Source organism: Pelodiscus sinensis, chromosome 29 (genome assembly GCF_049634645.1).
Source record: "Pelodiscus sinensis isolate JC-2024 chromosome 29, ASM4963464v1, whole genome shotgun sequence".
Classification (NCBI taxonomy): Eukaryota; Metazoa; Chordata; order Testudines; family Trionychidae; genus Pelodiscus; species Pelodiscus sinensis.
The window spans coordinates 4,436,075-4,506,941 of NC_134739.1; the positions used below are offsets into that span (position 1 = coordinate 4,436,075).

Sequence of the window (70,867 nt, forward strand, 5' to 3'; positions counted from 1 at the left end):
GGCCCCCAGGGCATTTTAAATCACCCAGGTGGGGCTGGGGAACAGGCTGGGGGAGTGTGGGGGGTGTTGGGGAACCAGAGGAGCAGGTGAGGGGGAAGCGGGCGAGGGCTGCAGTACCCAGAGTGCCCTGGTCCCTTAGGAGCTATTGCCTGAGGGTGTGCCCCAGGTAATCATTACAACCCCCCACCTGCTACCCTCACACCCGCTTATGCACCCCACTTCCTCCAGAGCCTCCCTCCCCCTCTCCTCCAGCCCCCAAACTCTCTCCCAGTGCCTGCACCCAGACTATTTTCCAGAGCCCCTCCTGCACCCAGGGCTCCCCAAGACCCACCCTTCACCCCTCCTGCACCCAAGCTCCCTTCCAGAGCCTGCTCCCAACCCTCTGCTTCAGCCTGCACCCAGCACCCAAACTATTCCCAGAGCCTGCACTCCTCCCCCACCCAAATTTCCCTGCAAAGTCTTAGGCAGGTGGGGATGAGGAGAATTTGAGTTTCAGTGGGGGGGTATGTTATGGGCTGTGGGTGGGGCACCCTCGCCAGGTCTAGCAGAAGCAGACAGACTCACGCCAGCACTAAGGCTGCTCGTGTGAGTGTGCTAAAATTTGCTGGGTGGCTATGGCTGCTCAGGTAAGCCACTCGAGTTAGTACCCAGGGGCTGGGGTGGGTTGGTATTTGGGGGGCTAGTTTGAGCCGACAGCCATGGCCACACTGATCTGCAGGGTTTGACATGCCCTTGAGCTGAGGCATCTGCTAGCTGTGTGAGGATGCATGCTTCCCGCTAGGAGCAGCACACCCTCACAGTCAGCCCCCCGAAGGTGACACACACTCCCCGTGAAAGCATCTAGGGGGAGCTGAAACAGTCTCTTTTCAACTGCAAATTCCCTTTCCAGCAAAATGACTATCAGCATGAAACCCCGCTGAACAGGGCCAGCTTGTCAGTGAAAAACTGAACATTTCTGGCGGACAGTGGTCCCCGGGAGGCGGAGGGGGGAAGGGAAATCAATGCTCGAGGAGCGCTCAACACACTGGGTGGGATTCGCAGAGGCATGTGTGCATCCAGCATCCATTGGTTTCTGTGATGACGTGGAGATTGTATTCACCTTGTCATACTGCATGTGAGTTCTTCTGTCCTATAGTGACCCCATGTGCATGTGCCTCAGTTTCCCTGGACACTGCACCAATACCAAGATGGTGATGGGAGTTTCGATAGTGATAGCCTCCTGCATGTACACAACGGCTGATGTCCTTCATAACCTGAGCCCGGGAGGGGGATATGACCAGGTCACCTTTTGCATGGGAATCAGAACAAAGGCGGGAAGAGGAGCTGGCTGAGGGCTGGGACTAGCCTTCTCGGTGAGTGAGTTAGCCTCGGCTGGCTTGGGGTGCAGAGTGGGGTCGGGGCTGACCGCTTCTGTTACTGTGCTGACAAGTCTGTTCTACGCTGTGTCCCTGCCGACCAGTCAACCCTCTCTTCTACCTGCTGGCTCGAGTCTCCTCTGGCTGCAGGGCCCGCGACTCCTCTCAGTGACAGTTTCACTTGTTGGTTTTCTGTCTGCAACTTTAAATGCTTCTTAGTCTCTTTGCACTGCCAGGTGCCACCTCTCCTTCCTTTCCCCAACACCGCAAGTTCCTGGGCTGAGATCCCACAATGAGGGAGCGACTCCCAATGACCTAGAATCATTAAATCTTGAAAGGTCATCTCGTCCATCTGCGCCCACAGCAGGACTAGCTATTCTCTAAACCATCGCTGGCAGGCGTCTGTCTAACCTGCTCTTAACCGCCTTCGATGATGGTCATTCCATATCTTCCCCAAGGAAGCTATTCCAGTGCTTAACCACCCTGACAGGAAGTTTTTGCTAAAGAAAAGAGGAGACTAAGGGGGGATGTGATAGAGGTCTATAAAATCATGACAGTCCTTCCCTTACTGCAGTTTAAGCCCATAGCCTCTCGTCCGACCCTCAGAAGTTAAGAACATTTTTCCCCCTCCTTGTAACACCCTTGTATGTTCTCAAGAATGGACTTTTTCCAATTTGTCCACATTTGTCCTGAAATGTGGCTCCCAGAACTGGATGCAATACTCCAGCTGAGGCCTAATCAATGTGGAGGAGCCGGCTAGGGGGCAGCAAGTGGGAACAGCAGTACCTCCCTGTGACGTAGTGGGGGTACCTGGCTGGTTTCTATGCTGCTGGCTCTGGGGTAACCCCCACTGGCTGCCGTGGGTACCACGACCCAGCAAAACAGGATGAGTCACTATGCAAACCAGTATGGCCAGACACCCCCATGGAGAGGAACAAAGGAAGGTGGAATGCTGCCCTGGATGGGGGGCAGGGCTGGAAGAGAGTTAGTGAGTGGCTGGCTGGAAGCATGGAGGAGACAGCCTAGGGAAAGGGGCTGGAGTTTAGGGGCCCAGTCTCCCCCCATCTCAAGGGGGCCTGAGGCAGCCTAGCCCAGCTCTGTGACCAGACTACATCTGTGCTGTGCTGTATCCTGGAGAGGCAATAAACTTCCTCTATTCCACCGGCTGGTGCAGTCTGTTTGTGCCATTTCGGGGTGCAGGAGATGGGGGAACCCCAACCCGCCATCACACGCCCCTGTTTGGTTTTCTTTTGTCACAGTGCTACACTGTTGACTCATCTGCCTGGGCTCTGTTCAGACTCGGCTGAGCAGCCTCGTGTCTGTCTCTCCAAAGGCAAGGTATGGGGGGTTTTAGAAACCCACCAGCAATCAGATGCCAATCTTAAAACAACTGCTGAGCTTTATAACCCGTAGCGGCAGCTGCCACTATGCTCAGATCTCCCTGATCTTGTGAGCCTGGCGAATATTTAAGTCTCATTACCACTCAATTTGCTTGGAAACCTCGCAATGTTATGGTCAATAAACAACTTCCTGCTGGTGTATTTTTATTGGGTTCCTCCTGGTCAGGGAAGGCCATTTATAGCTATTGAAGAAGAACAGGGCAATTTTTGTTGTCGCGTGAAGATGATTTTTACGAGGCAGCCCTCTGGGACGCAGCCTGCTGGATATATGAGGGGTGCCACAAGAGCTGTTGTACTTTGCATGAAGGAATGGCTACGGCGAGGATTTATCGAGGCCGGCTGCTCAGGAGCTCAGCTTCCTTTGACATGGTGGCAGAAGGCTCAGTCTTCCCAAAACTGCCTATATGGCCGACCGCCTAAGGCTGGGGCTGCCACTGGGGGAAGCCTGGTGGTGCAGCATGGTAGGGATGGGGCTGTGGCCCGGCAGCCTGACTCCCCCGACTGGGGAGAGGGATGGAGCCGGGGCGTCCTTGGTTACCCCATGGCCAGGAAGATTGGACTGAGGGTGGGTGGGGCTTTGCTCCAGGGGCGGGGCTTCAGGTGGAAGGGGCAGGACTGAAGCTTACCTTTCCCAAATGGACTTTCACCCACCACCCATGCATGGTGGCTTTTCTGAGCAGAGGGATGTATGTCAGCCGAGACACAACTCCACATCGCCCATGTCACGTGAGGAGCTAATCAGGAAGTTTTGACAAACTTTTTTCTTTTTCCTCTTTCATCCCAAGTCAGGACAGTGTAGACAAACCCTCTATGGCAGAACAGGGAACCGAATACAAGTCCCAGTCTTTTTAATCTCTCTTCACACGACAGCCATTCCAAACCCCTCCTCATTTTTGTTGCCCTTTTCTGAATTTTTTCTAATCCCAAGATATCTTTGTGAGATGAGGTCCGGTGGGGGGGGGGGGGGGGGGCGGGGGGGCTCTGTGTGCTGGGGCTGTAAAAACACAGAACAAATTGATGATTCAGACCCTAAATAGCTGATGCCATCTTCTACCTTGACTGCCCCATATCCTCTCCTAATCCCTCACCCCCCTGACATGTCACACTCCCCTGAAAGCCCCACCATCCAATCACCCCCATGCACACTGGCCATCATTGCTGATAAATTGCAGAGGGTCCAGGGATGTGTCATGAGATCGAATAAAAGATTGGAAAATAAGCAACACTCAGAAAAAGGCAACAAAAGTGATTAGGGGGTTGGAACGGCTGCCAGACGAAGAATGATTAATAAAACTGGGACTTTTCATCTTAGAAAAGAGGGGATGTGATGGAGGTCTATAAAATCATGACAGATGTGGAGAAAGTGAATAAGGAAAAGTTGTTTACTTGTTCCCATAACATAAGAACTAGGGGTTACCAGATGAAATTAATAGGTAGCAGGTTTACAACAAACAAAAGAAAGAATTTCTTCATGCAATGCACAGTCAACCCGTGGAACTCCTTGCCAGAGGATGTTGTGAAGACCAGGACCTTAAAGGTATGTCTACACTGCAGGCTTCTTGTGCAAGAAGCTTTTTGCAGAAGAGATCTTCCACAAAAACTTCATGCACAAGGGTGCATCCACACTACAAAAGTGCATCGCAAAAGCAATGTGCTTTTGTGCAAGAGAGAGTCCAGACTGCATGGATGCTCTCTCACAAGAAAGCTCTGATTGCTATTCACAGAATAGCCACCAGAGCACCTGTGCTTTTTTCGATAGGCTCTTTTTGTACAAACCTCCCCCCCGTTGCCCATCCACACACACCTTTTTGCGCAAGAACTCTTGCGCAAAAAGGAGGTACTCCTTGTAGAAAGAGGAATACCTACACCACAAAAAACCCTCTGTTCTTTTGATTTACTATACACTTACCTGTGCAAAAATGTGCTTGAGGTGTGGACCCTCCGCAGGGTTTTGTGCAAAACCAAATGTTTTTGTGCAAAAACCCTGTAGTGTAGACATAGCCTAACAGGGTTCAAAAAAGAGCAAGATAGATTCATGGAGGTTAGGTCCATCAATGCCTATTAGCCAGGATGGGTAGGAATGGTGTCCCTAGCCTCTGTTTGTCTGGAAATGGGTGACAGGGGAGGGATCATGTGTGGATTACCAATTGTGTTCCCTCCCTCTGGGGCATCTGGTATTGGCCACTATTGCCAGACAGGATACTGGGCTAGATGGACCATTGGTCTGACCCAGTATGGCCATTCTTGTGCTCTTACGTTATGTTCTTATGTAACCTATTGCTTCAGTCAGCCTCTGTGCTCAATGACTCGAAAGTAGTCATTATAATACTGATTTTTAAAAGGCCTCCTGATCTGATCCTGGCAATTACAGGCTGGTAAACCTAACGCTAGTACCAGGCAAATTGGTACTAAATATTATTCAGAGAGTCAACACAGCCATTGCAAAGGGAAATCGTGTCTTGACGATCTATTCGAATTATTTGAGGGAGTCAATAAACACATGAGCAAGGGTGATCCAGTTGACAGAGTGTACTTGGATTTTGGGAAATCCTTTGGCAAGGTCCCTCACCAATGGTTCTGAAGGAAACTAAGAGTCGTGGGATAAGAGGGCAGGTCCTCTCATGGATCACTAACCGCTAAAAGACAGGAAACAAAGGGTAGGAATAAATGGTCAGTTTTCACAATGGAGAAAACGAAACAGCAGGGTCCCCCCGTACTGGAACATGGGCTGTTCAACATATTCATAAATGAGCTGGAAAAGAGGGTGAACAGTGAAGTAGCAACGTTTGCAGATGATACAAAATGATTCAAGAGAGTTAAATCTGCAAACATTTTGTAAGGGATTTTACAAAAGTGGGTGACTAGGCAGCAAATTAGCAAATGAAATTCAACAATGAACAGTGCAAAGTAGAAAAAACAATCCCAACCTCCCCTATCTAACCATAGGCTCTAAATTAACTATTGCCACTTTCATCTGTTCAAGATATCAGGTACGAAGGGAGCCAGAAGACACTGAAGGACAAGCTTTACCTCTGACTTTATTATACACAAAATAGCAAAGAGAAACAATACAGACTTACATCCATCTATTCCACTGAACAGGGTCGTTTTAACACAGATAGTATAGGAACACCTACACCTAGGAGAATACACAAGATATTCAACTTTAAGGCTATAGACATATGTGTTCTTATTTCTAGAAATCATGTGCAGTTCAGCCATTAGCAAGCTTACAGTTGTCGGACGGGAGGTCGTAGCCTCAGTCTTTCCCCATGCAGAGGTGTCCACAAGACAGTTGCTGGTATGCACAGGTTCAGCTTCTAGCTGCAGCAAGTAAGATATGTGAGGACACCTCACTCAGTCCCTCCTACTGATTAGCCTTCCTACACCTATATTTATACTCGACTTGGTCATTCCAATAATAGCGACCAACTGATTACATATTGCATAAGATACCTAAAATGCCCTTATTAGCCATATACCCTGCTACTCGGGATGTTGCAAATACTATGTGCGTGATTAACAGTTTTATGGCTGCATCTGCTTTTTGCGTGTCAGAAATAAAACATACCAGTTTACTCCTGGTTCTTTTGGCACAGTCACGCTCCACTATGCTCAATATGCATGATTGTACAAAAACATTCCTGCATCAGAGCCTGCACCCCCACCCCCAGCCTTGCCTGCATGCTTGTGCGCACCAGGCTAGAGACAGGCCGGGGTTTTGCTTTGGAATTGATCAGTACTTTGGGTAAAGCAAATGTCATTTTGGTCAAGACAGGGCCATGCAGGTTCCCCTACAGCCACTCAAGAAAGAGATTTTGGAATCACCATGGAGAATTCTCTGAACAGCTCGGTGCAGAGTAATGACCTCACAGGCTAACAGAATGCTAGCAGTTATTAGGAATGGGATAACAAATGAGACAGACAGTATCATACTGTTACTATATACACATGGGCTGTGTCTACACTGGGCCACTTATTCCGGAAAATCAGCCGCTTTTCCGGAATAAGCTGCGAGCTGTCTACACTGGCCCTTGAATTTCCAGAAAAGCAACGATGCTCTACTGTACAAAATCAGCCGCTATTCCGGAAAAACTATTCTGCTCCCGCTCGGGCATAAGTCCTTATTCCGGAACACTGTTCCAGAAAAGGGCCAGTGTAGACAGCCCAGTAGTCTTTTCCGGAAAAAAGCCCCAATCGCGAAAATGGCGATCGGGGCTCTTTTCCGGAAAAGCGTGTCTACATTGGCCACAGACGCTTTTCCGGAAAAAGGGCTTTTCCGGAAAAGCAGCCTGCCAATGTAGACGCTCCTTTTCCGGAAATACTTATAACAAAAACTATTCTGTTTTAAGCATTTCCGGAAATTCATGCCAGTGTAGACACAGCCCTAGGGTATGCCCGCATCTTGACTACAGCATCAATGTGTTCCCCATCTCAAAAAGGATGTAGTGAAACTAGAAACCATTCAGAGAAGGGCAGCAAAGGTGATCCATGGTATGGACTGGCTGCCATGTGAGGAGAGACTAAAACAATTGGGACTGTTCAACTGAGAAAAGAAACAACTAAGGGGGATATGATGGTCTGTAAAATCACAAATAGTGGGGAAAAGTGAGCAGAGATGCATTGTTTATCCCTTCCCACAGCACAAAATCCAGGGGTCGCCCAATGACATTAATAGGCGGCAGGTATAATACAAACAGGAGAATTTGTCACACAAATTTGCTACCTCACTCCTAACCTTGATGTTCATTTTCTCACCTGTGTTCAACAAGCTGTCTCCCCTGGACCGACAGCGTACTCCCCGGTCAGACTGCTCTTTACCCCGTTCTGCGGGGAGTTTGCGTCTCCCTCCAGCTCACAGCCCATTTGGCGGGGTAAAGCCTGCAGGGTCCGTAACGCCCGGAGCCACGGAGCGGCACGAATGTCGTTGGCAAAGGCAGGCACTCGAAATGCACGTCTTGTCAGTTCCCACCCTCGAGCTGAACAGACTGGGTCTGCACATGCACGTCTAGGCCTCTGGCAAGGAAAGGGAGAGCCTCCTAGCCCCCCGCTGGCTCTATCCCACAAGCAGCGATCCTTTGCCTCCCCTCTTTCCCACACAGTCAGCCTCATCTCTCTGCTGTCAGAACACACGTCTCTCCCTAATCCGCACATGCCCCCGTCACCGCAGCGTCTCGCAGCCCATGTGTCAGCACAGGGCTTCTCGGCCGTTTTCTTTCTGAGCCCCCTCCCCCCTCCGCCATGCTATAAAAATTCCACAGCCCGCTATGCCACAAACACTGGGTTTCTGCCTCCGAAGGTGGAGGCTGGCATTAGGAGGCAGCAAGCCGGGGCCCCATGCCATGCCCTGCAGAGTGACATGGCTCAGGCTTTGGCCCCGGGCTGCAGGGCTCAGCTTCCCAGGAGCGTCAGCCCCGTGACTCATCATTTCAGTCCCTCAGGCTTTTGGCCTGAGCTCCAGCGAATCTAACGCCAGCTCTGCTTGGCAGACGCTCCTGGGCTCCCAGTGGAGAACCACTGCGGCAGGGCATGGCTACTAGCCCAGGCCATGTCTACACTTGGAAATTAGTTTGAAATTACTAAATTCAACTTAACTCCTGATTTAACAAAATCGAAATAGTGTGTCCACACTACCGGAAGCCGGGAAATGAATCTGAGGCAAGCTCCATTAACGTGGACGTGCTACCTCGACTCAGAGCCCCACGAAGCGCTGGGGTGTCATTAGTTAAAATTACTCAAGGGAATTGTTACTTTGAAATAGCCGCAGTGGAGCGTCCACACTACCACGACGGCGAAATAACTACTTTGAAAGAAGTGTTATTCCTCGTGGAAAGCAGTTGTTATTTCGAAATAACCAGCCTTTTATTTTCTGTGGTGGCCCGTCAATACAGGGCGCCAAGATAAACTGCCGCTGAGGCGGGGCCAATCGCGCATTTCGCCTAGGGCACCAGTTGCCGGCAGCTCGTCTCAGGCTGCTCCTGTTTATTTTGAAAGGACAGGCTTGGTCGTGCGGACGCACCGCTTGTTATTTTGAAATAATAGGAGTGTTGGGGCAAATATTACTAACTTTTGCTTAATAATATAGTTGAACTTTTTTCAATATTTGACCAGCTTAAATAACCAACATAATTATCCCAATATGGAGAAAGAATTAGCTTTAAAAAGTTTAGAATGGGCTAATCAGAGGGGAAGAGGCTATTTTGGCACCTTCACATGGCTAGACTTTGACGGATGTCTGGCTCTGTGTGTTGTCTTCAGGGCCGGCTTTAGGAAGCGTGGGGCCCAATTCGAACCAAATTTTGGTTGAGCAAAAAAAAGGAACAATTCACAGTCTCTTTAAATCCTCAGTTACAGGGCAGAGTCTTACCTTCCAGCCAAACTCGGGCTGACTCCCACTCTCGTGGCACACAGAAGCCACCTCACTGCTCCTCCGGGGCCAACGCCCTCCCCCGCATCGCGCCCAGCACACTTCCAGGTTTAGGGCGCAGGACCCTTTCAGGTACAGGGCCCGATTCAGGGGAATCGGGCGAATCGGCCTAAAGCCGGCCCTATTTGTCTTTGTGTGTCACCCCAGCCCTGTGCAGATATCAAGCGAAACGACTGATGACCACAAGATCCGTTAAGGGACAAAGGCACCCAGCCAGGTTTATTGTTGATGAAGCACAGTAGTAGTTATGGGTGTTTTAGAGAGTGAGAGAGGAACATGTGAAATGACAGATAGATAGATAGATAGATAGATAGATAGATAGATAGATAGATAGATAGATAGATAGATAGATAGATAGATAGATAGATAGATAGATAGATAGATAGATAGATAGATAGATAGATAGATAGATAGATAGAGTGCTTTTTTATGATGGTATGGCGCAGAATGGCATACCGTCACCTATTTTCCCAGCACACAGAAAAGGAATGGCATTTCCCCCATGCGTACCAACACCTGTTTTCCTGGGGTGGCTCAGCTTTTTTTTTTCTCAATAACTTTGCCCCAGAATACTGATACCTTTTTTCTTACAAAAAAAGCACTGGATAGATAGATAGATAGATAGATAGATAGATAGATAGATAGATAGATAGATAGATAGATAGATAGATAGATAGATAGATTTTCCCCTATGGAAATATTTATTTATTATTTATTTTAAATATTTTTAACCCGCCTCTCTATTTAAAATATTTAAAATATATTTATATATAAATATACATAACAATTAAAATATGAGACCCCCAGGGGAACATAAAACCTGCTAAGACATCTCAAGAGGAGGGACAAACACAGACTCAAACACCAATAAAAGCCCAAGTAAAAAAGGGTGGCTTTAGCTAGCCTGATGCCAAGACAATGCTCGCGTTGGCACCAGGCAAATATCCCAGGGGAGAGAATTCCGCAGCCTGTGAGCAAAAGCTGAGAAGGCCCCTGCTCTGGGCCCATGTCAATCTTATCTCCGCAAGTGGAAGAACACAGAACGGAGCCTCCCCAGCTGACCTCAATCCCCAAGCAGGTTCATATGGGAGAAGACGGCCCTTTAAATATCCTGGATCCAACTTGTTTATCGCTTTATAGGTCATAACCAAGATTTTAAATTGTGCCCGAAAACATATCAGAAGCCTGTGCAGCTGCCAGAGCACCGGCATAATGTGCTCGGTATAACGAATACAGTTCCCATTTGTACAGAAAATAAAGACACATACAACAGTGAAGATACATACGTTGTCTCGGTGGCACATAACGGGGTACACACAACATAGTAAACAGTTCTCGGTTAGCCAGTGGTGTTAGCTAGAAGCACATTCCTTCACACATTTACATCATGTCTGGTTGTAAATTCCTGAAAGCCCCACCTCTCTCTGCGAGTAGCAGCTGTTCTCTCCTGAGAAACAAGACAACATGGACAATATCCCACTCTGGCCTCTCCGTTCGCACCTGGGCGGAAGTGATCTGCTGCCTGACACGCCTCTTGTGCACAGTGTAGCTTCAGTCCTTCCTCCCTCGCCTCCCCGGCTCGTAGGTGTCCCCCCCGTGGGCTGATCACAGAGCGTGGCCCCACTGCGGGAGAAGCAGAGCTTGAGCATGCCAAGCCAAGTGGGGAGTGCAGGGCCCCGATCCTGCACTGCCGAGAGCACCGCACAGTAGCTACCCTGCCTGGTACAGGAACAAAGAGCATCAGAGTCTCAGCTGCATACGGGTCGCTCACGAGACCAAGCTCAGACATATCCAAGCTTTGTTACCCAATGCAACCCAATGCAATTGGCATGCCCCACGGACACCCCAGTTGCTACTGCCACAAACGCTGCCCCCTGCTGCTCGGTGCCAGGCACTCCCAAGGGCTCTGATGGGGGCAGGGTCCCTTCCAACACAACCCAGGGCTGAGAGTTCCAGGGTTCCTTTCTGTCCTCAGGCAGCTCTCACCCTGGCCACCTTTGGAGAGCCTCAGCACTAAGGCTGGAGCGTGGCCCAGAGTCCCGCCAGGCCCATCGGCAAAACAGCACTGCAGCCTCAGGGCCGCCATGCAAGCAGCAGCTCACTGTGGCTGCACATTGCGCATGGAGGAGCCAGGCTGCACGCTCACTGCAGCTGGGCTCAGCATGACACGAAGAAGGCAGGAACGTCCGCAGGTTGCAGTGTGGCCTCACACGTGCACACACATGTTCACACGTGCATGCACACACACACACGCCCCGACATCCACACCCACCGCATGATTCCGGAATAGTCAGCAACACCAAAGCTAGCAGGCGCGTCCATTCAGCAGCTCCTTTGCGGCTGAGTAAGCACCTCCCCACAGGAAATGGGGTTCTGTTACTTTGGCCCGTGGGGGCAGAGGAGAAGAGAGCGAGAGTTCCCAAGGGGGACTTGATTCGGAAAATGCCCGGCACTTTCCATCAAGATATCCCCAAGAGGTGAAATCAAACGGGCGAGTCCATTATGACCCCCCAGGAGCCTGTGCTAATATCACGGTGCCATGTAGCCACGAGGCAATCAGTAGCGACAAAGAACAGCCCTGTGCAGCAGTGTTTAGAACTCCCCGTAAGCCCATGGCAGTGCCACTCCAGTGCCGGTGCCAGGAAGCTGCATGCTGCACTCCTCACAGGTCACAAAATGAGCCCTGCGGTCAGTGGCTCAGATGACGATTCACCAGCCTTCAGCTTCCCGACTGGGGCTGGAGCCGGAGACATTCATAGGCCAAAGTGGCCAGGAAGCATGTTATTCGGGCCTTTGGTTTTGAGCAGAGGTTCTTACCCTACATGCCACAGCAGAGAGAAGGTTATTTTAAAAGAACAAAAGTATTCCCCAGACAGGGTCCAAACAACTGCATCTTACAACAGAAACCTCTCAGCGCCCACCACAGTACTTCTCTGGACAGACACCGTGTTAGCCCACCCAGGCCCTGGCTGGTTGAACCGGGGCTGGCCTCTTTTGGCTGACTGCACGTTCTGTGGCAGCCTCAGGACAGCCATTGCCCCTTTGGAAAGCACTGTTTTCACAGAAACTCATTCACAGAAACACTGAGTCATGCCCAAGTGACACACCCACCTCCGGATTTTAAGCTTAGGGTAAAATCACCAAAAGATCCTCCATAGGGACTTAGGCTCCTACATTATTTGATCCCAGACCCATCAAGTGATTTGGGTGTCTTCGTCCCATTGACCTCAATACAGGCTCCTACCCACCTTGGTTCTGAAAATGTAAATTAAGCTACTAAGTCACTGACGCGCTTTGAAAACATTGCCCCACGAGTCTTTGGGACTTTCACTCTGGGCTAATTGGCATGTGCGATGTAACAGTGAGCCTGCGGCAGCGTGGTCTGGGGCAGTCTGTTCTCCAGGGAAGAGCCATTTGCACAGCCGGGCTCTGGACTGAGAGTGATCCCAGCATCCGAGGCCTTTGCTTGGGCCTCATCTTTGGCGCAGGCCAATCTCAGACTTGAATGATATTTTTATTGCTTGGACTCTCATAAGCACTTTCACCTCCCATGCCTCTGCCCACCCCCATCTGCCAGACCCTTCTGACACGCGCTGGCTTCGGGCTACAGCCTGCCTCTGTTAGTGCACTTCTTTACACCTTCCTGCCGCCTGAACAGCCTGAGCTGTGGTTCCTTCCCACAAGCACCAATTCCTGCCAGGTCGTTAGTTCTATAAGGGGTAGGAGTTCATGAGCTGGAAACTGCCGGTAACTGCTACATAAAGTACAATGTTCATTGCCACGGGGTGCCAGGAATCATTCTCCTCCTCCCAACCATGTGGCACATCAGCTGGAGTCACAGGTACAAAAGCAGCAGAAACAAAAGGTAGCTGTTGAAGAGGCGGCATGATCCCTCCACCCACGAAATCAAAAGACAGAGCCTTGTCCATTACGACAACCTAGAAATCGGTCAATAACCCAGCCACACTCCCACAGGACAACCAGTAGCCAAGGAGCAAACAGTGCGCGCTACAGAAACAAAAGGCTGGAAGCACCCGGCTTTCTGCACTCTTTGATTCACCCAACTCTCCAAAACCTACTTTATCCGGCATGGAGAGATGCCCACCGGGAGAGCTCCGATGTAAGTCACAGCTCAGAACAGATCCTGCAAGAAATCATCAGCACCCCCACTGGCACATCCATTGAGACAGCAACCGAACCAGATGCTTAAAAATACAGAGGTGCTGAAACTCTCTTTCCCCCTCCCCTGCCAGCATCCCCCGTGGGAGCACGGCCCCTCCACTTCCAGGACAATCACCGCTTTCCCTTCAGCAGGAATTCTCACTTTCTTTCAAGCACCCTGTGTGTGTTCAGAGCGGCTGCTTTCCGCCAGTGAAATGCCACAGGCAAGTGTCAGTCACTGTCAGGGTGTAATCAGATACTCTTAAGCCGTTTGCTTCTCTCACTCGCCCTGCATCCGGCACTTGTTTCACACCGAGCCGGGACCAGACCCGAGTCTGGGAGATTAATTTCACTTCTCTCTCCAGGGCCTCAGCTGGGAAGGACCCAGCTGGCTCCCACACAGCACAGCAAACTAGCAACCCCCCTGAGGATTTAGCAGCCGAAGTCACGTCCCGACAAAGCAGAACCTGTCTCGTTACGAGGTTGCAAACCGCGGGTCTATCAATGCCACCACGCCCTGGCAGGCTCTGCTGTCCCAAGGATTGCATAGGCCACCCTCCACCTCCGCCCACCTGAGTTTTGCACTCGCATCTCTCCAGCCCAGCACCTCGACCGGCTCCCACAGCATGACAGCCACGGATCACCCTGTCTGCTAGGCCCCCTCCAAATCACAACTCCAACAGCAAGTGTCCTTTGGGAATGGTTAGCCTGCTAGGGCAGATCCACTGGTACAACAGGGCTCCGGCAAACAAACTCCAACTCAACAGGCTGCCTGCGCCTTCCCCACTGCCACACAGGAGAAGCCTGAGCCCAGCAAAGAAAGTTCTCTCCGAACTTACCCTGACTCTCTTGGCCTGATCACATCATCTGCTGGATTCTCCGCCGCCAGGCTCGGCCGCACACGCAAAGCAGAGAAAGGAAACAGAAACTCCATCCATACTCACAGTTTTGAAGTCCTTTTGGCTGCACTCCTGGCCTTTGAACTTGCAGTACAGCAGCATATCCTTCAGGTCATGCCCCACGCGCCCCAAGAACTCCTGCATGTTGAAAACTTTTGGTTTGTATTGCTTAAAGTTTGCCTTTTCCTGCAGGGCAGCCAGGACAGCTGGCTCAGCCAGGTGAGGGTCTGGAATCTGCAGGTTCACATCGAGCAAAGCCAGCAACTCCCCGGCATGGTACAGGTCATTGGTGGTGAGTTTAGAGAAGCGGAACTCGTTGAGGTTGCAGATGGTGACCGCCGGGAAAACCAGGCTGTTGGCCATGACCTCGTCCACTTTAATGACATGCTGGTAGGAGAAATAGAAAGCCACCCGATCCGAGCTCTCCACCAAGAGGAGACCCAGGGAGCCCACAAAGGCCAACATCCACAGCAAACGCCTAATGGTCACCGGTCCATAGACAAAAATGTGGCGGATCCCATGGAGAGAGGAAGTGTGGGCAAAGATCTGGATGCTGGAGGGCTGCAGGCTTTCCATGCTGCCCTCGCTGGTGCTGTCCTTGAAATCCATTAAGTAGGTTGTTAAAATCCTGGCACTACTTCTCAGGTCAGTCTCCCCCAAGACGGCGAGCACTGTATCCCCCCCCCACCTTCCAATGGGCTTTACCCCTTATTTATGGGGAGTGGGGAGGAAAGAGGAGCAAAGGATCAGGCCAGCTGCTAGGAGTTTATCCTAGGAGCTCAGCAGGAGCCTGGCATGGGGTAAATAATTATATAAAATCCATTCAAACTCCAGCTCTTGATTTCCTCGGTGCGATAAGGAGGGCTGGTTTTATTTAGGGAGACACCAAGGTGATGTGGAAGAGATGTGGGTGGGAAGGGAAAGCTTAGCCAATGGAAATAAAGTCCTCCCCCTGCACACACACATGCACACACACTGAACAGAGATGAGATTAGGCGAGCGAGAGAGCATAAAGCCAGGCGAGGCAGCTTGCAGCCGACTAACTAGTGCCTGATGCACAAGGCTGCCCACTTTGCTGAGCTGATGTATTGCCGAGCGGCAGTGCTTTCCGACTGCTCGAGTCTTCCGATTCCGATGTCGCTAGCGGCTGGATTCTAGCCTCCTTCCAGCCCTGTTTTGGGCAGGGCTCCAGCTGCTGCCAGTCTTACTCCAAGGCTTCTCGAGAAAGCTGAGCTGCTGATGCCGAGGGAGAAAGGAGGCAGAAGAATGCCAGAGCGGGGGGAGCGAAGAAAAAAAGAAACAATGGGAAAGATGCACGGGCCACGCACAGACAGAGCAGGAGGCTACAAGCCAGCTGCCTTCTTTCCTTCAAACAGCCGCTCAGAGGCAAGAGCTACGCAAGGGCAGGGTTTGGGGGTGGCTGCTGCAGAACGGGAGATGTACTGGCTCTCGGGGAGCAGTCGTGGGGAGCATGTTTCTTGTCCTTTCTCATTTCTCCCCTCCCTTTTCCTGAGAGCCTGTCTGCATCAGGACCCCGGGGCAGGGCAGACAATTGAGGGATTCATTGATCCACCACCTCTGGGACTTGTCTCCTCCAGGGAGGCTCCATCCAACACAGGGCCAGACGGCTGCTTCCGAGGAACCTCAGGGTGTTGCTGGAACCAAGATGATGTGAATGAGTCATTAATCAACCCAGGCTGCTCCAGCGTGCAAGGAGGAAGGCAGCAAGCTGCCTCTCTCTCCCCAGACAGAGGTCTGCTAGGGGCCCACCAGCCGCATGTGGAATTGCCAGCGGCTTTGCTTCCCTCTGAGTGGACGTAGGCATCTGGGACATCGTTGCCTTCGGAAGGGATTCCCAGAGCGGACCCAGTGGGGAGGTGGGATCCCTGCTGAGAGTCGGTCGTGGGATCCTGCAGGAATAACGCCCACACTGCAGCATCCTGCCTGCAGCGGTGGCCTGCTAGGCCCTGACTTCTTGTTGTGTGTGGATGCCAGTGGGGTCCTGGGCTGTGACCGAGGTCCCCGTGCCCTGCCGTAATTCACAGGAGCAACATTGGGCCAGGCCCTGAACAGGGAAGCAGGAGCCATCTCCATTCGTTCTGTGTTTGTGCTGCACCTGGTGCGAGAGGGCCCTAGTCCGACTGCGACTCGCTGCTAGCGCAGTGCAAAGAATCAATCATAATAAAGCAGAGTTTCTCACCCTGGAATAAATCCTGCCTGCTGGTTGCTGCGGCAGAGACACGAAAGAGAAAAACCTCACTTCACTGGAAGGGGCCTTTCCCGGGGCGGGGGCGGGGGGGTCTGGGCAGTGAAACAGTGAAACTCCCATTGGCTTCACTGGGGCCAAGATCTCACACGGCGCCATAGGGGACGTTATAGCAAAGCCAAGGCACCTCCAGCCCCTCTGCAGCTCCGCCGTGCCCTCCTTTCCCTTCCCGGAGCCGAGTGGTGGGCCACCCCAGCGGTCCCCCTGACAGCCAGCTCCATAACCTCCCCAAGGAGCAGCAAGCAGGGTCCACGAGCTGCCCCACTTGGCACTGAATGCTGTGGGGCTGGCTGAGCTGGCTCCGCCTACACGGTCCAGTGTGGCATCTTTAAGGCAGGCGGTGACACCAGGTGCTGAAGCAGAGGAAGGGAAAGTTTCCTGTATGAGATGGGCAGGGCAAGGGGGAGCCAAAGGGTGGGCAGGAAGGAGAGGGAGGCAAACTCCACCCAGTGACAATCACCTGGAAACCAGTCTCCAGCCTACGCCATCATGCATTCCAGGCACCTCCCACCAGCTTTCCAAACACCCCTGCCGCTCGTGCTCCGTGAGTTACCTGCCAGCGGGACATCCGGCCACCCTCTCGGCCTGCGCAGCAGAGACTGCGCCAGGCACGTCTGGAGCTAACTGCATGGGCTGAGGCATTTAACAGGTACCTGACAGGACCTGCTCTCAGACTGGTACGCCAGCGCCTTGCTGCAGGCTGCTCCCGGCCACGCTTCCGGCCCCTGAACTCCCTCCTGCCCACAATCCTTCCCCACCCAGGATGGCATGCACCCAGCGGACTGTGTTCTATCACCCTGGGCACCCTGGTAATACAGGGCGTCCCTGCTATAACTCACCCTGGTATACATCCGTTCCGCCCTAAAGTCGTTGATGCTTGTCGGAACTGATGCGTTATAAGTCCTCCCACTCCCCGCTCTTAGTCATGCAACACCCTCCACCGCCCATTTGCGCAAATGGATGTCAGCCATGGGAAAAAAATCCCATTTTAAGTTGTTTCCCTAGAAGTCCACGTTTTTCGGAACATATCTTGGACTTACAGCAAGGATGGCCTGTACGGTCAGCCCTGGAGAGGCCGTAACACTGTACGGCTTGAGCCAATCCAGGGATCTCAGCACACTTTATAAGTCTTGCTAAACCTCAGCACATGCCAGTGAGGGGCTGGGGCTGTGAGTGCCTCCACCTCACAGCTGAGGCATGAGGACCCAGGACCTCACATGTACCCAACTCCCAGTAGCAGCAGTCGGCTGGAGGTGCCTGAACACCTTTGCTGATCTAGGCCTAGGAGTTTCAGGGACTGGCCCTAAGTCATACCCACGGCCAGTGACAGAGCAGGCAAGCAAAACCGGGAGTCCTGGTGGCTAGCTCCTTGCGTGAGCCTAATTTGCAACCTCCCCAGCAGGAAGGGCAAGGGGATGGAAACACAGGTGGCCTAAGGAACGCTCCTGCCAAGGGTACTTGTTCTCTCCTCCCTGCTCGCTGCAACACTCGTAGCTCTCACGCCAGGCTATGTGATGGGTGAAGCCGGAGGGAAGCCCCATGAACTTGCTTTCCTGGATCCTGGCCCAGCTGCCAGGAGGTAGCTCAAAATAACTCCCCAGTGTCTACACTGGGCAATAACTGCCCTTATTTCGAAATAACAAGTGGGGCGTCCACACTACCAAGCCTGTTATTTCAAAGTCAGGGGCTTGTTGTTTCAAGATAATAACTCCTGCTTGTGAAGAGGAATAAGCTTATTTTGAAGTAGTCATTTCGGGAGTTGTTATTATTTCGAAATAACCTGGCAGCCTAGACACCGCCAGAGAGCAAGAGGACGGGACTTGATGACCTCTCGAGGTCCCTTCCAGTTCTAGGCTTCTAAGCGACATGACCAAGTTCAGCACAAGATTCCTGCAGGAGGGACTCAAACATGGATCTCCCAGAATCCCTCTGTACTCCCCTCCCTATGATGTCTCCAAGAGGTAAGCCAATGATTTCCATTTCCCCCGGTTCACAGCAAGTGCCCCCGTCGGGCTCTGGGAGAGCCAGGGTCCAAACTAATCTGACTTCTCTAGAGCAGACCCTTATTCCATCCCTACAACTTTGAAGATGCTCCCATCCCCTATTTTGCACCTCCGCCTATTGGTGGGCACGAGACGCTTAGCAGAGGCTGTTTGTTCCCATGCTGCTATCGCGCCCCGCTCCTTGAGGTCTGCCCAGCCCCCACTGACCACAAACCTCACTGAGAAACAGAGAGATGTTCTATCAGCAAGTTTTGCCAACCAGCCCTTGCAGTTTGTTTAGTCAGTTGTCTCTGGGGGTATGTCTACACTACCCTCCTAGTTCGAAATAGGAGGGTAATGTAGGCATACCGCACTTGCAAATGAAGCCCGGGATTTGAATTTCCCAGGCTTCATTTGCATAAGCGGGGCGCCGCCATTTTTAAATCCCCGCTGTTTCGAACGAGGAGTAACGGTAGTTCGAACTAGGAAGCCTAGTTCGAACTACCTAGTTCGTGCCCCGTGTAGCCGCGCGGCACGGGGTTCGAACCAGCGGGGATTTAAAAATGGCGGCGCCCCGCTTATGCTAATGAAGCCTGGGAAATTCAAATCCCGGGCTTCATTTGCAAGTGCGGTATGCCTACATTACCCTGCTAGTTCGAACTAGCGGGGTAGTGTAGACATACCCTGACTGTGCAGTAACTGGTGCAACTTTCTTCCCTCCCAGAGCTGTAGTAGGATCGCTTGCCCCATTGCACTGATTTTATTGACTATGCCTTGCACACCCCCTCCCTCTCATCAGATTTGAACCTTCTCTAGCACATGCGTGCACATGTTGGTGGGCGGACCAATGCACTCTTTTCACCCATTTTGATCTGTTATCATTTAAACCCGTGGTCCCCAACACGGTGCCCGCGGGGGCATTTGTCTGCACCCGCCAAGTGCTCAGGGCTGGCCTGGCCCCGGGCACGTGGCGCATGCGCGGTGCCGGAGCCGGCCCCAGGCGCGTGGTGCACGGTGAGCACCGGTCCCGGGGGCGCCGCGGATTGACCCCCCGCGCGCATGAGGGAGGGGGGGAGAGAGCGACAGCGCCGGCCCGAGCGCGCGGCGCTTGAGAGAGAGCACCAGCGCTGGCCCCGGGAATGCGGCTATGGGGGGGGCCCCGCTCAGGGGGGCCCCGGCCCCCCCGGGCGCCCAGCGGGCGAATGGCCACGCCCCCTGGCGCCCGGCAACCCCAAATGGTTGGGGACCACTGATTTAAACAGTAGAAGGGAGAGTGATGATGCTTCTGTAGCTGGACACAGAACCTTTTACCGTTAGATAATCCAGTACACGGTGACAATAATGCAAATGTATAGAAAAGCCCAAAGCAGGTGACATTATTTTCCTGGGAGCTGGCAAATTCCATCAAGAAACTGCCCAAAGCTTTCCATAGCAGGCAGTGTGTATTATAGGCAGAAGGCATGAAATCCCTGCATGCAGACGATTGCCACACACAGCTTACGTGCTGCCTCGGCCCTTCGCTCTCACTCACAAGGGGGATTTCATTGTAAATTAAGAATCACCTTTGAGGTGCTCTACCATGGGCTCAGCTGGAGTATTTTGTCCAGTTCTGGGCACCCCATTTCAGGAAAGGTGTGGAGAAATTGGAGAGGATCCAGAGAAGAGCAAAAGGTCTAGAAGACATGACCTATGAGGGAAGACTGACGGAATTGGGTTTGTTTAGTTTGGAAAAGAGACGACTGAGGGGGACATGACAGCAGCTTTCAAATACCTAAAAGGGTGTTACAGGGAGGAGGGAGAAAATTGTTCTCCTTGGCCTCGGAGTTGGGCTTAAATTGCAGCAAGGGAGGATTAGGTTGGACATTAGAAAAAAAAAACTTCCTGTCAGGGCGGTTAAACACTGGAATAAATTGCCTGGGAAGGTTGAGGAGTCTCCATCACGGGACATATTGAAGAGCAGGTTGGATAGACACCTGTCAGGGATGATCTAGACGGTGCTTGGTGCTGTCCTGAGGGCAGGGGACTGGACTTGATGACTTCTCAAAGTCGTTTCCAGCTCTAGTGTTCTATGAGTCTATGGCTCACCCCATCAGAAGGCTCCTCTGCCCGCTCGGGGCACCACCACGCTCCTCTGCACCAATGGCTCATGCAGCAGCAATGCTGCCGAACGATACTCTTGGTCCAGCTTTAGAATCGGCTGCAGTTTGATCTCCTCTCCCACCTGTTGCTGTCCCAGGTGTCTGACTGAGGAGGGTGCCCAGGAGCTGCTGTTGATCTGTGGGTGGGGTTGGAAAAGCACCTGGCAGAGTCACAAACCTTTCCAGGGACATGGCCAGACAATCTCCTGGATCCCCCTGCTTGGTCTCCCCACCCATCCACCAGGAGCTGCCTGGCAGGCGGGGGGGGGGGGGGTAGTTTTGTAAACAGGGAGTTTGGGGAAGGGGCCCAACCCTTCTGCTTTCACCAGGACTCTCCCAGAATGGGGCTCTATCTGCCAGAGGCTACTGCAGCTGATCTGGGAGATTTTAAACCACAAGTCCCAGAAGCAGCCAGCACGTCCCTGCAGCCCCTAAGTGGGGGGAAGGATGAGGGTTCTTTTTGCACTGCCCCTACCCCTGCCCCTGCCCCCAGTGATGACGCCAGGAACTGCAGCCAATCGGAGCTGTGTTGGCAAGGCCTGCGGGTGCGGACAGCACGTGGAGCCTACCTGCCCCCCTCCAGGGGCCACAGGGACATGCCAGCTGCTTCTAGGAGTGGTGGGAGGCCAGGGAAGGGGGGTGCACCACTGACCAGGAGCTGCCTGAGGTAAGCACCACCCAGCCCCTACCCCTCAACCCCTCTGCACCCCAACCTCCTGCCCCAGCCCTGAGCCCCCTCCTGCACCCAAACTCCTCCCAGAGATTGCACCCTGCACCCCCTCCTGCCACCCAACCTCCTGCCCCAGCCCTGAGCCCCTCCTGCACTCAAACTCCTCCCAGAGATTGCACCCTGCACCCCCTCCTGCCCCCCAACCTCCTGCCCCAGCTTGAGCCCCCTCCTGCACTCAAACCCCTCCCAGAGATTGCACCCCGCACCCCCTCCTGCCCCCAACCTCCTGCCCCAGCCCTGAGCCCCCTCCTGCACCCAAACTCCTCCCAGAGATTGCACCCTGCACCCCCTTCTGCCCCCCAACCTCCTGTCCTAGCCCTGAGCCCCCTCCTGCACCCAAACCCCTCCCAGAGATTGCACCCTGCACCCCCTCCTGCCCCCCAACCTCCTGCCCCAGCCCTGAGCCCCTCCTGCAGCCAAACTCCTCCCAGAGATTGCACCCTGCACCCCCTCCTGCTTCTCAGCCTCCTGCCCCAACCTTAAGCCCCCTCCTGGAGCCAGCACCCCACATCCCCCGCCACACCCTTGCCCCACTGCAGAGCCCCCTCCTGCAACCAAACTTCCTCCCAAGCCTGCACCCCTCAAGTGCCCCAACCCCCTGCCCCAGCCCAGTGACAGTGAGTGAGCGGGGGAGAGAGCAAGTAATGGAGCCGGGAGGGGGAGGGGGGATGAAGTGCGTGGGGTGGGGCCTTGGAGAAGGAAGGGGTGGGGCTGGGCAGGGGGGCAGGACGAGGATGTCTGGGTTTGTGTGGGTAGACAGTGAGCAATGCTAGGCCCTGCAGAAGTCTAGGTCTTTCCCTCATTCCCAGTGCCTGTGAGCGTGGCTTGTTGGGCGCAGACTTTCATTTCTTCGCCGCAAGCCTGCGGTCTGTAATTCAGACCATTTGCCATCTGCTATCTTCGGTTACTTCCCTCTGTACAGTGCTGTGGGGACAGTCTGCATAGAAATCTCCAGGCAGACCCCTGCTTGGGCCTGTTCCCTGGGCCGATCTCAGTTGCTCCTCAGAACCGCTAGCACGTGGGGGGCAGGCTGTGGGGGTCCCTGGCCCTCTGCTGGCTGCAGTGGGAACTGCTGGAGTGTGTCCCCGTGGGGCTGTGGCTCACCTGGCAGGGTGGGTGGAGGACCTGAGCTGTTCGTGGGTGTTGCCATGACGTGGTGTGTGGCATACTGACCACTGTCGCGACAGCAGGAAGGATGGGGGCCTAGCCTGGGACTTGGCAGACCCATGTTCAATTCCCTGCATCCCCGAACCTTTCTCAAGCCCCTTTGCTTCTGTGCAAGGGGTTAGGGGCCAAAGGGCTCAACTCACAGGATCCAGTACTATAGCCAAATCAGCACCAGAGCTAATTCTCACTGGCCCCATACTCGGGTTACTACCACTGCCCCATGATGCACCGTTTGTGCATCTGGGGGACAGCAAAGGGCAAAGGCCATCTGCCTTTGCCATTCGCCCCACCGGTGAGCCTAGCTAGCCGGTGCCTTGGACTTACTGAGCCTCGCTCAAGTCTCTCCAGTATCCTGCGGAGAGAGTAGACTGCTCCATAGCTGCATTGTCTAGGCAGTTCTCTGTGGTCCCCTGGGGAAAACAGAGCTTGTCTCAGAAAGTCTCCCTGTCTTCCTCCTACGCAAAGGAGACGCTGGGGAGCAACAGGACTGGGAGTAGATCAAGGGAATATTAAAGAACAGATTATTTGTAGGAAGAGATTGTTTTCCCTCTAGTGATTCTGTATTGAAAAGACCTCTCCTGCCCTCTAGTGTCTCAGTCTCACCCCTGCTGTTCGGAGACAGAAAGCTACCTGGGGCTTCAGTTAGAAACACATGAAGCAAACACCTTCTTAGTCGGATTTTCTTTCCCCCTGGACTTTCTTTGCATTTATTCAGGTCCAAACAGCTGTGAAAGTTCTGAGCCTCGGTGTGGGCCATTCACATTGAATCCTGCTGAGAATCAAGGACTCGAGTCTGGTTGCCAACCGGATGGGGACAGCCCTCTTTTTGAAGGAGAACACTGGTATTTATTTTTATTCGTTATTTTTAATTTTTATCAATGTACTTGTTCATAGTGGTGGGGGCTCAGACAATAATTATTTAAGGCCTGTAAACATTGAGCTAAAGCTTTAGAACCATTCAAACACAAGCTGTCAACATCACATGCCAACCTATACCAAGTGAATAGCCTTAAGGCAAACCTACTAATAAGTTCTCAAACAAAATTTTACCTACCTACCTGTCCATTTCTGTTGTTACCCAGGCTTGGTCTGCAGGGGGTTGGACTCAATGACCTCCTGAGGTCTCTTCCAACCCTAAGATTCTGGTTTTTCGTCAGCTTGGATGTGTGGTGAAATCAATGTTTACTGACATTTCCCAGTGAAGTGCAATCCCTCTTCCCTCACCGCATTGTGTTGCAAGGGTCAGGATGCAGATATGCTGAGCTGCATGTTTTCCTCCGTTCCTCCTCCTTAGGGTGAGATTCCTGCCAGTGTGTTTCCCTTTGAGCTTTGGGTTACAGTGGTATATTTCTGAGGGATCAAATGCTGTACTTCCCTGAGTGTTGATCCAATGCCCCATGCCCTTGAGCCATAACAAGGCCACCGTTTCTTAAGGCCCTGGCGCTACAGCTTCAAATCCAGGAGAATAACTATTGGAATCACCTAATTCTAGATTCTTTGCTGATGACTGACACTCAAGCAAGGGTTCCAAGCAGGGATGTAATAATGTAGTCGATTAACGGATTAACGGACAAGCAAAAGCTTATAGGTTAATGCTATAGAGTACATGCATTTCCCTTCTCCCACCCTTGCCAGTAAACTTTTTAGCAGGCTAGCCAGCAGCCCGGCTCAGTCCTGTCTTGCAACAGGTCCAGGACCTACCCCCACTGCGGCTCTGCTTTTAAAGTGTATTAGCAGCCAGGTGGGCAGGCAGCCCAGCTCAGTTCTGGCTCATGCAGAATCTGGGGGCTTAGACCCAACCTAGTCAGGGGCTACTGCCATCCTGTGCTGCTGTTTCTGTATCGGAGACAGTAGCACAGGGTGACAGGAAGCCAGTTCGTGAGGGGAGCTGGTTTTTAAACTGGCTTCCCTCATGGACCAGCTCCTGCCTGGCAGCCCTCAGTGCTGCTGCCTCTGATACAGAGGCAGCAGTGCAGAGTGGCAGATGGCTCCCCGTGGGTGAGGATGGAGTGCACTGATGCTGGCCCTGCCCTCAGGACTATAGAATAGTCGACTAACCGATAAGAATTTATAAGGTTACTCAACTATTCAATTAACCGATATTTCATATCCCTAGTTTCAAGCCAAGGCTCAGTTTGCAAAGCCTTTCTCTGGGTGGGTAAAAAAGCAAATTGAAAGAGCCAGACGAATACCTAGAAACCATCTACTTCAAGACAGACCCAAGAAAACCAACAATAGAACACCACTTGTCATCACCTACAACCCCCAACTTACACCTGTCCAACACATTTTCAATAAACTACAGCCTATATTGGAACAGGATACCATACTCAAAGAGGCTCTGGGAGACAGACCCATAATCTCCTATAGACAACCACCTAACCTCAAGATGATTCTTACCAACCACCACAGGACATACCACACTAATACCAACTCTGGTACCTTCCCTTGCAACAAACCCCGTTGCCAGCTTTGTCCACATATTCATTCTGCTGATACCATTATTGGACCTAACCAAGTGAGTTATAAGATCAAGAACACATATTCCTGCGCATCCAGAAATATAATCTATGCTATCATGTGCCGAAAGTGTCCGTCTGCTATGTACATTGGACAAACATCTCAGACACTTCGCCAAAGGATTAATGCCCACAAAACAGATATCAGACAAGATCACAAAGAGAAAACAGTTTCTTGCCATTTTAACCAGAAAGGACACTCTCTCAATGACTTAACCACCTGCATTCTGCTACAAAGACCTTTTACATCTGCACTTGAAAGGGAATCCTCTGAACTGTCATTCATGTTAAAATTCGACACTTTCCAACAAGGACTTAACAAACATTTGAACTATCTCACCCATTACCAAGATAGTTTCCCCAATTATCACCTCTAATACCATTAACTCACAAACATCCCACTCTCCCTACCTCTAATATCATCAATTCACAGACACTTACCTTCCTTCCTTCCTCCCCGCCCGCATCCCCCTCCTGTTCTGCAATGTGATTTGTCCTTTTCATATTTGTTCATTTTTTTTAAATTGTATCCTTTGGTATATATGGTTGTGACTATTTTCTTCCATTATTTGATCTGAGGAAGTGGGTCTGGCCCACGAAAGCTCATCATCTAATAAACCATCTTGTTAGTCTTTAAAGTGCTACATTGTCCTGCATTTTGCTTCAACTACCCCAGACTAACACGGCTACATTTCTATCACTGTTCTACATGCAAGAAGACTTGAGACACTTGAAGATGATGAAAGAACATCCCTCATGCCTAAGGCTGGATGAAGACTGAAGAAATGAACAGAACAGCCCATCCCTGGAGCCAGGCAGACACTCCTGAAGGTGACACACAAATAAAAGTGAAGAAGCTTCACAATAACCATCAAAGAATAACTGAGAAGCCTGAGATGAACACCTTTTAAGGGTCAATGATACCCACAGACTCCAATGGGAACTAACTTGTAAAAGAAGGGAAGCTCTTGCCAAAAAATCTCTGGGTTCAGTCCTACAAGCCGAGTCTCAGAGGAACCCCCACTCCTCACTCAGGAGGGGCGGGGGTGTTTCAGAAAAAGATACTGCTTGTTTTTTTGGAAGAGGCTTTTCCGACATTTGGCCCATTGACACGAAGCCAAAAGTCAGAAAAACCTCCTTTTTTGGAAGATCTCTTACTCTTCATAACATGAGGAATATGGGGATGCTGAGAGAACACGCCTGCTTTTTTAGAAACTGCTCCAAAAAAGCGGACACATTCCCTGGACGTGACAGAATTTTTCTGGAATACCTCTGGTATCCTGGAAAAACGCTGCAGGCCAGACATAGCCTCAGTCACACTTGCCTGGCCAGCAAGATGGACTTGAGCCACGACAGACTGGTAACTATGCACCATCTGCAGGACCTGTGTGTGTGTGTGTGTGTGTGTGTGTGTGTGTGTGTGTGTGGGCGGATGGGGGGGCGGGACTTGTCTTTGAGACATATGCTAACTGCTTTTCTACTGTATTCTCAATAAACGCTTTCTACTGTATTCCCCATTAAAAGATCCCGGGTGCTTCTTATTGCATAGCAAGGGGAGAGCAGGGTGATCCAGCTTGTTCTCAATTTGTAGGGCTCCTTCCCGCCATCTTTCCCCATCACTGACTGGTGCATGAACTGGAGAACTCCGCAGCAGAGAGCTGAGACAAGAGCAGAGCAGAAAGGCAAGAAGCAGCAGCTTGTGTGCAAGCCCCACCGGGAGAGCTGTTAGTCAAGCAACTAGGGGAAACTGAGTCCCAAGGGAGGATCCTGATGGCGTGTTAGGGGCTGGGTTCCTTGGGGGGCACTAGTGACGGTTACATGGAACACACCCAAGGCTGAGCTCCCGGGCTCAATGCACAGTTACACCTGGTTCCTTCAACCACAAAAAATCAAAGCCATGTGCTCCCCAAAAGGAGAGGGGTGTTAACCCCTAGGCCAGGAGCCGGCCGAGACCTGCTGTGCGGGATCAGTCCGGCTGCTCTCATGCCTCCCTGTCCCAGTGCAGGGGAGCACCTGCCTGGCTGCCGCTGTTTTATTTGGTCAGGGTTCTGCTCTGAGTGGCTGGGTCTGTCTTCCCTGGCAGGGTCCCAGCTCTTCCTGATTCTGTAGCGCTGGGGGCTCCCTCTGACCTTCTGCCAGCGCTGAGCCCTTTGTTCTGGCGCCGTGGCAATGAGACGGGGATGAAATGTCCCTGCGAACACCGCAGGCCTCGCTGCTGCGGAAACGGAGCGTCCCTCCCTCCCCTCGCACACCCGGTCTTCTGGCATCCTCCCCCTCCCTGCCCCGCCAGGGCCTGCCTCCAGGCTCGGCCTTAAGGCAAGCGGTGCCTTGGGCCCCACGCTGCCATTGACAGCTTTTTTGGTGTGAGTCAGGCGCCTAATTCAGCCTCACACGAAACGCCTCAGGCGCTGAAACCGCTCGATTCCTGTTGAGGGGCACCTGGCTGTGGATCGCTGTAACACTAGCCATGGTGATTAGCCCCGGCCACGTCCGTGCTGCCCAAGGGGGGCTGGGGATAAAACCCTGCCGGAGCCCCTCTCCCCACACTCCCTCCTGTCTGCGCCTGCAGCCTGGGCCATGCCTCCCTCCACCTGCTGCTCTTGGCCCTCACCTCCAGCTGCTGCTGCTGCTCACTGCCCAACCCTGCCGAGCGGGGCTGGGCTGTCTCCTATGGCCCAAGTAAAACTCCTCAGGGCTTGCGGGTGGGTGGAGCTGGGATGGGAACTTCCTAGTCCGGCCCGCGCAACAGGATGGAGGAATGGGACAGTCCCTTCCCCATCCCCACTCCCTGCCTGCCCCACAGCATCCAGTGTCCAGGCCCTGCTGTCAGTGTGCCACCGTGGGCCCCGCAAACCCTTTGGATTCCCACCAGGAGTATCCCAGAGCCCATCATTGTTGTGTCAGATCTCCTGGACAAGAGGCGTCATCTCCCACTGTCTGCTTCCCTGCCTGGTTAGCTTGCGGCCAAGGGGGTTGCGTGTTTGTGGGCACGTGCGTGTGTGGGTGCTGGGCATATGTGTGAGCAGCAGGATGCACTTAGCCCATGTGTGCAAAGCCAATGGCAGCTGGCACTCTGCCGACACAGGAGGTTCTCACTGTACCACTGCACCGGGATGGCTTTCCACACCACCGAGCTCTTCGCTGGCTCGGGGGAAGGCCACAAGGGTGGAACATATCCAGAGGTGACCCATCTTGCCAGGTTTGTTAGCATCAGGCATGTTAGCAATAAGAGGGTGATCAGAGAGGATGTGGGGCCCTTACTCCAGGAGGGAGGTAACCTAGTGACAGAAGATGTGGGAAAAGCTGAAGCACTCAATGCTTTTTTGCCTGTCTTCACAGACAAGGTCAACACCCTGACTGCTGCATGAGGCAACGCAGTATGGGAAGGGGATGGGCAGCCCTCGGTGGGGAAAGAACAGGTTCGGCACTATTTAGAAAAGCTAAACATACACAAATCCATGGGGCCAGATTTGATGCATCTGAGGGTGCTGAGGGAGTTGGCAAATGTCATTGCGGAGCCTTTGGCCATTATCTTTGAAAGTTCATAGAGATCGGGGGAGGTCCTGGATGATTGGAAAAAGGCAAATGTAGTGCCCATCTTTAAAAAAGGGAAGGAGGACAAACCAGGGAACTACAGACCAGTCAGCCTCACCTCAGTCCCCGGAAAAATCATGGAGGGGAGCCTCAAGGAATCCATTTTGAAGCACTAGGAAGAGGGGAAAGTGATCAGGAATAATCAATATGGATTCACCAAGGGCAAGTCATGCCTGACCAATCTGATTAGCTTCTATGATGAGGTAACTGGCTCTGTGGACATGGGAAAATCAGTGGATGTGATATACCTTGACTTTAGCAAAGCATTTGATACGGTCTCCCACAATATTCTTGCCAGCAAGTTAAGGAAGTATGGACTGGATAAATGGACTGTAATGTGAATAGAAAGCTGGCTAGTCTGTTGGGCCCAATGGGCAGTGATCAATACCTCGATGTCAGGTTGGCCATCGGTTTCAAGTGGAGTGCCCCAAGGAGTGGTTCTTGGGCCAGTTTTGTTCATCTTTATTAATGACCTGGATGAGGGGATGGATTGCACCCTCAGCAAGTCTGCAGATGATACTAAGCTAGGGGGAGAGGTAGATATATTGGAGGGCAGGGATAGGGTCCAGAGTGACCTGGACAGATTAGAGGATTGGGCCAAAAGAAATCTGATGAGGTTCAACAGGGACAAGTGCAGAGTCCTGAACCTGGGACGGAAGAATCCCAAGTATTGAAACAGGCTGGGGACTGACTGGCTAAGCAGCAGTTTGTCAGAAAAGGACCTGGGGATTCCAGTGAATGAGAAGCTAGATATGAGTCAACAGGCCCCCTACTATAGAAAAGATGTGGACACATTGGAGAAAGTCCTGCGGAGGGCAACCAAAATGATGAGGGGGCCAGAGCATATGACCTATGAGGAGAGGCTGAGGGATTTGGGCTTGTTTAGTCTGCAGAAGAGAAGAGTGAGGGGGGATTTGAGAGCAGCCTTCAACTACTTGAAGGGGGGCTCCAAAGGGGACGGAGAGAGGCTGTTCTCAGTGACAGATGACAGAACAAGGAGCAATGGGCTCAAATCGCAGTGAGAAAGGTTTAGGTTGGATATGAGGAAAAACTCTTTCTCTAGGAGGGGGGTGAAGCACTGGGATGCGTTCCCTAGGGAGGGGGTGGAATCTCCGTTCCTAGAGGTTTTTACATCCCAGCTCGATGGAGCCCTGCTGGGATGATGGAGTTGGCGTTGGTCCAGCTTTGGGCAGGGGGCTGGACTCAGTGACCTCCTGAGGTCTCTCCCAACCCTGGGATTCTGTGATTCTCAAGTGCAGAGGGCTGGGAACCCCTTGTCAGGCATAGTACAAGGGAGAGCTGGTGGGTTACAGGCTGTTGTAAAAAGCCAAACATCCAGTGTCTTGCTGAAGTCCGGGCTGGCAGGTGGCACGTGGCAGATGCACCACTCTCAGTGGCACACCAAAAGGGTCAAAAAACCATCCCACAGACAGGCACATGGGAGCGTGACAATTCCCGCCTCATCCTTCCCCATTAAAAACCCAATTTGTTTATTTAGTATGACAAAGAGCTGGGTATGTTGGGGTGAACCTGGGCCATGGGGTGATTCGCAGGGGGAGCAGTAGCAGCATGCTTACTGGCCAAGCAAGCTAGCCCACAGCCCCAGTTCACAGAGGGCAAGGATGTCACTAGGACGGTTTGCTGGGCATGGGGAAAATCTGGGAGACAAACTAGGAAGGGCATGAAAATCAAACCAGATCCACCCTGGCTTCCGAAGGACAACACAAGAAATATGGCCCCAATGAGCTAAACCTAGTAAGTCTCCCAGCTTGGCGCTCGGGGCAGAGCCGATGGTCCCCGCAGCCCCCAGACGTGAAATGTCATTCCTGGCACATCCTCAGGGTGTCTCGCTCAGCCCCATCTCTTGGGCGGTGCTCTCAGCCTTGGACTGCAGGTTGCATGGCCCCTTTGGTCCCTCCTGCAGCATGGTCAGCCACTGGCGGAAGCCGCTGCCTGTCGGGGCCAGCACCATGTCGTTGAGAATGGCTGCAGCGAGACCGCCAGTAGTTGGGCCCACCCAGAAGACCTGTACAGAGAGCAGAAGCACAGATGTCAAGGACAGTGGGCAAATCTGGACCCACCTGGGCTGAGTGGCTTGCGGGGGCACTGGAACAAGGGTGGCCGGGGGGGCTATGTCCCTCCACTTTTTACTGGCGGTAAGGACTAGCAACTGGGGGAGGGGGAGGAGAGAAGTGAGCAGGGGGCGGGGCCTCAGAGGAAGGGGTGGGGCCTGGGAAAAAGGAGCAGGGTAGCACAGCAGGGTGGAGTCACAATTTGGGCACCTATGGCCCCCTGACTTTTGGGATGCTTCCAGCACTCCTGGTTTCTTGCCTGGCGCAAACTGTCAACGCTGCAAAAGTCACATCTTTCTCTGGGAGCAAGTTGGTTTAGGATATGCTCAAATGCACAGATAGTTCAAAATCATGCACACTAGCATCGTCGTGGCTAGCTCACGGTCTGTAGGGCTACGTCTACACTACAGCGTTCTTTCAAAATATCTTATTTTGAAATAGTTAATTCGAAATACGTTGTTTCAAAATAATGTGTCTACACACTAAATGCATTTCTAAATAGTGTGTTGCTGTTTCGAAATAGCGCGTTCACACTGAGTGGACGATTAATTGCATTTAAGGCCGGCCGGAACCAGGTCCGGCAGGGCATCAGGTCAAGAGTTACTTTGTGTAGCTGCTGCCTGGGGCTATCTGAGGCCTGTGCTTAAAGGGGGGCCCCCAGACAGCCTGTTCTTGGCTTTCCCTGCTTGCTTGCCTATCTCGATGAGGGACAGCAAAGCATTTTGTCTCTGCGTGCTCTGGTTGCCCTCACTCGGGACACCACAGCACTCTGCAACATGGAGCCAGAGCTGTCCCTGGGCACTCTGGTGCTTCTCTCGGACGCGTTGCTGTGAGCCTGGCTGCACTTTCTGCAGGCTTTCGTCCGAGAGGTTCATTGGGGGGCTGTCAGTATCCAGGAGGCCCTGCGGGAGAGCTTCCATCCTGAGGAGCACTAAGAGCCCACTTGGGTCTGCCCCACTGGGGGCCTGTGTCTCAATCCTCCCTCACGTCCTTCTACTTACCCCTCCCTAACCCCCCGCCCTGATGTAAAATAAAATGCATGTATTTTCATGAACACAAACTCTCTTTATTTAACAAAACTGCGGGGGGGAGGATGAAACTCTGATGAGACTGGGGAAAGGAGGTGGGAGAGGGGAAGAGAGAAGGTGGGAGAGGGGAGGGGGAAACCTGGGAGGAGGGAGCTGGAAGGGGGAAGCCAGGGGAAGATGGGGGAGGGGAAGCTCAGGGCTCAGGGTTGGGGGGTCTCGCTGGACCAGCTTGATTTTCATGCAAACCTGCTCCTGTGTTCACATGTGGCCTTTGGTGGCCAGGCTGGCAGCTCTCCTGCCAAAGGCCGCATTCCTCCATCTAGTGTGGAGATCATGAATGTTGGGGACACCCCCCCAACCTGAATAAGGTCCATGATCTCCACCCTGGACCAGGAAGGCGCCTGCCTTCTCCGGGCCCTGGCAGGCTCCTGGGAGCTGGCAGACTGGTCCTGGGGAGCGGCGAAGAGCTGGCTGCCAGTGGCTTGCTGGCTTATGTTTTGGGGGCCACTGGATCAGGGGCAGTGACTGCTGGCTCTGGGCTGGCAGGCTTGGAGCTGGCACAGGCACTATGGCCAGTGTCAATCTCTTTAAGGGCTCCGAAGAGAGAGGGGAGGGAGAGGAGTGTTCTTGGTTGAGGGGTTTATTTCGGAATCGCCCTTCTCTGCCGCATGTAGATGCGGGCAGTTCTTCCGGGCTAGTCAATTTCCAAAATGGCGACCGCCCAGGAACATGCTAATGAAGCGCAGGATATTTAAATCCCACGCTTCATTTGCCATTTCGGTTGCCCTCATTAGCCTCCCTAGTTCGAACTAGGGGGCTAGTGTAGACGTACCCCCAGGGAACTAGGGCCTGATTACTTGCTTCTCCGCGCCACGTAGAGCAGGCGTGAGCTATTGCACAAAGTGGCGTGGCACTGGCCTGGAACCAGTGTGAGATCAGAATCAGGCTCTGTGCTATAAGCCAGCTGTGGCTGTGCTCACCAATGGGCCTGATTCTGCCACCCCCTCCCATGGAGCCCACCTCCCGCGGAACGCAGTCACATTCTCTTGACTCAGCCATGCGGCAGCAAGCCAGCTTGTGCATCCTCATCAGAATCGGCTGCTAATTCCCGTCAGTGACCAGCCTGCCATTGAAGGCCACGGGACTGTGGGTGTACACATTGGCTTTCAGAATCTTTGTTACAGGGCACGGCAAGGAAAAGACCAGGCTCGACCGCCAGATCCCAGGGGCCTTTCGCAGTTGGGGTCACTAGCAATTACCCATCTGTTCCCTTGTAACCTGTTCGATCTGACTAATCAATAAACCCAGAGACCCCACAATGCCCTTTGTGCCATCGCTGGCTGGACAGAACCACACCTGAAGCGCTGCCCCATTTAAACCAGGCTTGGAAAGAGCCGACTTACCCAGTGGTTGGCAAATTCAAAAGCAATCAGAGCAGGGCCCAGTGACCGGGCAGGATTCATGCTGCAGCCAGTGTAACGGATCTGGAGAGGAAGAGTGACAGAGATGCAAGAGAATCAGGGAGGCTGCTGTGGGTACCAGGAAGTGGAACAGGCCCAAGTAACAGGAGAATTTCTGCAGACGCATCCGCACGAGTCCGCAGAAAAATCAGTCAGGGGCTGTGCACAAAGGAGAAGCCAAAAAACCCCAAACGCCCCGACCCTCGCTGACATGGCCCCCCACTGAGATGGAGACAGACATTCCCCACGTTCCCCTCCTACACCAGAGCCTCGGAGGGCCCAGCCTAGTAGATTTTGTGTGCTCCAGTCCTGCAGTGGGACAGCAGGAGGGCTGGAGTGCTAGTGCACACTCCCCAGTGCTGGGTGGGGGGAGGCTGAGCCTCAGAGGCCGGGTCCAGGCAAGCCAGGGGCCGCATGGGCCTGAGGTTCCCCACCCTGCCTTAATCTATGTCCTGCAATGAAGCACTGGCAGCAGGCCTGTCTGACTGGACTTGTCTGCTGACTTGGGCATGGGCAGCAGGGCTCAGAATTGCTGCCTGGACCTTCCGGCTCCAGAGGGAGCCAAGCCCTGGGGACCCCTTGAGCGGGGAGGGTTGCAATTCTACAGGCCCTCAGCCCCAGCCCCACAAGGCCAAGCCAAAGCCTCCCAAGAGTGTCCCGCCCAGGGGTGTCCTACCAACCAGGTCCTGCTGCTAGCGCCAAGTGCCCCCGGTACTCACGGCCACCAAGTGCCCCAGCATGACGGAGAGCCCGATGAGCAGGTGCCCGCCCTTGGAAGGGTCTCTCCTGCTCCCAGAGGTGGCGAGGACGCAGAGGACCAGCTGGAAGGAGACGATCGCCTCTATGCTGAAGGCCTGCGGCAGCGTGACCCCCGGAGCCAGCTGTGCTCAGAACCAGACACAACAACCGCGTTACAGGCGGAGAGGTTCTGCCGGGGCAGACCCCGGCCTCTGCTGGGCTCTGGGGAGTGGCAGGCACCCCGTGCAAATGGCTCCGGAGCATTCTCAGCCCAGGCTCACCCCCGTTCACAGCACAGCGGGCAGCGCAGGCTGCGCATGGCACAGGCAGCTGGTGGTTCCACTGAGCCCAGAGCCCTGGCAGCGGTGGTGGGCTGTGACTAATTGTCTCTCGCCCCCTTCGAGAGGAACGAGTGACTGGCACGCAGACCAGCAGGGCACGTTGCTGCTCGGTGCCTCAGTTTCCCCATCTGTACAATGGGGATAATGGCACCGGTCTCCTTGCAAGGGGCTTTGTGCTGTGCTGATGGCAAGCCCCAGGTATCAGAGGGCTGGTAGCCTGCACCCATATCTGAACACATTCACAGCAATAACCACATGCCTCCTCACAAGTGTGCCATCCCAAAGACACATTAACCCCTCCATATACCCCAGTCCCACACTTGCTGGCCCCATGCTCTGACACACAGGCAGGCCCACTGACAGGCGTGGGGTGGGGCGAAGGGGGCAGTTGTCCTGGGCCCAGTGATTCACAGGGCAGTGGCGGCGTTGCGCCCTTTAAATCACTGCTGGAGCCCATGCCGGGCACGCCTCAGCAAGTTTAAAACAAGCAAAAGGGAGTATTTTTAACCCTGTTGGCCTTCACAAAACCTTCTGGCAAGGAGTTCCACAGATAGACTGAGTTCTGTGAAGAAATACTCCCTTTTGCGTGTTTTAAACCTGCTGCCTTTTAATTTCTTTTGTTGACCCCTGGTTCTTGTGGGGTAAAAACCACTTCTTTATTAACTTTCTCTACAGCAGTCATGATTTTATAACCCTCTATCATGTCCCCCCTTGGCTGTCTCTTTTCCAAGCAATAAGAGGTTCCCCCTTAGCTATCTAGCAAATGGGGGTCAGAACCTGCCAGTAAACCCAGAGGCAAAGCTCTGTGTTCACACAGGGTCAGATTGAATGACTACAGTTACCCCTTCTCGCCTTGGAATCTACAAATAGCCCCGTTTGTCTCCCTGCTCCTCAGCTTTTTCCCTACTTTGGCTTTGAACCTTTCCCTCTGGCTTCCTGCTTCCCTCAGCGTTATCCCAAGCGCCACACTGACTTGTGGCGGATGCCAGGCCTACGCTACGCTCTTACGTTGGTGGAACTCTGTTGCTCAGGGGTATAACAAACCCACCCCCCGCGCAACGCGCTTACACCCGCCTCGTCCCTAGTGTAGACAGCGCTACGGCGAAGGGAGCGCTTCTCCCATCAACACAGTTACTACCTCTCGGCGAGGTGGATTGCCTACGCCGGCAGAAGAAGCTCTCCGGTTGGCATTGTAGCATCTTTGAAATGCTCTGGGGGGTGCGGCTGTTTTAAGTGTAGACCTGCCCGCAGATTAAAAATCGTCCTCTTTTCACAGACATGACCAGATGGAACCACCAGAACTTTCTGGAACATTCCACCACCCTTTCCCACACGCGGCTTCATGGGAGGGCTCCGAACCAGAGGGACAAAAATGCCTCCCATTAATGTGACAGGCCCTATCACAAGAGTTATGACTGGGGCTATGTCTACATTGCGGGGAAGTTTCAGGACACAGGAAAAACCCCGCCGCGTCCAGGGAACATGTTTGCTCTTCCACTTTTTTTGCATACGAGCAAACGCGCTGTTTCGGGGAGCTCTGTATTCCTCCTTCCATGAGGCATACGAGCCCCTCCAAAAGAGGAGGCTTTTCTGAAATTTGGCCCAGTGTAGGTGGAAAAAAATCCCCAAAAAAAGGGGCAATGCAGACGTAGCCTGGAGCTGGAATACCACCCCAGAACACAGGCATTGCCAGAGCCAGAGACCAGCCCCATTTCCTCTCCCAGCCACAAGCAGGTGATTCTTCGGAGGAGGGTGCACTGTGCACAGCTTTATTTACCACCACCACCCCCATTTGGCAAAACTGGCATGAATTTGCAAAATGTTTTTGGTGTTGCTGACTCTGCATTTTTCACCAAAAAAATATTTTGAGCAGCTGAAAAAAATGTGTCCAGCTCTATCTTGGCCTTGGTCTACACTACAAAATGATTTCAATATAACTACATTGCTCAGGACTGAATCTACATACCGATATGGACCTAATCTCCAGTGTAGACAGCAGGTGGATCACCCACGCTAATGGGAGAAGTTCTCTCCTGCCAGTTTAGAACATCTTCATTAAGTGTGACAGCAGGTGCCACTGAAGCCTCTGCCACGGGAGCTAAGAACCAACTGGCTGCCAGCTGGAGATGAAATTCTCTCTCTCTGTTAAGTCTAGACTTCAGGCTTCTTTCGAAAGAAGCTTTTCCAGAAGAGATCTTCTGAAAAAACTTCTTCCGAAACAGAGCGTCCACACTGCCGAAGCGCATTGAAAAAGCGATCTGCTTTTCCAAAAGAGGGTGTCCAGACTGAATGGACACTCTCTCACATGTACGCTGTGATTGCAATGTGCGGAATGGCCACCAGGGTACCTGTGCTTTTTCCTCTTTCCTCTCCTTTCAAAACAACTCCCTCTTCGGGTACGTCTAGACTACAGGGTTTTGTCGACAGAAGTTTTGTCTAGACACATTCAGTTCTGTCGACAAAGCAAGCTGCTTTGTCGACAAAACCCTGTAATCTAGACGCAACCCTACAGGCAATAACACCTTCTGTCGACAGAACTCTGTTGACAGAAGGGGTACGTCTAGACTACAGGCTTTTGTCGACAGAAGTTTTGTCGACAGATACTGTCGACAAAACTTCTGTTGACAAAGAGCGTCTACACTACATTCAGTTCTGTCGACAAAGCAAACTGCTTTGTCGACATGGTAGTGTAGACGCAAAGGACAGTTTACATGCAATAACACCTTCTGTCGACAGAAACTCTGTCGACACAAGGCGTTATGCCTCGTAAAATGAGGTTTACCAGCGTCGACAAAACTGCTGAGTTCTGTCGACGTTATGTCGACAGAACTCAGCAGTAGTGTAGATGCAGGTATAGTTTTGTCGACAAAAGTCCACTTTTGTCGACAAAACTCAGTAGTCTAGACACGCCCTTCCTGTCCACACACGCCTTTTTCCGAAAGAGCTCTTTCTCAAAAAGGCTTCTTCCTCATAGAAAGAGGTTTACCAATGCCAGAAAACCCCCGTTGTTCTTTTCATTTTCTTTTGAAAGAACGTAATTGCAATGTGGATATGAGTGAAGTTTTTTTGAAAAACGGCTGTTTTTCAAAACAACTCTGTTGCGTAGGTATACCCTAAGTGCCACTACAAGCAGCAGTGGACCACACCCAGAGGGGTTTGCTCTTTTGGGGACTTGTCTGCAGCAAAAGCATCCCAGCGTGCGGAGCTCAGTGCAGACTCACATCAGTCACACCCGCACGATGCACTCTCCCCTGGAGACGTTAGATTGTTTCCTTCATCTAAAATTCATCTCTTCAGGAGCTGAAAGGAGCTGGCTGCTCATTGTGTCTGGGAAGAAACAGCACACTAGAGCAGAGCAAGTGAGTGATATTTTCGGTTTGGTCACCAAGTCAAAAGATCTGGGGAAAATGGGACATTTTGAACCAAAACTGGATTGTTCCAATTTCTCCCACTATAGAAAACCAAACCAAGAACAAGAATTGGTTTCAGACTGGAAAACACCTGAAACAGAATGGAAACAAAGGAAACCCAGCTGTGTCTTGTCTAGGTTTTGCATTCTCCTTAGGGAGTTTTGCAGCCTCGGGTTTTGTATTGGTTGGCTGGTCTATAAATCTAGCTCCGTTTCACAACGAAACTGGGCCATGAAACGCGAAGCCAAAAGGCGCCCCTTAAAAGGAGCCGAACAAAGTGGTTCCGAGACAAAGTCCAGGCCCCTCCCTGCCTCCAGGCCTGCACACAGCTGATCCTTTCCAAAATACAGTCACTCCTCCGGGACTGGTTCTGGGCCACATGGCCATCCCCTGCCATCTTCCCAGGGCCCTGCAGCTCTCCACTTACCTTGTTGATGCCTATCTCTCCCCGGGCGTGTTCGGGAGTCAGCCCGTAGAGGAGAGCTGAGGCAGTGAGCCCCCCAAGCAGCTGGGCCACAATGTAGCCCCCGGCCCAGGCTGGCCTCACTTTCCCAGCCACCAGCAAGGAGACGGTCACGGCCGGGTTGAGATGGCCGCCGCTGAGGGGCAATGCGCAGTAGGACATGAGAGCCACCGAGCTCCCGAAGGCCAGCGACACCTGGAGCAGCTTGGGGGAGGCCAAGCTGCAAGGCGCCTGCGTTCCCACCTCTCCCAGGCGGGGGGTGGCAGCGGCAGTGGGCAAGGCTGAGGACGTGGCCCCATTCGGCTCAGAGCCAGTCCCGGAGGAGTGATTCTGTGTAGCGATGCCCAGATTCTCTGCAGCCTGAGTCCACGGCGCGATGGAGGCCAAGCCGGTGAAGAGAAAGAGCCCAGTGCCCAGAAACTCAGCCAGCAAAGCTTTGAAGAGCCCCACGTCCCACGCCCTGCAGGCCACCCGGGGCAGCTCCATCCTAGACACAGCGAAGGGTCCCAGGGCACAAGTGACGCACTGGGGCTCAGTCCTGTCCCCTTTGCATTTATACCATCGCCCCCTCCCTCTCCCCTCCCGGAGCAGGTGCTGCACAGATGTCAGCAGGAGGCGGGGACTGGCTTGCAAAGGTATTGACTTAAGCAGGCTCTCCAGAAACCGGATCCAAAGGGTGCAGGGCCGAGACCAACCTCTGGGGGCCTTGGCCTGGCGTGATACAGCCAGGCAAATTTAGCCTTGCTTGGCGAGGGGCAGAGGCTGGGTGAGGGGCATGGCACGGGCATGAGCCCACACTGCCTCCCTCCTGCAGATGGCACATCCTGCGGACCAGCCGGAGGGGCTGTGTCTGATGCAGGGTTCCCCTCAGCCGGCTCTCGTATGGAGAGGGGATGAGCCGGCCTCCAGCACTTGTGTGGGGAAAAGCTCCTTCCAGCCTCCTCCCACTCCGCACAGTTGCAGGGACAATAGTGACCGGCTAGTGCCCCGAGCAGTCTGGGGGCCGAGGGGAGCGCTGCTGGGCAGAGGTTTGCTGGATTCACATGCCCATTGACCTCAGCTGTCCGCAGGCTCCACTGTCCTGCGCAGAAGTCGAGCACGGGATAAACTCGGCGCCCGCTTCCCCTTCTGCCAACCGGATGGGATTCCAAGGAGCTGGCCTCCCTTTGCTCCGGCCCAATGTCCCATTCCTACGCCGGCACCCAGGGAACAGGAACACCGAGATGAGCTTGCCTGGCGGGTGGGCTGACCTGCTTTGCTGGCCCCGCTGCATAGAGCAAATACCCTGACCCAACTGGCAAGGGTCCAGCTGCAGTGGGAAAATCCGGGAGGGGCAGAGGCATTTCCAACCCAAACTTGGACTGTGATTGTTTTACGCCTTCCCCATCACCGCCCTCTCTCCCTCCCACCTCCCCCCATGTGGCAAGGGGGCCCTTTGCCTCCATCCACACAGGTCTCATGGGCCTCTCTCTCCGTACTGTGTGCTGGGAAGACATGGAGCTGAGGGAATTCACCTCAGGCACTGATGCCCTGAGACCATGTGTGGCCGCACATTGAAGCAGCAGGGGCCTCTATCTGCTCAGCTCGGGAGCTGGGGGCCTGTGGGCGGTGACTGACACATCCCAGGCGTCGGAGAAACAGCCGCGGTTGAGCAATGCTTCATGAAATGGACTAGTGGGGGGAGGGGCGTGGAGGGGGGAATCAGTGTGTCAACAGGACCTCCTGCATCCAGCAAAGCTCCCTCCCGACCGTGCTGTGGAACTGTGCAATACAGGCTGGGCCCGCAAAGGTCGCCCCAGAACAAAGAAGGTACAGAGAAGAGATCAGATTGGAAATGGAAAAACAGAAACCCAAGCCATGGAAAATCGACAGCATCCGCTCATGTTATTAATCACAGGCTGAGTCGCTGAAATGAACCTGCCAAAAATGCTGACGGCTTCTAATATCCCTCGGTACGTTTTATCTAAAATCTGAAAGGGACAAGTACCCGATCCATTCGCAGGCCGTGCTGTTTGCAGAGGGTTAAGGACTTTGGACTCCGTTGCGGGCTCAGAATGTGCAGAGATGGCCAGGCACAGAGAGCTTTCTCACCTAGGTACATTTGAGGTACGTGTGTAACCCACACACCTGCTGGGCACTGTCCCATGGAGTGGCACTGAGACCACTTCACAGAGAGAGAATTAAGTCTGCTCTACAGCTGTAGCTGACCGCCAGATGGCTTAGAGCTTAAGGTGGAGGGGGTTGTGCCCCGAGGTCCCAGGTTTGGTTCTGTCTCTTGGTGTTACGCATACAGGGGTGGATATAGGGCAGGATGAGTGGGGCGGCCGCCCCAAGCCCTGCGCTTCAAGAAGCCATGGCAAAGGGGGTCCCGCCAAATTGTGCTGCCCTGGGCCCTGCAAAATGGTCATCTGCCCCCGCACACATACACAATGATGTTCACTACACTGGAAGCAGTTTCTGTCCTGCTGAGTCCCATGTAAAATGGCATTTGCTGTGGTGCACTCACAGGGAATAGGAAGCTTCTTTTGGGGCAATATGCCCTTTGCTTTCCACAGGAGAGAACAGTAGCACTAAAATCAGACAGTCCAATAACAGTGTTATGAGCAAGGGTGAACCCATTCAGCGGGACAGAAAGAGGCCCACAGGCTACTTTCCCCCAACCCAGCACTGCTCTCTCAGGACAGCTGAACATTGTCCATGCCCACTTTGCAATCACAGCCAATTCTCCCCCTCTCCTACAGCCAAAGCAAGAATCCAGCTCTGGCATCGGGGCTTGCGTCTCTCCTGGGGTTTGCTGGCAAAGGTCTCTACCTCACAGAAACTTCCCCTATTATCACCCTATGTCATTACCTCACAGACACTAACCTTTCCACTAACCTTTCCCCCTCATTCCCACTCTGTTCTAAAATTTGATTTGTCAATTTCACATGCATTCATTTTTTTGATTGCATCACTTTGGTATATATGGTCGTGCCAATTTTCTTCCACTATTTGATCTGAGGAAGTGGGTCTGGCCCACGAAAGCTCATCATCTAATAAACCATCGTGTTAGTCTTTAAAGTGCTACATAGTCCTGTCTTTTGTTTCAGCTACACCAGACTAACACGGCTGCATCTCTATCACTGGCTGCACAGTGCACATCATGACACCATGTACCTCACCTCTGATGGGAGGGAGCCCCCTGGAGGTGAGAGACAGAACCCTGCAAATCCTTGGATACCTGCTTTATATCCACAGGTATCCGCATTCACGGATGTGGACGCTGATATCCACGGATCATTCTGCAGATGCAGACACGGATTCCAATTTTGTATCCCCGCAGGGCTGTAATAACAGGGCATTTCATTTCAAGGATTTATTTCAAGGCCTGAAGGGACCGCTTGATTATCGAATCTAGCCCCTGCAAAGGGGGCTACTGGATTTGAATCAGAGACCTCTTGATTGACAGCCAAATGCTTTCCCGCAGGGCCACACACACTCTAGGGTCAACATAATAACAAAGTCTGTATCTACACTACATGTCGTTATTTCAACATCATGTCAAAATAATGTCGAGCTGGAGGACTGATGACTCCAACTCCCATAAACTTCATTTCACGAGGAGTCAGGCAAGTTGGAGGAAGAGCGCTCTTTCTCGGACTTCCTGCTGTGAAAGACGCTATTTCGTCTTCAGCTACACAATTGACATCGCTCACATTGCATAGCTTATTCCGCCCAAGACGTCCTTATGATCTAATGTCTAATGGCGCTGGCTGTGGCAGTGGTTTTTGCCTTGCGCACACTCAGAAACCTCCCCAGAGCCGGCACATTAGTGTTGTGGGCTCCCTGTCCTGTCTCTGGGTAGCCGTTCCCCAGACGCTGTCGGTCCAATGGAAATAGCAGACTGTGTTTGCTCGGTTCAGTTTCTCTGTGACTGCGCAGGGAATTCAAACCCCAGGTTTGAGAACACAGCAGCAATTTCTCACCAGTCTGTAAGCAATCTAGGAGCCCGGTTCTTCCCAGGCCACCTGCTAAACATACGCACAATAGGAGCTGCCTTCATCTGTAGCCTGCAAAGGGTTACAGCCGGCAGCATTCGGCCACTGCCATCCAGCAAACAGATTCTGTTCTGCTTTTCCTTGGGCTGGCTCTAATGGAAGGCATCTAATTACACCTGGTGGAAGCCAATGTCGTTTGGTTACAGCCATTGAAAGACGATGCATTTCTCATTAAACCAGGTCTGTGCGGGAATTGTCTCTGTTTGCACCAGTTTGACTTCTCATAGAATCGTAGAATACTAGGACTGGAAGGGACCTCGAGAGGTCATCGAGTCCAGTCCCCTGCCCTCATGGCAGGACCAAATACTGTCTAGACCATCCCTGAGAGACATTTATCTAACCTACTCTTAAATATCTGCAGAGATGGGGATTCCACAACCTCCCTGGGCAATTTATTTCAGTGTTTGACTTTTTCCTAATGTCCAACCTCAACCTCCCTTGCTGCAGTTTAAGCCCCTTGCTTCCTGTTCTATCCTCAGAGGCCAAGATGAACAAGTTTTCTCTCTCCTCCTTATTCCACCCTTTTAGATACCTGATTAATTCTGTCTGATCTCCAGTGACTGAGCAGGCCCTAAGGAGCATGGAGGGGAGGGCCATGCAAACACGTCACAGGCCATGTTTCTGATAGAAGGTTCTCTGGGGGTTGGTCCCCATCTCTTGGGGCTAGCAAAGCTCTCCGCTCCTGGCCCCCACAGATTGGTCTAGCTCCATACAGATCTTGTGAGTATGACTAGAGACCCCATACCCTACAACAGAGCCCCAACGCTACAGACTGATCCGCTTCTCTGCTCCCCCGGGGAATCACGGCTCCTGCAGAATGCATCTTGCCTGTTCTATCCTGCTGGACGCTGCCTTCAGCCCCGGGGGATGGGCATGCAGACCACATGGATTAGAGCTCGTCAGGAATTTTCTGGCAAGATGGTTTTCATCAGAAAATGCCAGTTTGTCAGAACCAAGCCCGTTTGCAAGGAAGGGCAGGCAGGGACCCGTTTCCCTGCTGGAATTTCTTTGCCAAAGGCTTTGGGGTTGTCCAAATGCTCTGCTCGGACATTTTCTGAGTGAAAAGACTCGCTTTTCGACTGGAAACCACTTTTCATTTTGAAATGGCCAGTAAGTCAGGCTAAAAAAAGGTTCTTTTTTGTCAGCGTCGCCATTGAAACCAACTGTTCCAACTGACCCACCCCACTGTTTTTTCTGGGAAATTTTTCACAGTTTTGACTTTCCGTCCGTGTAGGGATGGGAAAAGGGCTTTGAAATCTCACAGACTTTTTCTGGGTGCCCACCTAGCTCCAGCACTGATCCCTGTCATCAACGCTGGGATTTCCCTCCCCCTCCTGTGAAAAACCCAGGCAGATGCTGTCACTGAGAGCAGTCACCCCCTACAACCTAGACCCTGCTCAGGTCCAGGAGCCCTGGCTAGGCTTCTCCGACACCTGCCCTTCCAGGCACCTTGCCCAAATTCACTCTCTGGCTACTTCTACACTGTGGAGCTATTTCAGGACACCGGAAGTATCCCAAAACAGCTATTCCACGTCTTTAAAGCAGCCCATTATTTTGAAATAGATTTCAAAATAATGGGCGTGCTATTCCGGCGTTCCTTTAACCCTTGTTTCATGAGGGTTGAGGGACGTTTTGGAAACGCTTTATTTCGAAATTACCCTGAAATAAGCAAGTTGCATAGCTTATTTCGCAGTAAGGGTACAGTGTAGACGCACCCTCTGTGTCCTTTCTACCAGAGCCCCTTAAGGCATGTCTACACAGCAGGGCTAAAGTTGGAATAAGCTACACAACTTCAGCAACATCAATTGCGTAGCTTAAGTCGAAAAAGCTTATTTCAGCTTTTGGCACTGTCTGCATAGCAGGGAGTCAAAGGAAGAGCACTTTTTCTCCGACTTCGCTTACTTCCTGTGAAATGAGGGTACAGGGGTCAAAGTAAAAAGTCCTCCAGCTCGACATTACTTCGAAAGAAAGGCTTGTGGTGTGGACGAGCACTATGTTACTCTGAAATAACGCTGCTGTGTAGTGTACACGTCTCTCTGTGCCAGTCTCTGACCCCTCCCGCCACCCCGCAGCTGGCTGGCATTTCGCAAAGGGGTGGCTCGGAGCAGAAAGGTTGGCAGTTTTCTGGCAAGTCAGGCTGCAATAGAATCAGACGCAGCCAGGATGAGTCTCTTTCCAGATGTGCAACGCAGGTTAGCGCCTCCGACCCAGCTCTTGAGACTCAACAGAGAGAAGAGCTACGGACCGACGTTGCTTCCAAACCCGAGTGCTGAATGTAGCTAGCGTTCTGCAGTGCCCGGTGCTTTCTGGGTGCAGCACCTGGAATCGCCTAACCTGTGTGCAAAGATCAGCAGCTGCACTCAGCCCTGCACTGATGCTCCTAAGGTCTCTTCCAAGCCCCTGGTTCTGAGAATGCGCACGCGCCGCGGACTCCTGGCAGCTTTACGTCTCGTCTTTCTTGTTTCACTGGTTTTCTTTAAGTAACTGTTGTTAGCCCAGACACTTAGGAGAGAGTTGAGGTCTTGTGGGTTCTTTCTGCTGGTGACCCAGTCAGTTTTGATAGACTCCTGCACACAACATCCCATTTCCCTGTGCAGAGGAGGAATCAGACAACACAGGGAAGATTCTTTGCTCCGAATTTCGAGCCTCTTTCCCTCTGCCCAAGAGACCCTGGCTCGGTTTTCTCTCAAGTGTCACATTAGCAATGAGCCTCCTGCCATCTCATCGCAAGGAATCGAACCTGGATCCCCCGGGGCCTAGGCTCAGTGTCAGCTGACCAGTGCCCCACTTGCTTTCCAGGTTCTGGCTGTGACACTCACAGGGGGGCCAAAAGTCACTGCCGGCCCCAGGGCAAGGTGTGTGCGGTGGCAGCTCCATGCCGCTGGAAGGGGCGGAGCCAAGGGCAGAGAGGGCGGTGATGAGGGCAGTCAGGCCTCAGTGCCACCTGGCTTGCAGCTCCCCTCCCCGCCCTTGGAGCTGTACAGAGCCGCGCTCTGGTGCTCTCCCCGCAATTCAAAGGGGCTGCAGGCTCCAGCTGCCGCCACCGTCATAATAGCGGTGAAGAGCTCCGGGCCCCTTTGAATCTCCAGGCCCACACTCCCCTCCCCCCCCTCGCAGGAGAAGCCCTCCAATTGCATGTCTCAGCTCTCACCCAGCCTTGCCCCGTGTGGATGGGTGATTTGGGCGGTGGCTTCTATCAATTCAGCTGTCACTAAGCAAAAGGGGCATTGAGATGCTCCTTCCTTTAGCCTGTGTGGAAGGTGGCTAGCAGGTTGTCAGCTTCAGCAAGCTTGGTGACTGCCCATTGCCCAAAGGGGCACTCCCTGGATGCCAACGGGATCGTGTCTTCCCTGGGGCAGGCACCCTCACCTGGCCAGATGCTAGAAAAAAATAGGAAGGGGAGTTTCCCAGTTCCCTTTCGGGGGAGGGGCCGATGTCTGCTTACCTGGCATCAGAGCTGCTGGCGCTTAGGCACTGCGGGATAAAAGCTGGGGCTACGGTGAGAACGTGGCTCCACTTGCAAATCACCACCCAGAGCGGCGCGCCTCTCGCAAAGGGGGCTGCCTTTCTGCGGTGACACGTCTGAGTTTCAGCACAAAACGTCATTGGCAAGCGCAGGAAGAGAATCCCCGGGCCCCCAGGTAGCCATGGATGGGTGAGCGTTCATTACCCGCTGCTCGGTGGGTTTGCCATCTCTGTGCCCTGCCCAGAGTATGTACGTCTCTTCTGTCCCCAGCTGGAGAGGGTGGCTCTCTAGTTCCAGTTCCAGTGGCCTATGTGCATAGGCACTGGGGGGAGGGCTGCTGGGGGCTGCCTGCCCCCGGCTTGAAGCAGTTTCTACTCTGCAGGATTAGCAGTTTGGCTCAGTGGCTCTCGGCACCCCGCTGTCCGGTCGCAGCGCCCCTGCCGGGCATGTAGCTCCGAAGGTTTCCCGCTGCAGTCTCAGACTTGGGCCAAGACAACAGGCCTCCTGCTTGTTCTTCATGGCTGGAGAAACCTGGGGACCCCCAGCGAAACCCTCCCTTTGCATCCCCCGTGCCCAGCCAGGGTTGAAGTGGCAGCCCCCAGCGCCCGCGGGAGCAGAGTCAGTGCGGGAGAGTTTGGGGCATGGCGCTCACCTGCCACGGTCAGGCACCGGGGGGAATTGTTTGTCATTATTTGTCCAGCTTCAGCCAGAAACAGCCTGCAAAGGCAGAAACCACCGGCCGCCCTCCCCAGAGAATGGGCTGTGTGAACCACCCACAGCCAGAGGGGACCGGCGGGTGTTCGGGGTGATGACTGTACCCCTGGGAATTGGGGTCAGTCTGGGAGTGATTCATGGGAGTGAAATTCACGGGGGAATTCACTAGGGACCAGTTTATCAATGGTGACTTTTACATCCTGCACGTGCAGTTCTGGTGCCTGTCACCAGATGGTGCTGTGCACTCAGGAAAGGGGCCAGGCGCTTTCTGTGGGGCTGGGTGTAGTAACCCAGCTCTGCCAGGGTGTGTGGGGCCTGGCCCTCCAGGTCACTGGGTCGGAGCCCTGGGTGCTGGCTGGCAGCCCTGCTCTAGTTGTCTGTGGGCAACAATTCACACCCACTGGAGCGAGATGGCCCGGCCCAGGCAGGCTCAGCAGAGAGGCCAGAGCTAAGCAAGGAGGGAGACAGACCAGGAACAGGCAAAGGTGCAGGAGAGCCCAGGCCCTCACCAGCCCGACCAGTGGCAGAGGGTGACCCCTGCAGGGGTGTCAACCCAGCACGGTTCCTCCCATGGGGCACCAGTCCCGCTGGGCACATGCTGCCCAGAACCGTACCTGGGCACTAACAGCACAGAGCCAGGAAACAGCAGGGAGCAGGCGAAGGGAACTCCAGCAGCCCATGGCTGGATGCCTAGATGTTACTGTAATACACCTAATAAATAATGTACCGCAGTGGGGCCCTGGTCCATGACTGGGGGCCTAGGTTTTACCGTAATACTCCTAATAAATATTGTACAGCACCTAGCACAACAGGACCCAGGTGAGTGACGAGGGGCCTAGGTGTTACCATAATACACTTAATAAATAATGTCCAGCACCTTGCATAGTGGGGTTCCTCAGCATTACTGCCTCTCAGATATAAATCTCAATCATGTTAGCAGCTAGTGCTGCATGGACTTGACTTTAAGGAGGAGCAGTGATCCCCATGTGCTCACAGGAACTCACTGCTGGGCTCCAACGAGCTTCCAACACCTCCAGGCCACCTCCTGGTCTGCAGGAGTCCGGCGAGCTGTGCACTCGGAGATCACTCTCCTCCCAAAGCCGTACGCCTGGTAACAGTGCACAGAGCTGGCCATGGAGTTGCCATCCAGGACAGCCAGCTGCAGCAGTGTGGGGCCTGGGATCTGTGATTTTTCTGGTGCTGGGCAATGAGAAGAGGAGGGTAAACTTTATCCAGAGGAAATCCTGCACCGAGCACCAGTGACTCGCCCGAGGGGCTGATTTTCTAAGGCTTGGCTTGCGCTAGGGTGCCTGGTTCCCAGGGTCCCCCGCATTCCCACGTCCACCCCCCACGCTGACCTGCCGGGGACCCCTGGCCCACACCATACACCTCAGGCAGCCCAGTGGGCAGGGAGCCTCTGCTGTGGCAGTTTTGTATCAGGCCAGCTGAGGGCGCGCCCAGCCTGCCTAACATGCCACAGGCAAGGGGCTTATTCCTGCTGGGGGAGGGGCTGACCCAGCATCCCGTGTCTCGGCTGAGTTGCGTGCGCCCCCATCTCTGCAGAACCGGACTCCCAGTGAGCGTTTCACTGTGTTGCACCAGGGCACGGACTCCATCACAGTAGGCACTGCCCGGACACAGGAGGCCCCTGCTCTCCATTTAAGACCCGCATCTTGCAAAGTAGCCTCTAGTGGTGTTTGGGTGCCCGGTGTGGGGCCCCTCTGCCTGAGCAGGGCTGGCCCGGCCCCTGGGAACCCAGCATCCCCACCTCTACGCACTGGCCTCCCCCGTACACGCCCACCCGTGCACATCCCCACCTCTACGCACTGGCCTCCCCCTTACACGCCCACCCGTGCACATCCCCACCTCTACGCACTGGCCTCCCCCTTACACGCCCACCCGTGCACATCCCCACCTCTACGCACTGGCCTCCCCCTTACACGCCCACCCGTACACATCCCCACCTCTACGCCTCCCCTGTACACACCCACACGTGCACATCCCCACCTCTACGCACTGGCCTCCCCCTTACACACCCATCCTCTGGAGTCAGCTATTGGCCATACGCGGCCACCACTTGGAGCGACGTCACCTGAGAGCTGCTCAGTGAGCGCAGCCCAGCTCGCCCACGTTCCCCGGCGGCTGCGCTCACTCTGGTAGCCCTGGCCCTGAGCCGGCAAGGGGCAGCGAAAGCAGCAGCCGCAGCCTTCGGGATCTAGTGGCCCAAGTCCATCGCAGCTCCTGAGCCGCCTGCTGCTCTCAGAGCCCAGGCCTGCTGGAGGTGGCACGAAGGCACCATGGCCGGGGGCCCACAGCGGCCACTGCCGGGCTTGCCCGTATGGGAGCACGAGGTGGCAGATTTGCAAGCCGGGGTGCGAGTGACGAGGGACGGGAGGGGCTCAGGGTGTGCGAGACGGGGGGATCCGGGCGGGAGGGACAGGGCCGTGCCACCAAACAGTCCCCCGGCAATGGTGCCCTGAGCCCGAGGCGGCTGCCTGCGCTGCAGCACGTGGATTCAGAGCCGGCTCCAGCACCTCCCAGTGCTTGTGCCTGTTGAGCCCGGCCTGGGCCTCCGGCCCCGGATCTTATCTGCCTGCTGGGATGCAAGTCACCAGTCGCATGCTCAGCTCACACTGCGGGAGCAGAGACTTCACGGGGCTCCCTGGGCTCTTTGTCTGGCAGGGAACCAGCCCCACCCCCCCAGGGCTGCTGAGCCCAAGGCCCAGAGAGGTTCCCTCTTGCTCCACAGCCTGCCCGGTGACAGACGCCCCTCAGGTGGGAGGACTCCCCTCCTGGCCAGGGCTCCAGAGCTTCCCGGCTGGAAACAAGGGCTGTGGTAGCTTGAACAGGAGCTGTCCAGCTGGGTCTACAACAGTCCCAGCCCCCCACGCCTTCGCGGAGCATTGGGTCATCACGGGGCACCCTCCCGGGCGGCTTCATCCCAAGCCCGTGTCCCAGGCTTGAACTCGTCCTGAGGATCCTCAGACCACCAGGGGCTCATTGCACATGGAAGCCGGGACAAGCCTGCCCAGGGCTAAGGGAAAGTCCAGATCCAGGCTGGGATCCAAGGCTGCCTCTGCCCAGCCCTCGCAGCTCTGGCTGCACAAGGGGAGCCAGCAGCAGCACTGACCCCATCGTTGGTGGCTTCCCAGAGCCCCCCGGCCCAGGGTGCTGGAACAAGAACCAGCCTGTGAGCCCTGCATAGGATGGAAACCGCTTCTAGTCGGGGCGCAGCACAACCCCAGCTCCCCTCGTTCCAGCATCCTGGGACCACAGTGGGGTGTAGCCCTGGCACCAGAGCAGCCCTCCCCTCCCCCCGCCACCCTGAGGCCAAAGGATTCTCCGCCCCTGCTCTGGAGGGATGACCCCCCCCCATCTCTCTGTTGCTATAAGGGAGCCCTGGCGGGGGTGGCCCAATGGCTCAGCTCCCAGGGTGGGTACAGCGAGCGGGCGCAAGTTTGACGCGCCCCTCCCAAGGCAGAGAGACATTCCCGCATGCGCCTGTCTGCCTGGGGTTCCGGCGCGGCCCACGTTCCTGTGGGCTGGGAGAGGGCCGCCGCCAGCCCCGATTCTGCGTCTGTTGGGAGCTCGCAGGCGTCAGGGGCAGGGTCTGAGGCCTGGCCTAGGACAGGCCAGAGAGCTCCCCCAGGGTTTGCAGCAACTGCTAGAGCCCTGTCAACTGCAAGGCCAGTTAGGCTACATCCATACTGCAGCTCCTGTAGCCCTCTGTAACCCTGTAACCCTGTAACCCTCGCGGTACGAGGAAGAAGGGATGTGCCGGAAGAGGAGCTTTTCAAAATGTGGTGCCACCAAATTTCAGAAAAGCCTCTTCCCACTGCCCTGTGTAGCGTAGACACGGCCTTGCGGACGATTTGCAAAGCTCAGGATAAACGCTGCGTCCTGCCACGTGTGGGGCAGCTCAGCCAACGCGCTTCTCCTCCGGGACGTCAGGGCCACCCGGCTGCCTGTGCTGCAAGTCTTGCCCCCACCGCCCAGCCAGAGGTCTGGGTGAGGGGTCACAAGGCCAGACGGCAGGGGTGGGGATGCCTGGCGGCTGGATGCAGCCCTCAGCTTGCCTGGATCCAGCCCGAAGCTCAAGGCTCCTCCTCCCAGCATTGGGGAGCCCACGCTGGCACTCTGCACCCCCCCCCACCCCCCGGTGCCCCTGTGCAGGGCTGGAGCTCACCAAATCTAGCTTGGTCCCGCGTAGACTCTGCCCACCCCAGGGCCTTTCTCCTCCATCAGGGGCCACATCAGTGAGGGCTTGTTTTGGTTTTTTGCTTCTCACTTGTGTATGGCCTCCAACTGATTTTGTGGGGGTCAGCGGCCCCCGACCCAAAGACGTTTCCCCACCCCCACCATATGGAAAGGGCCCTGCTCCTGGGTTGGAGGACAAAACCTTCATAACCAGGAGTGGAGCCGCCAGACGGCTCCAGGGCATGAGGTCTCGGGGGCGCGGGCGAGAGGGACTCAGCCGTGGAAGATGAGCACGTTAAAACGCATTCCTCTCCGCTTTTGCACAAGGAAGAGCCTGCGACATGTGCCCAAGTGGAGCCAAGATACAAAACTAGCTGCCTGTGTCTTTCCAGCTAACGTCCTAAGCCAGGCCTCGTGCTCTGTGCGCCCCCCGTCTGCCCTGCCGACCGCCCGGCTGAGCACGCTCACTGGCAGAGGCAGCGGCGCGGTGCGGCGCCCTCGGGCACTGTGACGGACCGGGCCGGGTCTGGGCACAGCTGAGGGCGTCCGCTCAGGGCGAATTGCTCAAACTAGGGGCTCCTTACAGTCCCCAGACTGGTGACCTCTCCAAACAGGCCACAAACCAGTCTCACAGAACGCTTCAGCAGCCTGCCTGAAGCCTCACGAGCAAAACCCCTCCGAAACCCCAGCAATATCCGTGCCCCAGATGGCCCCGGGCCTATACACAGGTGGGGGGTCCTAGCACCCAATTCCACCTACCCCGAACAAGTTCTGTCCGGTCCCTAGAAACCAGCCTGTGACAGGGTGTTCGCCCTGCACTGGCCCTTTAAGAGCAAACCCCAGCCCGAAGCAGGGTCTGGGAGTTTGGCCCCAGGTGAGGCCATGTTAGCTGATTGGGGCCCAGCTGGGAGCCATATAAGACGATGGGCTGCTGCTCCTGGGGGGAAGAGCAGTGAGAGCCTGGCTGCTGGGGGAGTAGGAGGGTCCCTGGAGCTAGGGCAGGGCTGGGGAGGCAAGGCAGGGCTAGGGGAGCTCTGGCCAAGACCGCAGAAAGAGCTAATTCCTGAGGCAGGGAGATGCTACGGTGGTGAGTGAACCCCCTCACACAGCCACAGATCCCTGGTCAATTTACCCTCTGGACCTTACCCACAAATCACGCTGGGCCAATCCTTTAGCATCTAACAACTAAAGGTTTATTATTATAATAAAGAAAAGCAGGAGAGTGAGGTTGTTAAAGAATAGTATGTTACATGCACTGAATCTCCCAGTTCTCGATGCAGGCTCTAGCAGAGATGTTACAGCTGCTGGTTTAAAAGTCCTTGTTGCACATCCTAGGATCAGGATGGGTCCACAGTTCTTCCTGGCTCTTCGATCCCTGCATTGCTGCCTCTGGGATGAAGTGCTGAGCTGAAGACCAAGATGGCGTTGACCACATGGCCTCTTTATATCTCCTTCCTGGTCTCTTCTTGGCTGCAGCAGGTCACCTGGCCAGCGGCCTATCCCTGTGTTCCCTGCGGGCAGCTCTCAGGTGACAGCCCTCATTCCTTAGGTGTGTCCTTGGCCCATTGAGTGCCATTGTCCCACAGGGCCTTGCTAATTAGCATGTCCATAGGCCCCGCCCTGCCCAATGCTCAACCCCATGCAGGGAAATATTCAGTATCCACACAAGTACATGCTTATAATTGCACACACAGACATTATACAAACACATGAACAGCGTACACAGGATTAGCAGACAGTGAGCTTCTATTCAACACCCTACGTGGCCCCCTTCTATACCATTTTGGGGGCCAACACCCCCACCTATGGGTGCATCAGTGATCTGGCTGCTCCCCTCAAAATCCAATAACATGACACCCCCGTCTGCCCTGCCGACCACCCGGCTGAGCGCGCTCACTGGCCGAGGCAGCGGCATGGTGCGGCGCCCTCGGGCACTGACACGCGTCTCCTCCTGCAGCCAATGAAGTGCAAGGGTCACTAAGGCACGAGGCAGGGCAAGACTGGCTGCACCATGCTGGCCAGCAAGGTTAGGGGCCGAGTCTGGGTGTGCTGGCTCCCTATTCGAGCCCCCGTGTGTATGACGGAGCGGAAGCTACCTATGTGGGAGAGCAAGGCTCAGAACCTCAGGCAGGAAGGGCTCCCTGGGAGATACACCCCTATCCCCAGTGGTTGTACATCTACTCCCTGCTGCCTCCCTCTCCCAGGCGGGTCTGTGCCCTGACTTGCATGGCTGTGTGGTGAAAGGATCGCCTCACGCCTAGCAGCCTCCCCAGGCGTATTATCAGGGCATGAAGGGCCTCTGAATCCAGCCTCCAGAGCACTTCATGCCCCACTCGTCTGTGTCGAGCCTCAGGAATAATCCAGAGGCCGGTGGCTGGGCTCCTGGGCCTTAGCCATTCCCAGTGTTTCCCTCACACGGAGCCAGACCCACTGTGGCCAAACGCAGGGCAGAAGCCGAGCTGCTGCCCAGAGCCACATGCCCCTCCCAGCGCAGAGGCTTTGCCCCAGCGTGCTGCCGGAGAGCCCTGCGGACACACTGAGGTTGGTAGGAGCTACCAGCTAGCTCGGCAGCACCCGGCACGCTGACAATGCCTGGCCCGCAGTGGCGTGTTGTGTGCAAGCTGCCTCCTCTGCTAGGCTCAGAGCTTGTTCCGAGGGAGCCGCAAAGAGTAACCCAGTGGTGGCATCTGAGACACACTCTCCTCTGAACCGGTGCCGCTGCAGGCCTCGCGGATTAGGAAACTCCACTGAGCACTTTCCCCCCTCACAGATTAGGAAAGTCCACTGAGCACTTCCCCCTCCCCCTGCCTGCCTCAACTCTGGATGCTTCCCTGTCCTCTGCTGACAGAAATACTCCCTACACCCTCACTTGAGCACTGCATTCCCCTGCACTTCCTGTCCCAAAGTCTTGCATTGCTGCCACATTTGAGAGGCAGCTGCAGTGTCTATCATGCAGGCCTATGTTTGCTAGGTTTGGGCAGTACATTGGGATGCCCAGGATGGAGGGAGCAAGATCACTGTAAGAGGCCAGAGTCTTGCACTTTCCACGCAAGGTTCTCAGAGGGTTTGAAGCCCTAGTGATCCCTGTGGGCAATGGCTGAGTCCAAAGAGGCCCATTTCATTGACTGGGACACTGAGGCACACAGAGGCTGCGCCACATGAGGCATGTGATGGTCGGAGAACTGGGGCTCAGTGCCTGGACTCCAAGTGAGGCATTGTCTGGTGTACACGCTGGGGACCTGGCCCGAGCACGGACTCCACACAAGGCCATCAGCCCTGGGAACAGCCCCAGCCTCTGAGAAGGGGGCTACAGTGAGGGAGGGCTGGGGCTGCTGCAGCTGCTTGTCCCGCAGGAGCTAAAGGCCGCTGGAGCAGGCCTGGCTGTCAGATCAGCGGCAGGACGTGAATCAATTTCCAGCAGCTTATCAGCCTCTGCACTGGCTTGGCCTCTGCCGGCACACGGCTGGCTCTGCGCCTCGGCTGAGCTGAGAGGGCTCGGCTCTCCACCCGGCTGCCACCCTTCCCTAATCTGCCTGCCCTGGCCAGGAGCCAGGAGCTCAGCTGGACAGTGATGCAGAGACGGGCGGCTCAGGGTCTTATCGCTCCTTCGGCAGCAGGCCAGGGATGCCAAGAGTGTAATTGTCTCTGCCTATCTCCTCTCCACGGCGCAGAGCATGGGCCGAGCGCGGTAATGGGATCCCAGCTCTGCACGGGCCAGAAGGCCCTGGCTTCTAACCCTTCTCAGTGACTGCAATGGCGGGCGGGAGGGGGAGGAGGGGAGACAGAGCCGTGTAACGCGGGGCGGGGGGGTGGTCACACCAGATCCTGTGCCAATGTCCGTCCCTTCCTCCTCCTCATGGTTCCGGCTCCAGTTGTCCTGGTGCAGACCCAGGGCTCCCCTCTCAGGAAGAGCAGTAAACCAGCCCGGCCCACACTGGGCACCCTGGAACTTTGAGGGGGCCCTGAGCTGGGCTGTGGGGCAGCCAGGGCAGAGCTGTAGGAGGCCGGGAGCTAACATGCAGTCGCAGGCCCCTTTGCCAGCAGCCCTGGGCGTGGGGGTCTGAGAAGGGCCCTGATCTGCTGGGGACACTCCCCCCAGGGAGAGGAACTGGAGAATGAGCGTGAGGAGGAGACAGCACTCGGGCGCTGTGGGGGCGAGCAGGTCTCCAGGCGTATCTGCAGCCCCACCTCTTCCTCTGGCCCAGCCACTGCGGCCGCCTCTGTGCCGTGGGCAGCCCAGTGCAGATCACAAAGCGCCTTGTGCCGGCGGGGTGAGCGTCGCTGCAGAAGGAGCTGGGCTCACCCTGCCCAGAGAAGGGGCCGTGTCTCTGTTGTCACAGAGGAAGCAGCATCCTTCAGGTACAGCCTGTCCTGACTCCAGGATGTTGCTTCTCATCACTTCCTTTGGGGAGCCTCCATGGGTGCTGAGGGGCTCTAGCAAGGACCTGGCCAGGGCACTCCTCTGTGTGGTGGGTAGCGCAGCATGTGGAGTGTGGGCCTCCTTATGCCACAGACCAGCTGAGTGGCCCCAGTCAAATCACTTTACAGCTATGCCTCAGTTTCCCTCCTTTAGTTACAAAAGAGATTTTATTTGAAGGCTTTTCTGTGACTGCCACCATATGTCAAATACAAAGAGATTGGATCTTCCTGTGAAGAAAATGAAGCATTGCAGCTGATCCAAAAACAAGAAGGTGGGAGTCCAGGTAAAATGTCAACTTTTCACCAAAATAATATATTTTTTTTTTAGCCACTGTGTTTCCCTTTTCGGGCATTCAGATTTTTGACAAAAAGGTGCCATATTCTTAAAAAAATCAGACACTTTTTAAAAGAAATGTGTTTATACGAAACCTCCAACTTTCCACCAAACACCTTATTAGTGGGGAAATTTCCACCAGAAATGTTTGCCATAAACTAGGATTACCATATGTGAACTTTCAGCAAGGGCAAATTGGTTCCTTTCAATTGGTTCCTTTCAATTCATTTTGAGTTGTATAATCTATATTTATACTCTTAAATATATACTATGAATATTTTAGTATCATATAAATGTTTAAACAAAATGAATCAAAACTATAAAGTTAATACAAAATGTTTCAACTTTTGCCCTTTAAAAATCTCTTCAGAACTGAGACCTTCCACAAACAGCATCTATTTTGATGAAACTATATTTTTGGAAACTGTTCTGATGAACATTTTTTGACCAGCACTTTCTGCAAGTTCTCTGCTGAATCAAGACAATAGATTTGCTGTCCTTTTAGCAGCAGGAAATAGCAAGCTGACTTTTGATTTGTGTTTTGTATTCTCAACTTTCTGGGGAGTTTTCCCCTCAAAAACAAAAAGGGCTCTGTGTGATGGAAAATAACATTGTTTCTCTTACACCTTCGAAAGCACAGAGCAAGAGACTTTAACCATGAATGGCGCATAGATTTCAGATGAGGAAAACAATCAAACAAAAAAGTACAAAAGTAAAGTCTCCAAGGCTACGTCTATACTGCAGCACTATTTTGGGATATCAGAAATAGCATACCCATTATTTTGAAATATAATGGGCTTGCTATTCTGATGTCCCTGTAAACCTCATTCCACAAGGAGTAAGGAACATTTCAGAATAGCGATTTATTTTGAAATAAGTGCTGTGTAGACAGTGCCAAATTTTGAAACAATCTATTTCGAAATAACATCGAAATAAGATATGCAATTTGAGCTATGCAAATTGTGCATGTTATGTCAACATACGGTGCAGTGTAGACACACCCCATGAGAGCAAGCACAGCATGCGTATGTCTACACAGCAGGGCTAAAATCAAACTAAGCTGCGCAATTTCAGCTACGTCAACTGTGTAGCTTAAGTCGAAATAGCTTAATTTTTCTTTTGGTGATGTTTGCACAGAAGGAAGTCAAAGGAAGAGCCCTCTTGCTCTGACTTCCCTTACTCCTCATGAAATGAGGGTTACAGGAGTCGGAGTAAGACATCCTCCAGCTCACCATTATTTTGAAATAAAGGCCTGTAGTTAAAACACGCACGATGTCATTCCAAAATAACGCTGCTGACATTCTGCAACATGCTGTGTTAATTAAAATGGCAGCCACTTTCTGAAGACAACAGACTTCTTAGAAAGATGTGGTACACAGAAAAGAAAAGCTTAACAATTGCAAAGCTCCCTACCCTACCCCACCTGCATCCATTTACAGCTTATAGATTTCAGATGAGGAAAACAATCTTTTTTCCAAAGATCTCAATGAATGTGGGTCAAATGTGTCAAGACACTAAAGCTGATGGATAACCCTGAATAGGTGAGTCTCTCCCTATTAACTTGGGTTGATTGAAAAATGAATCTCAAAACTTTTGTTGACAGAAAATTGGACAATAATAGTTTTTCTCAGAAAATACCTGCTTTCCTGAAACATTTTAGATGTTTCATCAGAAAATCAAACATTACAAGATTTTGGCTGAAACAGGAACATTCTGTGGTAATTATCATTTGACAATTATTTGGTTTTCAGTAATTTCTGGGTAAAAGTGCTATGGCTTTGGCTGATACATTTATTGTTTTGATTTGGAGAAATCCAACATATTTTGTGGAATTGCATTGTTTGACAAAAAGTCAAAATCTTCTGTGAAGAAAAAAAAAATCTAACCAGTTCTACTACTCAGCTTAAATGTAACCAAGTAGAGTCACAATGAATCACCCTGGTTGGTGGATAAACATTATTATTTGCCTTTCATATATAGCGAAGTGAGGTGAATTGTCTGACCTGAGGTCATGCTCATTGTAATTATAGATTTCAAATTGAGCATCATATGTAGAGCTGGTTAAAATGGGGAAGTTCTCGGTCAGATAAGGTAGTTTTGTCAAAATCAAAACATTTTGGGGGCAAAGTGTTGAATTCAGCAAGATTTTATTGAGAAAAAAATCAAAAGGATTCATTCAACTTTCTTATTTTGTTCCAAGAATGTGAGCGTATTTAATTAAGGTGAAACCATTTTGTGGTTTTGTTATTTTTGTTTCAACTCTATATAACGGTTCAGCCTTCTTGAAATGAATTGTTTTTACTTTATCAAAATATTTCAACTTAATCAAAAAGAAATAATTCAACAACATAAAAGTCAAACCATTTAATGTTTCAACGTCAATTGTTTTGTTTGTTTTACAATTTCTTTCCCATGAAAAATTTTGCCTACAGATTTTGAAATATCAGAACTTCCTGCAGGAAGGAAATTCAACCGTCTCCATTGCAGGATGCTGCATACCCCTACGTTCAAATGGACCAGCAAATTAATCCAGCATAAAATAGCATCATGACAAATTTCTTGCTTGTTTGCCTTTGATATTTGTCGTTCTAATCAGCCATGTGTTACGTGTGATTGAGTGACTGTTATTGGCTTGACTTTGTCAGAGCAGAGTGGAAGCCGTCTGGGGAGGCATCAGCTATCACAGTAATTCTGTTTTTCATGGTGAAATATTCAAAATCTCAGGCCTATTCAAAACCATCAGTTGCTCATGAGAGCACTTGTCAGACTCATCCCCTTGTGTCTATCTGTCTTGGCCCATTAGTGCTTTCCATAAAATGGTAAACACAAATGGCCAAATTCAGCCTGGCTGTAACATTGCTGGCACAGGGGAGGCGCTCCTGCCATGAAATCGGAGCCCTCAGAGTTATCTTTTCCCAAACTTTGCAGTCTCTGTTCATCGGGATAAATTCCTCCACTAGGATTCTGCACACGCATCCGAAGGGCTGAGATTCCCATGGAGATCAAATCCTTTGACTGGAAGCTTCATGTCCTCTACGGGGGCAGCTATTCCAGATCGCTGTGAGGAGCTGTCGGAGATGTTGTGGACGGTGCTGTCCCATCACAAGGATACAGACATAGAGCTGCGGCATGGTGCCTGGAGGGGCTGCAGGAAGTGGAGCAGGGGGCTCAGCAGGAAGTGTCTGTGTCCCTTCCTTGAGGACCGCTGCCTTTGTTTTGTCTTGTGTGCTGGGAGTGGCACTGAAATCACCAAAGCAACTCAATTGTTTCTTGCCTGACTCTAGATTTACGCTGAAAGCGCCTCCGATGGTCATTGTCAACCAGTGACTCGAGGCCAAATGGCTCCATTTCACCGGGGATCTGTGCCCACGTCGGTTTCATCTTTCTGAGGCATCGTTGTGAGCTGTAAGGTTCTTCCTGAGAAATGGGCTCCCTCTGCGGCCCCTTTGTCTTCAGCAGAGATGCCTCCGGTGTGTTTTGTTCTCCTATCGCTGGGTTCATGGTGACACATCTCAGAGAGGAGGCCATGCTGGTCGCTAGTCGTCAGCCATATTGGATTTATGGGTTTATGTAGGGTTATCCTACATCCAGTTTTTCCCGGTCCTCTTTTACGGTCCTTTTTGGCTGGACAGGTTTTTTAAATATCTAAATATGTCCGGGATTTTGCCCTGCTCATTCTTTTATAGAGAACCTTGGAGCAGCCTGCCCGCCTCAGCCGAGGAAAGCGCAGAGTCCTGGCTGGCCTGGCCCCAAGCCGTGTTCTAGGGGCCACAGCCTGGCCTTGAAACAAAGTTTGAGGAATTGTCATTCCGGGGGCCAATTTTGAAATTTCGGCTTTTTATACCAATTTGGAACTTTTTTTTAACATGGAATTTCCCCACAGAACAGAAATTCTGGTTCTCAATCAGCTCTGCACATAAGCATGTGTCATACCCATCACATGCTTATTGGCAGGTGGACATTGACTGAAATTGCTTCCCATGTGGGTGCTCCAATTCCAAACTAAAAGGCTGTGTCTAGACTGGCCAGTTTTTCCGGAAAATCAGCCGCTTTTCCGGAAAAACTTGCCAGCTGTCTACACTGGCCGCTTGAATTTCCGCAAAAGCACTGACGAGCTCATGTAAGATTGTCAGTGTTCTTGCGGAAATACTATGCTGCTTCTGTTCGGGCAAAAGTCCTTTTGCGCAAAAGTTTTGTGCAAGAGGGCCAGTGTAGACAGCTCAGCTTTGTTTTCCGCAAAAAAGCCCCAATCGCGAAAATGGCGATCAGGGCTCTTTTGCGGAAAAGTGCGTCTAGATTGGCCACAGACGCTTTTCTGCAAAAAGTGCTTTTGCAGAAAAGCGTCCGTGCCAATCTAGATGCTCTGTTCCGAAAATGCTTTTAACGGAAAACTTTTCCGTTAAAAGCATTTCCGAAAAATCATGCCAGTCTAGACGTAGCCAAAGTGATTTCATTCCAGAGTAATCACTCCGCGTCAGAAGCACACTAACTAGAGTGTACAAGTGAACCACACCTACGAGGCATGTGGATTACGGCCACTTAGACCACTTACAGCCACACAGGGGGCTAATCTAGAACAGCTGCTCGGTGCCACTTTTCCACTGCAGACAAAGCTCTTAGATGTGCAAGCAGGATGATAAGATTAATGGATTCTGTGGCCAAAAGGGACCACTGTGACCATCTAGTGTGATGTGCCAAGGAGGATTATTACAAGGATCCAAGGATGTACGTCTCTAGACAGGTACAACACTAAGCGAAGGAGCCCCCCTCCCCCCCAAGCTCTGAGAATCCCTGGCAAACACTCAAAAGTACATCTTGCAAAGTAACCGTGACTAATGCTCTTATATAGCACGTTGCACCAGGAGGTTACAAAGGAGAATGGTATCATTATCCCCATTGTACAGGTGGGAAAACAGGCATAGACAGGCAAAGTGTCTCACCCATGGTCATTCAGCCAGCCAGTAGCAGAGCCTTCAGCATAACCCAGTGCTCCAGCATCCTACTCCAGTGCTTTGAATCCCTTGAGTGCAACTGGCCTTTTAAGGAAACCACCAACCAACCAACCAACTCTGAGGTGCTTGAATTGGGCTCCTGTTCACTTGTCTGGGGCCCTAGTAATAAACACTGGCGGGGAAACGTACAGCGGGGGGAGTTTTGCGTGGGGGCAGGTTTACTAGCATGTCATCCTGCTGTGCTCCTGACACAACAGCCACCCTGGACAACAGCCATTCACAGTCACTGCCGGGCTGGACTCCGCGGCCAGGCTCCCATTGATTTCCCAGCAACCAGCTGCCTCCCACTCTGAGCTCCGCAGCCACGTATGGCTGCCTGTATCCCCCTGCTCCGTTCTGTGGCTGCAGGGCGAGTGCACAGAGCCCCATCGCTTACAGCCCAGGGCCAGGGACCCTAAGACTGAGCTCAGGCTGGCGGCTTGCCCGTCGTCCCATCCCCAGCCAGATTTGCAGCCCAGGCTCCGTCGACAATCCCCTTCAAGTGTCATTTTTGCCCGTGGCCCTGCCTGTGGGATTGCTTTCCCCTTCCCAGTAGCCTGCCTGCAGCCTCGCCAGGGAGGGGCGTGGGGATTTGCTGCAGCCGGGACCCACGAAGGGGGAGCAAAGGAGACGGCAGCACTTGCTGAGTCCTGCGAAAGGGGACCCCAGAATTCCTGGGCTTGTCTCTGTCCTGTGTGCTGCATCGGCTCAGCGGCCGGCCGCCTCACCGGGAACCGAACCAACGGACTCTGTGTGTGCGTGCGGGGAGGGTGGGGGGTGCTACCGCATCGCCCACTGCTCCGAGATGGGCCGGGGAAAGTTTCCCTGCTTTGGCCACCACAGGCCAGCTGTCCTGCTGCAGCTGCACTTGCCAGGCACTAGCAGTGCAGGACGCAAGCTGTGGGCAGCCTGCCCCAGGGGGACAGCGTCTCCTTAAAGAACTCTGGGGCCCTTTGCTCCTGTCATTTGCTTCCAGTGCAGAGATGCTAACCATCAGTCTCCCTGGGACCCAAGGGAGTCTGGCTGCTGGCAGTGGGTGGGGAGGGGCAGTGGATAAGGCCAGGAAGAAGGCTACGTTGGGACAACAAATGTCCCTCTCCACAGTCATGGGCTGGCTCGGACAGCACCACCCACAGCCACGTGCCCACTGCAAGTAGCAGGGAGTGTGGGGAGGAGAAGTGGGGGGAGGGGCGTCCAGGCCCATGCAGGATGTAGGGAACCGTCCAGCTGGGCTGGCTGCTCAGTGAGATGGGCAGGGGTCCCGGCTGGGGGCCACACTGCTCAGGAGAGGAGATGGCTCAGGAGAGGGGTTTGCCTGGGGCGCAGGAGGCCACCTAGCTTCAGAGCGCATTGTACAGCCTGCAATGCAGGGAGCGGAGAAGCTCACTTCAGGGGCAGTGCCAAAGCACCAGGCTACTGGGTGAGGAGCGGCGGGGGATGGCAGAGGCAAGGGGAAGCAATGCCTTCCCTGGGTCTTAGTGCTCGACTCTTCCGCTCTCCCTATCCCTAGTCTGACCAGTCCTGGAGCCGGCTCCCACAGCTGCGCGCAGGCGAGTGACTCTTCCCTGCAGTGGATCAGTTCACTTAAAAGTGAAAAGCCTTCCCGCTTGTCAGGCCTGTTAGCATAACACTGAGCCATGCAGTGGTAATGAAACCATGTCCCAGGCACGTGCCAACTATGAATTTACTGACAAAGCCAGTTGTGCCTCACTCTAGCTACAGGACTTTAGTTTAAACTTTGCTTTACATATTTCATTAGCTTGTTGCTGAAGATTATAAAATCACAGCTCTAAAAAATCCTTGCACAAATATTTAGATGCACAAGCTTGAGCATTTGACTTTAGCTTTAAATGCCTGGATCTTCAGACATAGAGGAGGGTTTAAATAAATTCTTCAAAAGACCAACCTTATCTAAAATACACATTTTAATTTTAATTACTATAGTTCAAAGTCTGTCTGTCCTTTCTGTCATCCCTACTCTCCTTTCACCCCACTGTTGAAGAGAGCCCTTAAAGGGACAACATTCCTTTTCTTCCACCTAGCTGGACAAACGAGTTTCCTTTTTACTTGATGAACTAGTTTAAGAGAATCCGTCACCAAAATCAGGACCTTACTATGATGTAAAATCCTCTGTTATGCCTAAAATCTTTGGAAACATATTTTTAATATAATCACCTAGAGACATTTCATAAACATGTTGGGTATGTCTACACAGCAAAGTTATTTCTAAATAACAGCCCTTATTTTGAAATAACTTTCCTAGCATCTGCACAGCAAATAAATTTGAAATAGTGGAGCGCTTATTTCGAATTTGGTAAACCTCATTCTACGAGGAATAATGCCAAATTCGAAATAGCAATTTTGAAATAACTATTTCGAAATAAGATATTTTGAAATAACACTGTAGTGTACACATCCCCGTTGATTGTTATGAAAATCACACAAAATTAATTAGTGTTCCCTTTTTCTAAAAGCAAGGAACTTTATTATGAGCATACTAAACCACTCTGACTGATTACAATAATGCCTTTGTTTTGGTGAGTTGAAATATGTAGTAATCTGAAATGATTACTTTATGAAGGTTGGAGAGTATATTTAAAATATAAAATAGGCTCAGAAGTACTGATGAAGAAGATATAAAAGAAAGAAGGGCTGTATCATGTATTCCATAATATTTAATGTTGTAATCCGCAGGACAACTGACTTATCCTTACTACAAAGTTTTTGCAAATAAATCTCTGACAAAATCCAAGGCATATCAAGAAACCCTTGACTGGCATTTTTTATTCCCAAATGCAGCACTTTTACTTAGATACCTTTTGCATGTCCCGTCTTCACAATCTGCCAAGCAGGGGAGAACACGTTCCATTTTCTTTGGAAAGAAATTGTAGAAGAGTGTACAGGCAGTCCCCGAGTTACGTACAAGATAGGGACTGTAGGTTTGTTCTTAAGTTGAATTTGTATGTAAGTCGGAACTGGTACATATTGTAGGGGAAACTCTAGCCAAACATTTCTCCAGAGCTCAGTTTTATTCTCCCACACCTCACTTCCCTCAGTCCTTTATTCTCAAGCTGAGGTGTCTGCTGAGAAAAGCCGCTCCGCGTCTCCCTGGTCTGCTGGGGGGGGGGGGGGGTGCAGCTAGTGCAGGGTTGCCTCACCCTGTTTGTAAGTAGGGATCCGATGTAAGTCGGATCCATGTAACCTGGGGACTGCCTGTATTTTTCCAAATGTCAGATGCTACATTGGGGTTCAGGGGCTTGGCTGGAATGGGTGAAGAGAGAGAAGAGAGTCGAGGGGCAGGGTTGGATGACAGGAGGGATTCTCAAGGCACTGGCATTGAGATGACCGGCCACCTCCACCCTGACCCCCAGCCCCAGAGAGGGAGCAAAGTGACAAGCTAAAGGCCTAGGACAGGGTCCAAGGAAACCCCATGACCAAGCGTGGACATTCAGGGGCCACCATCTCTGCTGTTCCTGTGCCCAGTAATGCCAGGCCACGAACCAGGCCATGTCCCAAGTCACTGGCAATGGAGGTCATGGAACAAAAGTGGGACCTGTGGGATCCATTCCCAGCTCGGACACTGGCTCAGTGCGCGGGCTTGGGCGGGTCTCTCTAGCAATCTGTGCCTCGCTTTCTCAGGCCCGTGCTGCTGCCGGTCACACCCGTCTCACTCCAGCTCCCCACGGACTTGCTGGGCCTCTCAGCTGGTAACAATCAAAATGACAGAAATCCTGCCAGGCCACTGCTCTGGGGAGACATGGCTCCTGTTGAGACCCGAAGCAGGAAATGTGCCCATCCAGGCTGTGATTCAGCTAGGAACCAAACACTGGCCAGATGGTTGCAGATCAGAGGGGACCGAGGCCCTCCAGCTGCCTTGTGGATTTCTTTCCCTATTAAGAACCCCGTCCACATGGACCATCTCACCTGTAGGCTCAATCTCCTATTGCCCAAATCAGTGCTGGAAAGCTAGCCACCAATTATAGACCCATTCATTGAACTCGAATGATCAACCAACAGATAAATAGTTGCAACTCTGGCTTAAGCTCCTATAAATACGGTTTGTTAATGAGCTGCTTTGCAATGGAAGCTGCATCTTCATCTGTCCCGTGGGACTCATCAGAAGACCGAGTGGGAGTTATTAGAATGCCATAGCGGTTCAGAAAAACCCAGCAACATAGCTTAAATGTTTGACAGCGAATGGCAGGATTCCAGGAGAATCTTGCTCCTTGCTGAAGGCTGCTTAAGGCTTTTCAGTTTGGCAACTAATAGTTCATTGGGCCGGATTCAGACCTCACTGACCCTAATATAAATCTGGAAAATAACCGTTTACATGGCTTCCATCTGGGCAAGTTTCCCTAGGGCTAGGGCAAGCAAGAGACCAAGGGTGGAGAATGGAGCAAGGGCTGGCTTTCTTGAAAGCTGACAGCGCATTTGGGCTTTACATGATCTGAGGATTTCCTTGCTCTTCAAACCCGTCCCGAGAGCAATTCAAAGAAAAGGAGTTAACGGAAATTTTTACAAGCTGATAAGAGGGTTTGAATTTTGGAGAAGGGTCAAACTAGCTACAGTTTTATCAGAAAAAGATAAGTATTTGTTCAGCCTAAACGTAAGCATCTCAGTCTAGTTAAGGCCTCATTATCATTGAAGTCACCAGACTAATACGGCTACATTTCTATCACTATACTTCATTACCATTGTGCATTGAATCAGAGCTTCTCTGCATTAGGGCTGACGGGCTAACAGAATTTTCAGCTTGCTGGCAATTTTGAAACATCGCAAGAAAACCTTTCCTTTGGAATTCGACCCTCTGTAAACATTTCTGCATTTTGAAGAAGAAATTTCAAGGTAACGTGAAAAGACCAAGTTGTTTCAAACAAAAACATCAGTATATTTCATTTACAAACGTTTCAGCAAAGCTTTTTTATGTTTAAAAAATATTTTGTTTTACAAAATAATTCTGAGAAATTGTCACAAATGTATGGAACATTTTGGTGTCATAAAATCTGAATTTTTGCAGAAAAAAAAAATGTCTGGAACATTTTACTGAGCTCTACTTATCTTTAGTGGATTTAACAGGCCCCAGCTGTTATCCCCACTACAGCAGTGAAGACCTCTTCCACAGTCTGTCAGTGCCCTACCTCTGGACCGATCTTCCTTTCTGATCCCAGCCCAAGCCATCGAAAGGAGCTGGTGTGCACTCCCTTAGGTGGCAAAGGCAATCGGTCACACACACCATACCTCTGAGGAGATGAGTATAAATCAGGAAGATGTACGTATTGGAATGAGTAGAGCTCCCTCTAACGGTGATGCTATAGCAAGTGGCAGGATGTTTTCAGTCTTAGCTGTTGTTCCTACCAGACATTGTTAATAAGGTTGGCTGAAAAGAGAGTGCGGGTGGGGGGGGGGGAGGGGCCGGCCTCATGCTGCACTGCACTCCCTCCCCCCCCCCAAGAAAGCACAAAGATGCTATGACTAGATCGCATGTGGAGATTTTTATCCCTTGTATACATGTGTAACTGCCCTCAGCCAAAGACAGGGGCTTTAGGTCAAAGCAAATCAGCAAAGGAACAGCACTGTGACAATGTGCAAAGTCCAGGAAAGTCAGTCACATGCAACAACAATCCTCAAAAGTAGAGCACTCCGAGGTGTGCGTTTTCCCAAACAGGACGGCCCCAGAGACTGAAGGGCAGGGGGGAATATATACTAGATCTAGCCTCTCCTCCATTCCAGGTCATAGTCTCCCAGGTACTCGGGCTCTCTGATTATCAGGAAAAAAGACTCCAGTCTAATCAGACTCTATACTTCCAATCTTCTAACGTTTTGCCGGCTCCAAGTTTTGGGGGTTTTTTGAGTATCTTGTTGCTATGAATAGTGCAGTCTGGGTTCAATATGGCGCTCAAGAACAGTGAGAATCAATTGCCTAGAAGTTGTTGCCTTCTTAATTGAAGGTGTAATGGGGAGGTTACATGATGGCTTCACTGCGTGCCTCAGTTTCCCCATCCATAAAAGAGGGATGCAGATGTTCCTGCAGTGCAGGCAGGTTGTGAGCATAAATCCACGCTGTTCATGAGGCATTCAGAGGCTCCTTTCAGTTTAGACACTAGTGGCTCATACATTAAGACCCAGACTCTCAGCTGCAAATCCAGCTGCCAATGCCTCAGTCTAAGCAGTGCCAGCATGACAAGCAGTGGCCTATATGGGAACTTCCCTGGGAAGCCCCTGAATCTTGGGACACACTTCCCCAACCAGGGGAGTTTTTAAGGCAGCCCTACTTGGGGTGATTATTTGTCCTGGATTCTCAGCTCTCTCACGTTGGTGTGAATGCAGAGCAGGTCCATGCATTTGGGTAGAACTGCATTGATTTCCTCTGACATAACCTGGGTTCAAATTTAGCTCCTGCATGTCTAGCTTTCAATGCTAGAGCTTTTAACAATTCTAGGAGCCCTTGAAATTCAGCCAAGCAAGAACTGGCTTTGGTTGCACATCACGATGGTGGGCAGGTATTTTGCATTTAGTTCTTTGCTAAATGGCTAGGGTGCGGCAGCTGCCTTGCATTTCAAGAGCGACATAAAGCGATTGGAGAGATCGAGTGACTCTGACCGAGCAGATACACAGAGGCTGTGTCTAGACTGACCAGTTTTTCCGGAAAATCAGCCGCTTACCCGGAAAAACTTGCCAGCTGTCTACACTGGCCACTTGAATTTCCGCAAAAGCACTGACCATCTCACGTAAGATTGTCAGTGTTCTTGCGGAAATATTATGCTGCTCCCATTCGGGCAAAAGTCCTTTTCCGCAAAAGTTTTGTGCAAAAGGGCCAGTGTAGACAGCTCAGCTTTGTTTTCCTCAAAAAAGCCCTGATCGCGAAAATGGCGATCGGGGCTTTTTTGCGGAAAAGCGCGTCTAGATTGGCACGGACGCTTTTCCGCAAAAAGTGCTTTTGCGGAAAAGCATCCGTGCCAATCTAGATGCTCTGTTTTGAAAATGCTTTTAACGGAAAACTTTTCCATTAAAAGCATTTCCGGAAAATCATGCCAGTCTAGATGTAACAGAAAGTGCACAGCTAAGAGAGTCTTGTGCGTGCATCTGTCGTAGCCACATGAAGAAAAGTGCTGTTGGATAGCATGTGGGCTGGTGTACAGGGTCTCTGGGGGAATGAATCGTATGTCAGTGCTGAGAAAAGTATTAAAATCCACCCCTTAGAGGGAAGAGAACTGATATGCAAAGACTAAGGCAATAAAGGTGTCAGACAGTGACAGCATTACAGATAGCATACATAAAAAAGAACGAAAGGAATATTCCAAGGTCCTGTACGTTCATCGTATCTAAGATTCCAGAAATAATCTACTATTGAAGAAGAAATGCGTACCTACGGTGTATTGCTTGAGAAACACTATGTGATTCTGTACTTAAGGACTGGACCCTAGTGTATAAGCTCCAAGGGACAAAGTTAAGGTTATAGGTCTGACTTCAGCATTTTCTGTCTTCTGAACATTTAATGTGATACCCTCTTTTTAACAGAATTGTTTTCTTCATTAGTAGAAGATTTACCCAGCGTTGCTCGGGTCCTTTACTCCATTCATTTTTGTTTTTTGGGAAATAAAATGAAAATGTCTAGGCTTCATTTAAATCGCTGCATGGAGAACAGAACCCCTGCTCAGTCTCCCCTGACATTATGAGAGTGTCGTGACAGGTGCTGTGCAAACACATATGCTCATCTCAAAGAGCTGGCGGTCTAGGAGAGCAAAAGGAGACTCTCCATTCAGGGCTGCTGGCATTACAGCTGGTAGCTGCGTGCTGCATCTAGCCAAATGTGTGAGAGCATCCTGCTGGGGCAGCGCAGTGCTAAGTGGCCACATAGGCCACGTCCTTTCTCCTGGGCACATGCACTGCCACCCTGCCCCTTTGGCTACTACCAGGACGGCAGAGCCCCCAAGAGGGGAGGGTGGGCCGGTAGCTAGCTGCCCTCAGGGGGCAGTGGCTTCTGGAAACAAGGAGTTGGAGGCAGCAGCGAGTAGCCAGCTGGATGTCCTGGTTTGGGTACCACTGCCTGGCAGATGCCTGGGACACTGGGTAGCTCTCTGACCCTGAGTCGCCGTGTTTACCCGCCCCCGCACCCATCCACGTTTCCTCTCCGAGCTCCTTCAAACACAATGAGCAGCCAGACTGACATGACAGCAGAAGTGAGTGGGGACCGCTGGGTGAAGGGATCCCCTGCCCCAGAGAAGCCAGGCCCCTAGGCTTTCCCAAGACTTCCAGTCACCATCGAGAGAACAACACCATCTCCATCACAAGGGGAAGTGGCCTCTGGCCCGGAGAGGCAACAGAGCTCCCCAGTGTGGGGCAAAGAAGCTGCCATCCAGAGTCACTCCTGGCAATCCAGTCCCCATAAAGCTCCAAGCTCGTGACCCTGCTGCCCCGGGTGGAGATCATTCCAGTCCAGGTCATGCAGCATCTGCTGCTTTCCTGACCTCACCCAGTGCCTCGGGAGGGGACAATTCTGCCATTTCCACAGCTGGGTGTTTGGTTTGTGGCTGGCTGGGGGAACAGAGTTGAGGCAGCAGCACTGAAACCACAGGGCATCCACGCTGGCAGTTAAGGAAACAAATCTGACAGCATAACCCTGAGACACCTTTCATGTTTTAATTAAACCTATATATAGAAATCTGCAGGCAGGCAAACCGCAACACAAAGTTTCTCACTGGCTGAGTATTTTTCCATCCACTCCACCCCCCCATCGGGGGTGGGGGGGAGAAATCCCTGCATTCATTTTGATAGACTGAGAGAAATGCCAAGGAGATAGAAATCAGCAGCATTTAAATTCTCCAGGACCTGTGAGAATGGCACCGGCCCTGCTGAGGCCCCCTGATAAGACAGCGCTGCACCCTTTCGCCCTGATAACGTGAGGCTAGAACCAGTCGCACACAATGAGCCAAGGCATCCATTCAATCAGCCTGTCTTTGCTCATTGTGGAACTGGGAGGTCACGGGAGGGTTCGGACAATGCTCCCTGGATCAGGGGAAATCACAGAGGGCGTCCAGAGGAATTACTGTCCATCAGAGCGGGTGGGTGATCCTTGCTGCTTTTCAGCACTGGAAGGGCTCAGGGACAGATCAGCGCCTGGGATCTTAGAAATCTGTTTGCCGTGGAAAAAACAAGGCGTTTTGCATTTTGACAGATGTCAGCAGGATCCGAAGGAACGGGAGACAATCCCAGGGTGTGTCTATGTAAATACGGTTTGCTCCTCCTTTGCTTAGATGTGTTCTGTTCAGCAGACGGAGTTTGCTCATTGCAATCAACTTAATTAGTGACCCAACACCAGCCGTGTTTTATGAAATGCAGCGAGAGCTGAAATACGCCTACCAATGTTTGTGGGACCACAAAAGAGTCTTCTTCTTAAACCCTTGCACCCCATGTAGAGCATCGGTCATCTACAAGTCTCCTCCACTTCACTCTGTTTTGAGACAAAACTTCTAGCTGACTCCAGGGCTGTGTCTAGACTGGCCAGTTTTTCTGGAAAATCAGCCGCTTTTCTGGAAAAACTTGCCAGCTGTCTACACTGGCCGCTTGAATTTCCACAAAAGCACTGACTTCCTACTGTAAGAAATCAGTGCTTTTTGCGGAAATACTATGCTGCTCCCGTTTGGGCAAAAGTCCCTTTTGCGCAAAACTTTTGCGCAAAAGGGTCAGTGTAGACAGCTGAGATTTGTTTTGTGCAAAAAAGCCCCGATTGTGAAAATGGCGATTGGGGCGCTTTTTTTTCGCAAAAGCGCATCTAGATTGGCCACGGACGCTTTTCCGCAAAAAGTGCTTTTGTAGAAGAGCATCCGTGCCAATCTAGACGCTCTTTTCCGAAAATGCTTTTAACGGAAAACTTTTCCGTTAAAAGCATTTCTGGAAAATCATGCCAGTCTAGACGTAGCCCAGGAGTACCCCAGTTGTTGTCCTTCAACAACAGAAGAGTCGGACTGTGCTAAATTGCTCCAAATGAAAGGGCTCACGGTTAGCAGAAGACTCTTGCAAATGCAGGGGCTGGACTAGTCGGGGATGGTCCTGCTTTGGGCAGGGGGCTGGACTTGATGATTCCTGAGTTCTCTTCCAGCCCTAGGATTCTATGACGTTCAGCAGCATGGGAAGGGAAAGGAAGAAGATGAGATGAGATGATTTTGGTTTGGAGGCTTTATAGTTTTTCCCCTCCACTGTTCAAAGAACTGAGCGAAATGGGTGTCATTAGGGGCCTCTCTTCTAAGCTTAACCGTGGTGGAGCTGTGGTTTTGCTACCCAGCCTGGCTGTGCATGCCAGTGTGGGCAACTCCGGGTCTGCCCTGACCAAGGGCAGAGACCCAGGGCAGAGCCCAGAGAAGGACTGGGAATGTGAAGGAATTTAAGAACCTGTGAGGGAAAGGACCCTGCCCATCCCTGTCACCCTGCAGCCAGCTTACACCGGATCCAGGGGTTGCAAGCTATAGAGACGGTGCTCTGGAGTTAGTCGTCCCTCCTCCCTCCCCCCAGTAATCCCCAGGGAGCACCTGCTGGTCTCCACCACTCTCCTGCCCGCTCAG

At 52.5% G+C, this 70,867-nt stretch overlaps 1 protein-coding gene and 1 pseudogene across 1 annotated transcript; both read right to left on the minus strand.

Annotated features, from left to right (window-relative positions):
* Nucleotides 1–14,206: 14,206 nt before the first annotated feature.
* On the minus strand, nucleotides 14,207–15,055 carry LOC102455155 (acid-sensing ion channel 2 pseudogene; annotated as a pseudogene).
* Nucleotides 15,056–30,475: 15,420 nt separating this feature from the next.
* On the minus strand, nucleotides 30,476–38,636 carry LOC102454897 (aquaporin-5-like). Its single transcript, XM_025186512.2, has 4 exons — nucleotides 38,115–38,636; nucleotides 33,918–34,079; nucleotides 33,142–33,222; nucleotides 30,476–30,664 (listed from the first exon to the last, which is right to left on the minus strand). The coding sequence occupies exons 1-4, from the start codon at nucleotides 38,634–38,636 to the stop codon at nucleotides 30,476–30,478; spliced, it is 954 nt and encodes a 317-aa protein (XP_025042297.2).
* Nucleotides 38,637–70,867: the final 32,231 nt, after the last annotated feature.

Excerpts from the sequence above, each read along its gene's own strand:
- LOC102454897 (XM_025186512.2), bottom strand. The coding sequence starts at position 38,636 with ATGGAGCTGCCCCGGGTGGCCTGCAGGGCGTGGGACGTGGGGCTCTTC. Across the intron at positions 34,080-38,114 it reads GAGAGATAGGCATCAACAAG|CTGGCTCCGGGGGTCACGCT; the intron begins GTAAGTGGAGAG and ends TTCTGAGCACAG. Across the intron at positions 30,665-33,141 it reads TTGAATTTGCCAACCACTGG|GTCTTCTGGGTGGGCCCAAC; the intron begins GTAAGTCGGCTC and ends CTCTCTGTACAG.